Raw genomic sequence first — 66,964 nt, 5'->3', positions numbered from 1 at the left:
CTGCCTCCCTACAGTCTCACTGCATCCCTCCAGTCTCACTGCATCCCTCCAGTCTCACTGCATCCCTCCAGTCTCACTGCCTCCGTCCAGTCTGTCTCACTGCATCCCTCCAGTCTCACTGCCTCCCTCCAGTCTCACTGCCTCCCTCCAGTCTCACTGCATCCCTCCAGTCTCACTGCATCCCTTCACTCTCACTGCATCCCTACAGTCTCACTGCCTCCCTCCAGTCTCACTGCCTCCCTCCAGTCTCACTGCCTCCCTCCAGTCTCACTGCCTCCCTCCAGTCTCACTGCATCTCTTCAGTCTCACTGCATCCCTCCAGTCTCACTGCCTCCCTCCAGTCTCACTGCCTCCCTCCAGTCTCACTGCATCTCTTCAGTCTCACTGCATCCCTCCAGTCTCACTGCCTCCCTCCAGTCTCACTGCCTCCCTCCAGTCTCACTGCCTCCCTCCAGTCTCACTGCATCCCTCCAGTCTCACTGCATCTCTTCAGTCTCACTGCATCCCTACAGTCTCACTGCATCCCTACAGTCTCACTGCATCCCTTCAGTCTCACTGCATCCCTCCAGTCTCACTGCATATCCTCAGTCTCACTGCCTCCCTCCAGTCTCACTGCCTCCCTCCAGTCTCACTGCCTCCCTCCAGTCTCACTGCCTCCCTCCAGTCTCACTGCATCCCTCCAGTCTCACTGCATCCCTCCAGTCTCACTGCATCTCTTCAGTCTCACTGCATCCCTCCAGTCTCACTGCATCCCTCCAGTCTCACTGCCTCCCTCCAGTCTCACTGCATCCCTTCAGTCTCACTGCATGTCTTCAGTCTCACTGCATCCCTACAGTCTCACTGCATCTCTTCAGTCTCACTGCCTCCATCCAGTCTCACTGCATCTCTTCAGTCTCACTGCATCTCTTCAGTCTCACTGCCTCCCTCCAGTCTCACTGCCTTCTCCAGTCTCACTGCATCTCTTCAGTCTCACTGCATCTCTTCAGTCTCACTGCCTCCCTCCAGTCTCACTGCCTCCCTCCAGTCTCACTGCATCCCTACAGTCTCACTGCATCCCTACAGTCTCACTGCATCCCTCCAGTCTCACTGCCTCCCTCCAGTCTCACTGCCTCCCTTCAGTCTCACTGCCTCCCTCCAGTCTCACTGCCTCCCTCCAGTCACAAGCAACAGAATTATTCCCCTATAAATTGAGGCTACAATCCAAAGATACGCTCACTTGTGCTCTTTCCTCTCCTTCCCCTTCCCCCTCCCCCTTCCCATCCCTCTCCACTCCTGCTCCGCAACACACACAACACACACACACACCTTCCTCCCTTCTACTTCCTGCCTCTCCTCTTCCCCTCTCCGTCTCTCTCCTGTCTCTCACTCCCTATAGGGAATGGTATATTGGAGCCTCTTTCAGCCCTTGGTAGCCCTATCATTCTTGGGCTTGAAGAGTCCATCTTCTGCCTCTATGGTCACAGGGCTTGCAGTGTCTTTACCTGCTCTTGTCTTTTGGTGGCCTCTCTTCTCTCCATGTATGCAGTGACAATAATATTGGATTAAGGACTCCTTTTTCACTGGGGCCTCATTTTAACTTAATTAATTATACCTGGAAAGATCCCACTTCTCTATAGGTTTCCATTCCCAGATGCTCAGGATTAAGAGTGCAGTGTAGAAATTTTGAGTTATAGACAGCTCAACCCATAGCAAGCAGCTTTAGTCAGACACTTAAAATAGCCCAAATGCCCCTCAAGCGGGGAATGAATGAACACGCATGGTATTTTTACATAATAGGACATCACTCAGAAACTAGCAGATGAGTTACTGACACACATACCTGGATGGGTCAAGTGCCGGGGCACTGAGTGGAAGAAAATGGAGAAGAGGGCTACACTCGCCAGTGGTTCCACACTCACCAATGGTTGCACACTCAGCAATGGTTGCACACTCAGCAATGGTTTCACACTCACCAGTGGTTCCATGCTCACCAGTGGTTGCACACTCACTAATGGTTTCACACTCACCAGTGGTTGCACACTCACCAGTGGTTCCACGCTCACCAGTGGTTCTACACACACCGATGGTTCAGAATAGCTCCTATTTGTAGCACTTCGTATGAGGCATAGACACACCAGCACAGGAAACAGACCGGTATTCCCAGGTATGGAAAAGATTCCAAAGGGACTTGGGGCCTGATGGTGATTACCATCGGCATCTTGGCATTATTGTCCATGTTGGTGTATATCTATAGAACCACACCCCGAAAGAACTGAATATGTGCAACTTAAGTTTGACCCGCCCTCCGCAATGGTGTTAGAGAACTTGGAGATTAATAATGGCTGTGGGCTGAGCATAGCTTGTTTCCCAGCCTCCCTAAAAATTGTGTTGAAATCGAGTCCTCATGAGACGATGCAGAAGTAGGATCTGCAGGGCCATTTAAGAAGTGGTTAGAGCTCTACTCTCACCCATGGGTGAGGCTGTTTACGAGACTGATAAGGTGGCGCACAGTGAATTTATCTAGACTGGGTCTGTTGTGGAAGCTTGTTAGACTGGGTCTCTTCTGTGCCCTGCATCTCCCGCCATGTGATGCCTTCTGACACCTTGAATGCAGCCCCTTAACCACAGGGCAGAGTATGAGCCAAAATAAGTTTACCCAGGGGATAGAGGAATGGTTCAGTTGGGTAAGAGTCCTTGCTTGGCAACCTCAAAGGTGCAAGGATGTGAATCAGGTGGTTGTGTGCATACACGTGTACACACACACACACACACACACACACACACACACACACCCTATATGCACAAAGAAAAACAATAACAAAAAACTAGGCTTTATCTATTCTGTGGTATTGTATTATTAACAGTAAAAACTGGAGAAGACATCCACATACAGGAAACACACACCACACACACACACACACACACACACACACACACACACACCACACACACACTTTCCCCTCACACATAAACACTAACTTAAAATTAATCACTGTCAAGGTAAAAAGCTACAACTACCAAAGTTTTAGAAGAGAACAGAAAACTCTTCGAAACCAGGGAGGAAGTAAAATTTTCTTAGATGTGGTATGAAAAGCGGACTCTATATAAGGCAAGGGAGACAGAGACAGAGAGGGAAATGAGACTTCACCAGAATTTTAAATACGCGGTCTTGACGAAGGAGTTCTCTGGGATATTTAAAGAATTCTCAGAAAACAAGTGACGTCCAAGAGCAAGATTGGAGCAAGTATTTTTAAAAACAGATAAGCATAAAAGAAGCTCACGGCAAATAGACACCAAGGAACTGGAGACTAAAATCCAATAACAATGTTGAGAACACTTTAAAACGGCTAAAATAAAACGGACAAAAACAAATGTTGGCAAGCACTCGGCGTAGTCGCTGGAAACAGACAAGCACTGCATTGCCAAAGGGAGGGAGTGCTGGCTTTGTATCAACTTGACACAAGCTAGAGCCTTCCGAAAGGAGGGAACCTCAACCATGAAAATGCCTCCATGAGGCCCAGCTGTAAGGCATTTCCTTAATTGGTTATTGATGGTGGGGGAGAGCCCATGGTGGGTGTGCCATCCCCTGGGCTGGTGGTTCTGGGTTCTATGAGAAAACAGGCTGAGCAAGCCAGGGGAAGTCAGTAAGAAGCACTCCGTGGCTTCTATATCTGCTCCTGCCTCCGGGATTCTGTTTAAGTTCCTGCCCTGACTTCTTTTGATGGTGAACAGTGATATGGGAGTCCAAGCAAAATAAACCCTTTCCTCCCCAACTGCTTTGGTCATGGCGTTTTCACTGAAGCATTAGAAACCTTAACTAAGACAGAGTGTAAATAGTATTGCCACTTTAGACAACTATTTACAAGGTTAAACATGCATTTTATTATGGTTGTTGTTGTTGCTGCTGTTGTTTCTGTGCGTGTGTCACAGGAAGAGAATGAAAGTGAGTGAGAGAGAGAGAGAGAGAGACAGAGAGAGAGAGAGAGAGACAGAGACAGAGACAGAGACAGAGATATGCATTTGTCATGGCATGTTTGAGAAGGCCAGAGGACATTTGTTTTTTTGTTTTTTGTGTTTTGCCTTTTGTATTTTGGGGACAGAGTTTCTCTTTGTAGCCCTGGTTGTCCTGGAACTCACTCCGTAGACCAGGCTGGCCTCGGACTCAGAGATCTGCCTGCCTCTGCTTCTTGAGTGCTAGGATTAAAGGCATGGACTGCCGCCACTCAGCTAAGGGACAGCTTTTTAACCCCTCCTTCCCTTGTGAGTTCTAGGTACTAAACTCAGGTTGTCCTGTTTGTACTGCAAGTGTCTCTACCAGCTGAGCTATCGTGGTGACACCAAAACATATGTTTAATATACTCTTCCCTTCCTCCCTCTCTCTCTTCCTCCCTCCCTCGTACTTCCCACACCTTCCTTGGAAGTATCTGAATTTGCTTCCTCCAGTAACTGATTCATGTAGCACTCACTGCCTTATATTTAGGCTGAATGAATTAAGGCTAGGGAAGCACTCACTGAGCCCTTTGCAATAACAACTGCGAAAGAATGAAGAAGACATCTCAAATCTACAGAGACGGTAGGTTCCCCCCGCCCAGTGTAATTATTATATATATGATGGTTCTGTTTGCGATTTTGTTTTTGGATTTTGATTTCTGCCAAGTACCATTCCACAGAGATGAGAAGAGCCTCCTTGAAATCTGACTGAACAATACAAATCACGTGCAGGTAATTCTAGTACCTGTTGGGGCCATTTTCTCATTACCGGAATAAAACACTTGAGACAAATCCTCTTACAAGGAGGAAAGGTTTATTTCGGCTCATAGTTTTCAGTCTCTAACCACTTGGTCCTGTGGCTTTGTGGCCAGGCAATTATGCCATTGCAGAAGGTGAGGAAAACCGGTCACTCTTGGTGGCTGGGAAACAAAAGGAGAGACAGGAAGGGCCTGGATCCCATTATTGCCCTCAAGAGCATGTCTCAGGGTCCTTCTTCCCAGGAAGTCCCACCTCCTGAAGGTTCCACCCTTTGCTAATGGTGTCATAGGCAGGAGGCAGGTTTTCAATCCAGGGACTTTGGGGGACATTCCTGCTCTGAAGTCCGATGAAAACTATTGTTTTGGATACATAATTTCATGTTGCATGAGAGCTGGGACGTTTGACAGAAGAAATGGTGTTTTTATTTGAGCCTTAGAGGACAACTAGAATGTCACCATTTAAGGAAAAGGAACATGGCTTTGAAACCAAATCCACCAGGCAAAGTAAAGACCCCCCAGCCTGCCTTGGGGGAGCTGGGAAGCACAGCAGGTCAGAGCTGAGGGGTGGACTTCCTTCTGCCCTTGGCAGGTACAAACAAGTAGGAAACTGTCCTTGGTAATGAGAGGACAGAGAATGGATGAGGCTTTCAGAATAATTCAGGGCAGAGGGGACAGTTGAGATAGTCAACGTCTCTTCTTCTAACATTTAATTGGGATCTCTCTGAAAAAAACCTAATACCATGTTCTTCCTTGTGCATTTTTAGGGTGAGTATACATTTTTATTATAAATTTAAATGATGATACATACGTTTCAGCTTATTTTAACCACGTTTCAGAATAAGGTGACATAAAATTACTTAGATGTACCTAGTAGAACAAATTATTGTAATTTGACTGTTAGCAACATCATTTAAGAAGGAAAAAATTAAAATAAAAAATGTACATGAACATATTTTTTCTGACTTTTAACATTATTTATTCTTTACTCTCCTTTCAAGCACATTATGGACATATATCTTATATTTGAAAATCCATTGTTTTCGTGATACATTTCTTTGCAGCAGGAGGTGTGTATGTTTTTATTTACATATTATAAATGTTTATTTCCTAGGCATTTTCTTCTGGGTTGAGTATACACATGACATTATAATTAGTGGTAATTTAGATCTGATCAAAATTCTATATATGCATTGTAGATTATGATAGTTTATTGAGAAGGGGCCTATTAATGAGATAAACCGAGTTTCCCCCTCAGTCAGTCCATGTTTCTAATAACACAGATAATGTATTAAAGGACACAAGGTTTGCCCTTCACGTATTTTATCACTGCAATAAGAAAAGTGACTAAGCCAATAGGAAGCCAATGGAAAAACTGAAAACTTTCTAGGCTAGTGGAAACATCTTCAGTCCAGGAAAGTAAGGATGTTTGGCGACTTGACTCCACATGGTTTTAGTGTATAGGACTTTTGGAGCACTCAACTGGGCCTTTCAGGAGTTAAATTTATACCTTCATCTCCACGAGATAGCTGGATGGGAGGTTTAGACAGCCTCGTCGTTCAATTCAGGGGGAATCGCAGGTGTGGCAAAGCTCCGGAAACAACTGTAGAATAAGCGGGAAGAATCTTTGCAAACATCGCCTTCCCTGTCTGGGATGTGGCCATTTTGAATTCCTGACTTCCTGTCTTTCTTTTGCTTTCTCCTCTGAGCTCCAGGCACAGAAGTTGGGATGTGCCGATGAGTAGGCAGCCATGCACAGCCAGCGCAGGGGAGAAAACAATTACAGCTCAGAAGCACCTACTTCCGCTTCCTCCTCGGCAACCATAGAGCCCTGCACCAACTGCTGACGGCACAGCCGAGAGCACGAAGGAGAAGCACAGGGGACCTTGACTTTCTTTTCTTCCCAGTCATCTGTGTTTATTTTTAGGATGAAAACCAAGCAACCCCCTTGTCCAATCCTAACGGGAAGGCACCGGGGGAGGATCCCCAGACCTGCATTAGAGAGTCATGTCTTACAGTCGTCGTTTTCTCTGGATCCCTGAAGGGAAAACACACGGGAGTCTCCCAAGCTGCCTTCCCCCCTACTTCCTGTCCCTGACACAGGACGACGGACAATGACAAGTTGCAGGACGTATCCTATCTGTTCCAAAATATTCTTAGCTTTGAAAACAACCTTTTAGCCTAGCAAACTGCTAGAAGGGCATATTCTTGATCTTCTGCAGGCCAGCACTGTTTTCTCTTCCCCTTCTGACTAATGTCACTTGGGTTTGATCTCGGGCTAATTGTTAGAATCCTTGGCCTCTTCTCTGTCAGTCGGAAGGCTCTTGGGTTCACTGCCTTGTACTTCTTGAGTTGCGTGCGCCACCCCTCCCCCCACCCCCGAGTTATCTACTTTACTTGTCTACTTTTCTTGGCTCCTGAATTTAATAACTACAGAGGACCTGAACCTTGAGTTTCAAAGTCAGGTGTGAACAAAACACTGACTTTTGGTTTTCATTTTAGTCAACATCAAATTCTGAATTAACACTCTGGTGGACTGTGGGGGTCAGGGGGAGGGGGGCGGGACCAACTTATACCATTTTATAAAAGTTTGTCTTCTTCCATCGCAAGGATTTATAAAATCATAGATTTCTAAAAATCAAGGCTTTGAGGGGGCGGAGGAGACAGATCTCAGTGGTAGAGCGTGTATTTTAGCCTATAAAGCCCTCAATATAAAGTGCTCAATCCTGGGCACCTAAACCAACCAAGTCTTCCATACTCACCTCTTTTCTGGTTGGTGTTAGAGGGTAGAATTTCTCCTACACCTGTCCCACCGTGACAGACTCTGTAAAACTGTGAGCCAAAGCAAACACTTCTCCTTTCCGTTATGAAACAAAACCCCGCACTTTGGGGTTGGTGAGATGGGTGAGCAGGCAGAGGCCTTGACCACGCCATAACTTAAGTTTAATCTCTCGAGTTCCAGCATGGTGGAGGAAGAGAATGTTTGTGTAAGTTGTTTTTACCTCTACATACATTGTGGGGTGTGGGTCTGGGAGACCTCAAGTGTAATAAAAATAAAAGGTTGATTACAAGTGGCTATTTGCATCTCAATAAACAAGTTCATTACAGGCCTTGGGGAATCTGTTTCTGGGGCACACACGATAGCCTGAATCCTACAGCCTAGGGTCTCCATCTCCTCCTTAGGTCTGTCCGTCACCTCTCACTAAGATCTTGTTAATCAAGAAATGCCCCTGGATGACATAAGGGGTTCCCACTTTCTCGCCACTTTCTCCAAAGAATCACAGCGCTCCGAAACCTTTTCTCCGTCACGAGTTCTCAAGCCCTCGCTTTCCTTGTCTTTCCAAATCTTTATCGCAATCCTCTGAGTGCTTAGATTCTAACGTAAAGCAGAAGGACATCTACTGTCAGGGTCTTTCTGCATCGTGGCTGGCTGCTTCCAGAGGCTGGAAACGTAAAACAGAGATACCTACTTCTAAAATCTTAGCTCTCGCTACATAAATCCTGGGTGTGCAGCAGCTTAATAGTGAGGAACACAGACATTTTGATTGCTCATCCCGCTATCTATGCACATTTGACACAATTACGCAAGTATGTAAGATTTGTCTCTAGTTCCTCACATAAGCTTATCTTACGTATAATCGGTCATGCGGCCAACATAATCATTGCAACATGATGGTTCTAATTCTAAGACAACAGTATGAAATAATCACTACTTTGTATCCTGACTGCAGATTCCTAAGACAGCAAGAGTTGTTTCTGGGTCAGGTAAACAAAACACAACCTACATTGTAACTTCTATCTGCTTCTCTTTATTCAACTCTAGACAGAGCCCATTCGTCTATGGCGACTTTAATAACTGCTATAGGCTAAGCCCCAGAGCAGCGATAGTTCAGTCAGATGTCTTAATAACAAAAGCTGGAGCCGGACGACATAATTACTAAAATCTGGCCAGCACCCTCTCTGTCCCAGTGTGGTTTATCTGTGAGGGTAAATCCTTAACTTACCCAGTGAGTCCTAAGAAGACTCCATTGCTATCGAGTAACATCAAGATCCTTCCTCCCATCCAGGTAGTGGTGCACACCTTTAATTCCCACTGGGAGGCAGAGGCAGACAGATCTCTGAGTTCGAGGCCAGTCTGGTCTACAGAGCAAGTCCCAGGACAGCCATGGTTACACAGAGAAACCCTGTTTTGAAGAACAAAACAAAACAGAAAAGGGTCCCCTATCCCGTTAAACTCCAGGTTATAAATCACGCTACTTTCTCCACGTTGGGTTCGTCTCAGTTCCTGCCCTTTAGTGCACATCTGCTCCCTGTTCAGAAGAACTGGCAGGCACAGCCACCTCTTGTTTCAGTGATGGCTGTTCCTTCTGAGGATTTACACCTGCTGTCTACAACGCCTACTTTGAAAGAGAATCTGGGAGAGAATCCTCGTTCTCACTGTCTTTCCTGTCATAGGAAGTGACACCCCATATACAACCACTAAGGAGTTAGACTATCTCACAGTTTATGGCTCTGATGACAATTAGGTTGTAAAAATACTACAAAAGCAATTCACTTTTGTTCTCTCCATCCTCTTCATTACCTACATGTTCATTACAAGAATGTTCTGTCCTCCACGATTGAGCATCCTCATTGTTATAATGTCTTCATACTGACTTCTCCTCATATCTCCTATTATGAAGCCGTAGCAAGATGACACTAAGTGCACTGCTGTTATTGATAAAGTCATGTGAGCATTCAACTCCGGTCCACCTGGTTATCGTGTTCCTCAACTACAGTCAACTTATCAGTGACCGCAACGCATAGACTTAAGCACAGTGGTAACACTCTTAGATCCTAAAACCCTATTACAATCATATGTACAAGTTTCCCGTAGAAAAGAATAATACACAAAAATACAATGTCCATCAATCTTCCTGATTTCACTCTGGTATCCCATCTACTATGTTACACACTTCAGGGTAACCATGGTATAATGACAATATTGAATCACATATTTTTATACATTAGTCTCTTTAGTTATTTTTAGGAATTGAAGGTTAAAGTTTATCTTCACTGTTTAAATTAAGTGTTGATTATTTCTGTCTTGGCTGTTCTAGAGTCATTGAGAAAATATTCTACCTATCACACATGTGGTTTTATTTATTTTTAAATTACTTCAATCCCTCCTTTCTTAGTTAGGGTTTGACTTCTGTGAACAGACACCATGACCAAGGCAACTCTTATAAAGACAACATTTAATTGGGGCTGGCTTACAGGTTCAGAGGTTCAGTCCATTATCAACAAGGTGGGAACATGGCAGCATCCAGGCAGGCCTAGTGCAGGAGGAGCTGAGAACCCTACATTTTCATCTGAAGGCTGCTAGGAGAAGACTCACTCCAGGCAGCTAGGACTAGGGTATGAAACCCACTCCCACAGTGACACACTTACTCCAATAGGTCACACCTACTCCAACAGGGCCACACCTCTTAATAGTGCCACTCCCTAGGCCAAGCATATACAAACCATCACAACTCCCAAATTCTATTGGCTCTAGAGCATGAACATTATAATGATCTGATACATTTATGAACCATCACTGTCTAAAGAGATTATCAGTTTGCCCTGCCTCCCAAAATGCAGGGCTGAATCTGATTTGAGCATCTCACAGTACTGTTCACACACATCCTAATTCCATAGCTGTAAAAACGCACCCTTCACACATAAGCCTATGCCATCAATCACTTTTTGGTGATTCTTTTGTCTTTGATAGCTTCATATGGCAGCAAGGCACAGCAAGGTTGCCTGGAGTCAAAGCTGACCTAAGAACAGAACAGCTCCATGATCCTTAGGCAGCAGTCACAACAGTCAGCATTTCTGGTGTCTTACATGTGGACGAACACATTCCTCACAGGATTTTTCTGAGGGCTATTGCGATGCCTCCTGTCTTTGTTGGGGTTACCATTGCTGTGATGCAGCACCATGACCCAAAAGGAAGCCGGGGAGGAAAGGGTTTATTTGGCCTACACTTCCCGTATCACTGAAGTTCATCATTGAAGGAAGTCAGAACAGGAACTCAAACAGGGCAGGAACCTGGAGGCAGGAGCTGATGTAGAGGCCAGGGAGGGGCAGTAAACAGCTTTACTGCCTTGCTCTCCAAGGCTCGCTCAGCCTTATTTCCTACAGAACCCAGGTCCACCAGCCTAGGATGTCACCACCAGTAATGGGCTGTACCCTTCCCCACCAATGACTAAGGAAAATGTCTTACAGACCTGATCTTATGGAGGCATTTTCTTAGTTGAGGTTCTCTCCTTCTTGGCCCTGTATCATGGTGACATAAAACTCGCCAGTGTAGCTGCCACATTTTGAAATTAAGCATATGTTCTTTTGAAATCTTGAATAGTGGACCCACCCTCTCCCCCAACCCATCAAAAAATTTTGTAAAGACAAGTTTAATTTTAATGAAATGCTATCAAGAGGCAGGTCTACAGGACAGCTTATTACTGGCCTCCTATCTTTAAAAACAATACATAGGTATTTTAAAATATACACTTAATAATATAATATAGTTGTGTGTGTGCACATGCACGTGTGTGTGTGTGTGTGTGTGTGTGTGTGTGTGTGTGTGTGTGTGTGTGAGACAACACATGTATGACAGTCAGAGGATAACTTGTGGGAGCCAGTTCTCTCTTACCACATGGGTTCTGGGGACTGGACTCAGGTCAGCACGCTTGGTGGCTGGCATCTTTATTGGCTGAGCTGCCTTCCTAACCCTAACAATTATTAAGTACTGACATCTAAACATTGGCTTATGCCCAAAATTCATGTCCTTAAATGTGTGTCCCTGGGTCTGTCATTCATTGGTCAATGCTGGATGACTCAGTCACAACTATCTTTTTCCTCCAGTCTTCCTGTGCCTGGTCTTTAGTTTCTTCAGTTTTTCTTTATGTGGATGTATCTGGCCCCTGAGGTCGCAGGAGTCTCAACAGGACTCATGGAAAAGTACTTATTTCTTTCCTTCTACTAGTCATGCCTTAGCTAGCCGGGCATTAACAATCTTGTATCGATTATTCATGTCTGTTATCCTCGCATTCCCATTCTCTTGAACTCTAGCTTGATCCCCCACTGATTCATCACCTGCACTGTCTCCTATCTGGCTCAGGTAGACTTCACTCTGATGATTAATTCATTGGTTAGATGCTACTGAAGTTCCTCATGGTAGGAGAGACTGAGAAACGTTCTCGGTTCTCCCCTCTCTGGGAGGAGTGCAGCCCCCTCAGATCTTAGTGCATTGCTGTCTTACCTTCTACTCTTCTTTGTTGTCTGAGATAGAATATTTGGGGTTGGTGGCCCAGGGAAGGTAGCCTAGCTGTGTGACCATAAAAGACTCAGGAACATACTGCCCAATGTGAGGCAGGCTGGTAGCTCGTCTGTGAGTAATGGCTCTTGATCCTGTAGGAGATACGTCACTATGTAAGGCATGGTGTTATCTTCTCTGGCCCAACCCTCACATTCAAGGCCCGAGAACTGCTGTTTCTGTCTCCAGCACAGCTTGGGTGGGGAGCAAGTTCAAATTCACACCCAGCCTCCCTGTTTGAATTTGCCAAGATGCTCTCTGAGTATAGCAATCCCTGAGTATTTGTACTTGGCCTACAGCTCCCCGATTTCTGCTAAGCCGTGAGTTCCTCTCCCTATGGCCTAATGCGCTAGCTTTCACGTGTACCTCAGCTATCGTCAAAAGCATTTGTCAGCTCTTGAAGTTCTGGTTTCATAATGCAATCTTCACTTTCCTTTTTATCATGATTAGAATTGGGAAGAAAGCGGTGATTTGGCCTTTTCATCTCCTTGCCTCAGTTGGAACTCTCCCCTTCCATCTCAGAGTCTCAGGGTGCAGCTCAGGTTGTCCTTGAACTTGTGATCTTGAGAAATGAGATTACAGATGGCTGTCGCCACGCTCAGTGTTCAAGCATTTATTTCAGCTATGTGCAGTGGTCAGTCTGTGACCCCTGCTGAAGTGCTGAAAGAGTTGGAGAGCCCTCAGTGAGGTCTGTGAATGTAGTTACTCCCTCAGGTATCAGGGGCAAAGGAACGAGGAAAGTGCTGTAGAGTTCAGAGTCTTCCTACCTGGTGTCCGAGTCAGACAAGAAGAATTAGACACCCAGACCTGTCTATAAACTAGTGACCTAGACACTTCCGCCAAAATATTGCACTAATGTGGAACTTAAGCACTTAAAGCGATAAGGTAAACAATTTGATTCTTTGCTTTCATTTTTGAAAAGATATATGAAATGTACAGAAAGGAAAAAAACCCTCAGACTTAATATATCTACAGAGAAGAGCTGTCATAGAAATAATCTGCCATATAATCAGAATAAATCATAAAGGAGGCTTGCATACTTCCTTTGGTGGGAATATATGTGTGCACACCCAGAAACCATTTACAGTCTACCTGTGTATATGGTGCCCATGCACACATTAAATGTGTGTATTCAACACCTGGGGCTACTTTCACCATGTGCTATCTTGAGAAACATATAGGTAAATCATTTATATATATTCCTTATTTTAACCGGCACTTAGTATTTTTTTAAAAGATTTATTTATTTATTCCATGTATGTGAGTACACTGTTACTGTCTTTGGACAGACCAGAAGAGGGCATCGGATCCCATTACAGATGGTTGTGAGCCACCATGTGGTTGCTGGGAATTGAACTCAGGTCCTTTGGAAGAGCAGTCAGTGCTCTTAACCATTTCTCCAGCCCCAGTACTTAGTATTTTTAATTATGAGAAAGTTAGTTTACACTTTAAAACTATTGATAAAGTACCAGTAATGATAAAAGTAGTATTGATAAGGTACTTCTGGGTAATTTCTTGTCTACTCAGTGGCTGCTTTCTAGGAACCTCTCTCTTTTTTAAAAAGATGCATTTATTTATTATATATAAGTACACTGTAGCTGTCTTCAGACACACCAGAACAGGGCATCGGATCCCATTATAGATGGTTGTGAGCCACCATGTGGTTGCTGGGATTTGAACTCAGGACCTCTGGAAGAGCAGTTAGTGCTCTTAACCACTGAGCTATCTCTCCAGCCCGGAACCTCTTTGTTAATGGTTCTGGGGAACAAAGCCAGGGTCCTGCACAAGCTGATTGTCAAACAAAGGCTAAGTCACCCAGACTGGCCTTGAACTCACTTTGAAACTCACACTGGCCTAAACTCAGAATGTCCCTACATTCCGAGCCTCCAGAGTAGGCGGGCTATAGAACTGCATCAACAGGTACTGTGCAGTTCTCTCCCAGTAAATGTGCGCTGAGTGGGGTTTCCGAGTCTTTTCTAAAGTTTCAGCCGCCCCTGAAGGTCTCCTTTACCTCACTTACTGGTATGGAGGTGTGTGCCTACGAGTACAGCAGTTGGAGACCCAGGCAGGAGAGCGCAGGTATGAGGTCAGCCTGGGACACACAGTAAAATCTAATCTGCAAACAAAGCCAGACAGAGTGCGGGAAATCCTAGTCAAGGAACTGGGGACAGAAATGGTCAAGTGTGTACAAGGAAGAGCCACCCTGATGGAGAAGAGTGCAAGCAGGATTTCTTCCATAGGACACACCTGCCATATTTTAAATTCATTTGCGACAACAAACACATTTTTAGGGTATTTAAAAAGAATATCTTTAAACTAAGGGGAATTTTTTTTTAAAGGTTAAAAACAATGCTTTAGACTCTAAAGTTTAGAGAACAGTTGTTGGGCCTAAAGCCTCAAGACACCACATTCTTTGTTTATAAAATATTCTAAGAAGGAGCTGAAGGGGTTGCAACCCCATAGGAAGAACAACAATGTCATCCAACCAGACCCCCCAGAGCTCCCAGAGACTAAACCACCAACCAAAGAGTACACATGGAGGGACCCATGGTTCCAACTGCATATGTAGCAGAGGATGGCACTGTCTGGCGTCAAAGGGAGGAGAGGCTCTTGGTCCTGAGCAGGCTCCATGCCCCAGTGTAGGGAAAGCCAGGGTGGTGAGGAGGGAGTGGGTAGGTGGGGGAGGCACCTTCATAGAAGCAGGGGGAGGGGAATGGGAGAGGGGTTTGTGGAGGGGAAACCAGGAAAGAGGATAACATTTGAAATATAAATAAGTAAAATAGCGAATAATAATAATAGTAATAATAATAAATGTTTTAAAACTACAATTTGCTGTGTGTGATGGTGCAGCACACCTTTAATCCCAGCACTCAGGAGTCGGAGGCAGTAGGATAGCTGTGAGTTCAAGGCCAGTGTAGTTTACACAGTGAGCTCCAGGAGAGCCAGAGCTATAAAGAGACCCTGTCTCAGACAAACACACCTCAGGCCCCACCTCCCACTGTCCCCAAAATCTACACCTCCAGCCTCACATCACAAACCAGGCAACCAAACACATGTTCTACACTATATACAGCTCGGTCCTGGTACTGACATTTTTCTCGCTTTACAATTTAAAGGGAAAAAAGGTTATTATGAATTTAGCTTTTATTCAAAATTAAATAAGCAAAAGCAAAAATCTTAAGAAACTTGTACAAATTACTTACATAAAAGAAAGTTAATAGAGACAGTCACAAATCTGCAACAAATAATTATAAAAGGGCCGGGCAGCATGGACATACCCATGTCGCAGCACGGTGCTCTAACTGTGGTATGAATAAGGCATAACTAACATTTGCACCAAGACCAGAGTCAAAACAAAACAAACCTTACAAGCTTAGTCCTACATGAAGCTTTTCCTCCTCCCCCAGATCCTCAACCAATTATACACTACATATTTCCTTAAATACAAGTTATCGTTTCAAACTCTAAATGACATAGACGGGCAGTTAATGTGAAAAGCCCCCTAAAATGTACAAGCTAACTGGCTGAATCGAGTTCTCCGTCTACCTTTATGTACATTTAATGTAAACCGTATTTTCACAGTTTTAAGAGTTTATGAGTGGGTGCACAGTACCATGTCAGGTTTGCAGTTGTTACTGGAGACTGGCTCTAGAGTCTGCATCCTGCCTGCCGGCCACTGGGATGCATGTATTTACATAAATAATTAACTGTGTCATAGTCAATGGCCAAGACAGTTCAGCAAGAGCAGAATTTCCAACAGAAAATGATACTCTATACCATAGTTTACACACTTGTGCAAATAGAAGCATCAGGACAAATAAATCTGAGGCAAATTCAATCTGCGAAAACTTCTATGACTACTGTTGTAAACTTGGGCAGTAGAGGACCTTCAGCAAGTTCACTCTCTATGGCTTTTTTTTTTTTGTCTTTTAAAATTTAAAGCCAGAGAAAAAGCACACACACACACACACTACACACACACACACTACACACACACACACTACACACACACACACACACACGCACACGCACGCACACACGCACGCACATACACACGTGCATGAGCACACACACGTACACATGTGTATAAGCACACGCGCACACACACACACATCATACATACACGGAGTTCTTAGTTCATTTAGAGTATGGTACATAGTGCAACTTTATCACAATGTCGAGGTTTAACACACATTCAGTGCGTGTTTTCTGTGCAAGTTCTTAGTGGTCTAGGACCTAGTTGAAGGTATTCATTTGCAGATCCACGAGATTCAGGAGGTTGAAGAAAAGAAAAGTTTCCTTAATTTCTCAAACCAGCACTGGGTGTGCAAAGGCAGCGGGCAATCCGGCCATCAAGGAGCCAGATCAGGGCGACTTTAAAGTAAGATCCAACCGCTTCTCAGCCTCTGGGCTAAGAGCGAGCAAAACGAGATCCAAGCAGTTCATTACTTAGATTGGTCTCTAGAAAAATAAGTCAGAATATGCTGTATCTTGGTCAACCGCTCCTCCAAAGACTTCATTGACAGTACAGAGAGCTGATACCGCGGGTCTACAGGAAGGACTGCCAGCAGCCACCAACACCATGCAGGTCCGTTGGGTGTTGCCTAAAACCAACCAACAGTTCAGATATTAATGTAACAGTAAAACAACAAAACAGAAACGACTTGACCTATGTGCCAGGTACCATCCTGTCTGTCCATAACATCGGCACGTGAGTAGTCTGCCTACAGACAGTGAGGAACCCAAGTTGGGACCTGTGGTATGACCATGGAGTCTCTCGGCTCCATGTTAGTCAGGATTCGAATCTGGTCCTGATGCCATCTGGGGCCCGCCCCTCTGCTGTGTGCCAGTCCTGTGCTCTGTAGCCCTCCAGCAGTGCCTCTACCTTCCTTCAGTCGGTCACCAATAGCATCTCTCCAGTTGTAAAGGTCAAAATGTCTCCAGATAGTGCCAAATGTCTCATGGGGCCAGACCAGGTTGTTTAAAGCACTACAGAAAGTTAATTGATACTTGATATTTTTATTATAAAACTGGAATCCTAAAAAAGAAGAAAAAATTCGGCTTCCCATTTAGTTTGAAAAATTAACATCACATGGGTGAGGAAAAATGCCACAATGGGCAGCACAGACAGAATGGGTCCGGTCCTCAGTCTGGAAATGGTCCTGATGCTGACATAAGAGACTCATTGGGATCGGAGAGACTCAGACCAACCCTGAAGGACAGTGAGAGATGGAGCATACTTGGATCTATTATCTTTCCACCTGCATATATTTACAGCTATTCCACTATGAAATTAATCATCTTTTAACCGTAAATACTTTATTCAATCCAAAATGTTCTGCTTAATATTCGCTCTCTCATGAGCCTGTGTGGCTGGATTCCCCAGGGTAAGGAGCCTCCCAGTGGGTTTTACAATTGCTAGTGTACAGCTCGGTACACAGAAGGAATCTAAATCCCATTACTAATTAGGTTCAGTTTGAGTGCAAACCCCAGTACTTGACCAAGACCCCAAGAATGACAGTTTTATGCTAATGGAAGAGTTACACGCAACAAGATAAAAGTGAACTGAAATGGTGAACAGTAGATAGGAGATAAAAGGAGAGGAGCAGACTTCCTAAAGCATGGAAAGTCACACTTCTCTCAACTGTCAAAGGGACAGCTAACAGGCAGGGAGTATGGTGGCTTCTGAGTCACAGTTTAACACAGGCTAGCATTCCACTTTAAACCTTACAACCCTCCAGACATCCTGAGACAAGGCCTCCCTTCCTCTGAGGCACTCCTTCCTACAGGCATCTTGCCTGTGCTAATGTAGCAGATACCAGTGCTCTAGAGAGTACAGCCGTGATGCTAAAAGCAATAGCAGGGGGGATGTGGGAAGCTATCCGTCAGGTTCATGGGGAAGGCAGACTGGCAGCGGCAGCACAGCAATCCTACCTGGAGGTTTTCTTCCCTCTCTGGCATTGATCCAAAGTGTTGAAGGATTTGGCTTCGAAATCTGTCTCTTAAATTCTGAAACCAGCTGCAGGCCTGCGAGTACACCAAGTCGTGGAGTTCTCTCAGACTCCTTATTTCATCTCCGTTCTCAATCTAGGAAGAACAGTCAGTAAGATCTCGGGACTTCCTAGCCATTAGCATCAGCCCCAGGGAACACACAAACACTGGGACACCGGGAATGTCCTTATCGGTGCTGGGCTATCAGTTATTCTCAGGTGACAGCAGGTTATGGTTCTGCCCTACAGAGCGCTAACAGGACTCGCTGGGAAGAGCAGAGCCTGGTGTCCACCCAGAGCAGGCAGCAACCTGACTGATAGCCAGCCTGGGAAGGAGGAAGTATGGGGGACAATGAGCTCTGGTTCAAAGGTCTACACAATTTGGAATAGAACAATTGCTACAGTGAAAAGAAAAATGGGGCACTTGGGTTACAAACCACATGGCAGAAAGCAGCAACAGGAGGGCAGGCATAACCACATCTTTTACAGAAGAACTGGGTCAAAACACAAAAAATGCATGCTAAAAAAAACTGGCATGTCAAAAGGTGGAGAATAAAGTAAACGATTTCAACTTCTGCCATAAGGGTCCGAGGCTGTGGGTGCCTGCACGCACCCTTTAGACACCAAGTGGCAAACGTAAAAGGAAGGACATCTTCCAGCCACGAGAAGACCAAGAGGACACAGGCGGATGGATGGTCAAGGACTCATCCATCCAAACAGGTGTACCATGGGCCTGGCCCACTGGCTATGGGAAGATTTTGAAATACAAAAGACACAAGATGCAAAAGGCCACCAGTTCTTACTTCTGAAAAAAGTAAAATGACAATTAAATATGCATTAAAACCAGTTGTAATTTGCATAACGTGATACAGCCACAAGCTGTGCTTAAAAACAGTTAAAATGACAAGAGCGTGATACAGCCACAAGCTGTGCTTAAAAACAGTTAAAATGACAAGAGCTGCACCTCTGAAAGACAAAACCACCCAGGAAACAAAGAAAAATTCCAAAAGCAAGCTTTTTAAAGGTAAAGAATATTGCTACAACAATTAAATAGAGCTTAACAATTCATTAGACATTATAGAAAATAGAATTACCACCACAAAAAGAAGAGGTAAACAATACAATTGAGGTCTTCCAGAACAGACAAAAGCAAAAGCAAAAAGCTAAAATGTATGTCAGTTTCTAAACACTCTTCCAATTCACTACTCTACTCTACTGGATGTGTGGTTTTAGCTGTATGTTGTTCAGCTGTCCACCCAAAGGACTTTACCACTAAATATGATCTATCATTATATAAATTTACCTAAAATTAAAATAGGCTTAAGGGTTTTACAATGCATACCATCTTTAGCTAATAATTTCACAAGACAAAGACTATCAATCAACTAAAATTTTCAACTCATAAAATATTCTGCCCTTGATAGAGCAAATATCCCCATGAGATATTTTGTCTGTTTGCCTCAGGGTCTCTCTATGTAGTCCCAACTATTCCCGGACTCTCTATGTAGACCATGTTGGCCTCAAACTCAGAGATCTGCCTGCCCCTGCCTCCTGCCACATGGCATCTTTTTATAAAAGAGAGAACAGGCAATATCAAGCCAATCACATTTCTCAGCAGAGAGGCAGTGTGGTGTAATGAGAGTTCACAGGATACGGAGTCAGTCAGCCTTCGATGGTTTCTGTCACACATCTGATTCTCAATTACTCTCTGTATCTGTTAACTGTCTCAGACTTGTGAAAACTATGAACTAACTCTTTGGGAAGATGTGGAACAATCAGGAAATGTTGACTGAAATAAAGGGCTAAGATAGGTCAGTGGACAGTGATGATGTAAGACCTATGTTTTATCCAGTCTTTTCTGTAGAAATTGCTTTCAATTTGATACTTAAAACAGCAGCCACTTTCTGGGACTTTAATTCCAGTTGATAAATTAGAGGCCACAGCAATTCTGTCTAAGGAAGATGTCAGTCACCATAGGATGGGTGCATAGGACAGTTATCAGCAGCACGCAACACGCAACACACATACACACACACACACACACACACACACACACACACACACACACACACACACACACACACACACAATGGTAGGGTCTTATCTGGGGCATCCTACCATTTTAAATCAGCATCCAGTTGGATTTACTTTATAATTGAGATTGTCTCTGGCACAGAAAAAACCCTCATACACAAAGCAGCCCTTAAAAGAATTCTGTGTCTACTTTTACATTAAATTTTAGTCTATGAATTATTGCAGTTTTAGTATTAATGAATCAAATAAAATGAGGTAGAGATTCACAAACTTAAAACTTTGATGAGCTGGAAGTTCAATTTAGTCAACTGCTACCGTTAAGTGGTTACCGTGACGACTACTGTAACACAAGCATAAGTAGCGTCTAGGCACCATGCTGCCTGGGATGTCTGGGATGTGAACGGGCAGTAGCTTCCCCGCGTGCTCCTGAATGGGCAAACGATTCAAGAGGAAGATAAAGGAAAGGTGACTGGCGCCAACCTTCCTAAGCAGCCATGAGCAGTGGCAGAGCAGGCTCCCATGTCTAAAAACCTCTCCTACACACTGGTACCAAGCCCAGGACACAGTGGCCCAGAATGCACCGGGAAAGAACATTTCCATACCTTAACATCTTCCAGATACTCAATGTCCGCAGTGCAATACCCATCTTTCATTCCTCTTTTTAAAACTCTGAACCGCTTTCCTCCAACTGTGTCAACAACAGACCTTCCGTCAGGTAAGAAATGCACATTTCGAATTTGTAACATACAACCATAATCTGCAAAACTAAGAGAAAAACATTGTTTAAGCCTAAGTGTGCAAAGCTCACTCGGACACAAAGGAAGCTCGGGTGTAAACACAGCCGTCCAAGTTCACGAGGAGCCTACCTGTTTTGTGTATCACTGACACACATCCCGAACTGCTTGGTTCCAGTCTGGATACTTCTTCGGATCATGAGCCTGTATCTGGGCTCAAACACATGGAGAGGGCAAGGCACAGTGGGGTAGGCCATAGTGCAAACGAATATTGGGACATTCTTGGTCAAGCTGAAGGAGAAGACATTTCATTGTTACAAACAAGATCAAAAACATATCAGGTTCACTGAAGTCTTACCACAGCAAAAAATATAAACAACAATAACAAATGTGCCCTCTTGGTTCCTGACTGAACAGGAAGGAGCTCCCTGCACTGAGTTCACACCGATGAGTTCCGGAAACTAGATCTAATTACGATTCTCCTATTTATAAGCCGGAGTTCTAAAATAGCAGGTACCATACAGAGCTATTTCCAAAACTCAAAAGGAAGTTTATCATAACATTTTATGTTGAGAACTTGTTTAAAATAATTATGATATAGGGCAGAGTTATAGCTTTATCCATAAAACGTTAAGAAAAAAAACTGGACTTCCAAAATGGATGAAAACTCTTAACCATGATATGTTTTAAAAAAACAAACAGAATTCAATAAAATAATGTTCTTGTCAGGTAACTGAAGTGACAGATACCTTCCTTCTGCCAGGGACCAAGACAATGTCCAGACAGCAAGGACGAGAAAGCCAGTCTTGTGGGGGCAGCAGAGGAAAACACTGCACAGAGGCACCTGACTCCACAGCAGAAACACCACGGTTCTTTGGTAGCCGGCATCCTTGGGACCAAGCCCACAGGTGCAGAAATGGATGTCCACAGCAGCACTGTGGGGAATGGCTGTGGGCCGGAGGTGCGAAGAGGAGAGGGACGCAGTAAAGCCTGGGGTAGCTGAAGATGGTGTGCCCACAGGCCCAGGGCTGCACTGACTTACAGAGGCCCGGGGAACAATGCAGCCAGCATGGTCCGTGTACTTCGATAAGGTCCTGGAGAGCACGCTCCAGGGCTATGGGTTCCCTTTTAATGTTGCTGCTACGTGACCACTAATGACCTAAGGACATGCGTTGCTTAACACAAAGGTGCAGTTACAAAATAGCCCAGCTAGTAAGCATGGATGCCCATGGCTTCTCAGCTCCACTCAGCTCTCCCTCCACCTGCTGCCTTGGCTCCTCATGTACACTTTCCTCAGGGCGGGCTGGCTTCACCGCCATGCTTGAGATCTGAAGTGTCACAGACTCTCTATGCTGGCCTTCTCCTGGAGTAGCCAAAAGAGACAGGGGCTTCATCTCAGTATTTCTATCACAAAAGTACACAATAAAACATTGGTTTCTTGGGAGGAAAAGTCGCTAGCAGGGCCTGTAAAGGAAAGCTTAGAAACCTTGTCCTGAAAGCCAGTGGCCTGTGAAGACTTCCCAGGGGCACACATGGGAAAGTTCAGGTTCACAAGCACAATTCGTTCTGTTTCAGAAGTGAAAGATCCAACGTTCTACTTGTGTTTAAAAACAGCAGGAGCAAGCCACTGTAAATAACAGCCATAAAGTTAACAGAGTCTTCGCTGTGTTAGCCGGGAGAGCAAAAGAAACAGCCGAGAAACTAAAACCCACCAGAGAAAGTCAGAGATCCAAGTGACCGATCAGAATGTCACAAGTGTTTAAGAACAAGAACAGAAGACCTAGAGAGCAGGCAGAGCTGGGCAACTCTATCCAGCGTCGAATGGTCCCCGGCAGTGGGGACAGCTGCTAACACCCCAAAGTTGCCTCTGGGTGCTTCCCGTCCTAACTTGGATGGTCTCCTACTGGTATCTCTACTGAGCATTTGACCCCTGCCCATTCCTTCATAGCCTCTCCCACTCCTGGTCCCTCCCCCAGTGGTTCTCCACCTGTGGGGTGCGACCCCTTCGGGTGTCAAATGATCATTTCACAGGGGTTGCCTAAGACCATCTGAAAACACAAACATTTGCACTATGATTCTTAACAGTAGCACAATCACAGCTATGAAGTAGGAACAAAGTAATGTTATGGCTGGGGGTCAGCACAAGGTGAGGAAGTGTATTAGAGGGCCTCAGCCTTAGGGAGGTTGAGAACCACTGCTCTCGCCTGTTCAAACCCTTGCTAACGTAGGCTACTACTGTTCATCCTGTCCCAGGATGCGGGGACCTGTGCTTCCATCCATGCATCCATGTTACCTACTTCACCTCTACTCCATCCGCCTGCTGTCTGAGCAGGAAGTCCCTTCATGTCCCCTCGTACTGCTGCAGTCCCAAGGGCTGCTTCAGTGACTTCCAAGCACACTGGACTCTACCAACAGGTTCGCCACCCTGTCTGCTTAGGACAGGAGACCCGTCAATACGCAGCTATGAGTGCCTCAGTGCTGGACAGAGTGACAGAATCCAGCTCACTCCAATGGCTCTCACTGTCTTCATAATCTCGGTTGACATAATGAGAGGAGACTTACTGTGAGAGCTCGGCAGTTTCCTCATCGTAGATCTTCTTCCTCTCAGACAGCTCATCCGGCAGGTATTTCACTATTAAGTCCTCCAATAGCTGCGTGACGCAGTACCTCCTGTCTGCCAGGTACTAAAAGACACAATTATTTCCCACTCCAGTAGGTGCTGCCTACAGTAGAAAGCGGGCAGAGCTTAACTGAGAGGTCAGGGCCCTTGTTATAGACCAACACACTGGATTCTAACTGCATTTAATGTACGAGGGGAACCCTGCAGTTCAAGTAGCTACACAATAAACCTGCCTGGGCCTCGGCTCCATCGGCTCCATCGTGAGGCTGGAGACACAGCTGGACACCCCCACCCGCCCCCACACACACACCCTGCTGTGTAGGAAGTGCCCTGTCATGAGCACAAATCTTTTGTTGCCAGCAGCCAGCCTGGCCCCTGCCATCTCCCATGGCACAAGCAAATTTCTAAGAAGCAGAAAGTTTATATGGAGAAGAAAGGAATGCACTTGCCTTCTTTCAGAAAGTCAAAACAACTGCTGTTTTGTCTATTTCAAAGATAAATCTCTACATAGGATTTTCCGCTGGGAGCGCTGTTGCCTTTTCTGTGAGATAAGGTCTTATGGTGTAGCTCAGGCTGGCCTGCAAACCGAGGTTCTCCCACCTCAGCTCCCCAAGTATTAGAATTAGAGGCCTATGCCTCCACTCTGCACATTTAATCTTTAAGTTTTCCTCTGATGTTGCTATCAGTCAGACTTCAACAGCTGCTGCTTTTCCTGTGTGCTCTATCCCCACCTCTGTTCACCCGGTACATCTGTGCTCCCTTCACAGACTCCGAAAAGTGGCTGTCCACATTCAGCAACAGCAACGACGACGACGACGACGACGACAATGACAAAAGCCCACCTCTCCTGTCTAAGCAAGCTCTCTCAGGTCAGGATCTGACTGCATGTTTCATGATGTCTTCCTTAATCCCCTTTACCTTACACTGTGTATTTGGCTGTTTTTAGACAGAACATGGAAGAGCCTGCCTGTCATGCCTGCCCTGTACCACATGGGTGTGGAGCATAAGTCTGCGTAATCAGAGTGAGAGCTGCTTAGGCTCAGAGTACACGGATGGACAGAAACACACATGCATTAAGTAAAGTAAATAAAATAAAGTAGTCATCTTGGGAGAAGGGTCTCAAAGAGTCCCTCCATCTACAGAGCCAACAGAAATAGCAGCTGTGTCAAGCTGTACTGAAGGACAGACACAGTGGGAAATTTAGGAGGTAGGGAAGGTGGCCATGGTGGCCATGGAAGCGGTTTCCAACCTTGACTAGGAAGGTCTGTGGAAATACAGACTGCTAAGACCCACCCAAGGGTTCTGGCTCAGGGTGTTAGGTGGAATCTGAGAATCAGAAGTTCTTAGATGATCTGTGGACACCCTGGAAGACGTAGGGACTCCTTTCACAACAAAGAGAGGGGCATGAATGGACTCCGCTAGACTGTGTGTGTGTAGACAGCAGGAGTTTATCGTGAGCCCAACCACATTACGGACTTTGTATGAGCAGCCCTCTAACTGCTTTCTGTTAAATTAATAAAGATTTCTGGAAAACTGGATGCTCACACAGTTATAGCTGATAGAATATTGTCTTATGTCATTGGCAGGGAGTCGAGATCTGTAGAATATTATAAAAATATTGCCATGAATCCAGCAATTCGGCTTCCAGGAATGTAGCTAAGGACATCATCAAGTAGCTGCACTCCTCAGTTTACAAAGGCACAGTTTTTGTACAGAGGGGCAGACGAGCCCGTAAGCTCTGTAACGGGGAGACGTTGCTACTTCCCACCAAACTGCTGCAAAGCTCACGGCTTTAAACCACACTTACTGGGCAAATGAAGACAGGAAAATGCAGGCAGGAAATATGCAAGCATATCAGTGTTATTTTCAAATTATATACTATTAAATCCGCATATAATCTGTACTTTACTAACGCTACAACATAAGCTATCATCAACGCTGGAAACGGGATATTTTTAAACAGCTAGTTATATATTCAAACAGTACCTTCAAGGTTTTCCTTCAAACTCCTAGTTATTAAAAGACAAAGTATTTCCAAATGCAAGTACTGCATTGGCTAGTTCACTTGAAAACAGTCATAGCACAGAATAAACTCTGGGGAAAACAGCATGTTTACTATACTTTATCCCAAAATGCCAAGTCCTCGTCACAACTGGGAGACCCTTCAAGGGTAACTTTACTTTAGATTTCCTGACTTAGCAAACACTGTATGGATGTGTGCACTTCACTTGTATGTGTATGTGTGTACATGTGTGAGCTTGTGCATGTTTTCAACACACCAGCTTGTTATCTAACATACATATGGAATGCAGCAACATGTACTGTGTTTTCTGTGTAAGTATTTTTATAGGGGTTGAATTTATTTTTAACACATGAATGGTGGCGGAGGCTTTTCTCTGCACACAATACTATAATCACCACAGGGAGCCGTGTGCCTCTGGGTGCTCTCTGGGTAACTGAAGTTACACAGCACCACGAGGCTGGATCCTGAGACAGAGGGGCCAGGAGATGGCACTGCCACTGTCTTTCCCATTACGGGGGCTCGTGCTGACCTCTGGCAGGACGCTGCCTGCTCTCTCTGTCTTTTGCCACCACTTCCTAGAGCTACTGTTCCCAGTGCAACAAGCATTGGTCACGGGGCCTCCGTAAGTCTTAGTTAATTAAACATATGGGAACCAGTCCCTCAGCCACCTAGCCACAGTTCAAGAGCTTGAGTAGATACATGTGGCTGGCGGCCACCAACTGGACAGGAAAGCCGGACCGTCTACCATGCAGGAGGTTCTCCAGGACAGCAGCTCCGGGCATTAAGGGATGTGAACAGGCCTCAGGTCTGGGTGAGATGCAGGGCAGCGGAATCCCCTCAGTGGCATCATCACTACAACTCAACACCTTCCCCGGAGCAACGAGTCAGCTGTATTTCTTTTATTAAAAAACAAACTCAATGGTTCCTTGTCTCACAATGTTGGGTCAGGATTTTTCTTTTAAAAAATGTTTACCTTACTACTTCTTATTTTTTATTTTATCTTTTCCCTCTTTTTACCCTACAAGTCCTTTGTGGCTTCCAGTTTAGCATTTTGCATGGGATCCCTGGAGAAGCTGCAGACAAGTGGACCCGTTACTCTGCCTTTTCCTGGGCTCTTTGCCTTCGGCTTGTTTGTTTTGTCCCATTCTGATGTGTTAGCTTTTGTTTTACAATATCATATTATACTAACTATATTTTCCTATTATCCCTTAAAACCGAACAAAAACAAACCAACCAACCATCCAAAGGACTTGGTTCGTAGATCCCATGTCCTCCCAGCTCTCAGTCCGTCTTCTCCTAAATAACACGGCTAATCAGCAGTGTGCTGCTCTTGGTCAGCAGGGATGTGCAATTCACCTCACTTTGAAAATGAAACCACACTTTCCATGGCTGAACACAAACCAAGCCATGCTCCCAAACTCAGGACCAATAAACAGACACTCGTGTGCGTTTACCTCTTTTAAGCTTTCTTTGCAGAGGGGACAATATGGAGCATGATCTAAGCAACGCTCAAGACAATTCTTGCAGAATGAGTGTCCACAAGGGGTTGTTACTGGCTCAAAAAACAACCTGAAATCAAACACAGTACACATTAGCTTTCACACCAGGAGCCTGCATGTCAGAAAAGCTTCCATTAATAATGGACTATAACATAAATTAGAGCAGTGGTTCTCAACCTGTCGGTCAAGACCCCTTTGAGTCATACATCTCAGATATCCTGCATATCAGATACTACAACTCATAACAGAAGCAAAATTACAATTATGACATATCGATGAAAATTTTATGGTTGGGATCACCATACCACGAGGAAATATAAAGGGTCACAGTATTAGGAGGGTTGAGAACCACTGGTTTAGAGGGGGCAGGAGGCCAAGGTGAGAGAAGAGATGGGGAAGAGGGCAATGCTAACAGTACTGTGGCCTCCTGCACCTTCTGAAAGACCTCGAACAACAAAGGTACCCTTCCAGGGGCCCAGAACTGCACTGACTACTGTAGTCACCACTGGATGGACACACGGGGCTACCAAACCCTTAAGCAGTGGCTGAGTCAGGAAGGCAAGCCAAGTAAATGCAGACTCAAAGACAGAGCAAACGACGTATGTCATTGGTGATCTTTAGATTTCGATACAGTCTCATCAAGTTAAAAATGGTCCTTAATAGTTTGATTAAAGCCTTTCTACATAAAAGACACTAAAGGATACACTCAGCAAACTCTGATGGCACCAGAATAAGGTTGTGGCCTTCTGCACCTCCTGAAAGACCTCGAACATGATACAACCTATTTCTTTGCATATTAACTTTCAAGTTCACGTTAGGGAAAAAATGATCTAACCTGGCATGGTGGCACGTATTTAATTCCAGTATCTTAATCCTAGCACTCAGGAAGATGGGGCACGACAATCATAAGTTCAAAACCAGCACAGGCTAACAGCTACCCCCTGCATTACTGAAGACACACACAGTGAGCCAGGCACTTGTGATGCTTGTAATCCCAGCACTCAGTGGGAGGCAGGAGCAGGTGGATCTCATGCGTTCAAGGACACCCTGATCTATGCAGTCAGTTCCAGGACAGCCAGGGCCACCCAGATCCTGTGTTGTGCAAACACTGGCCCCATTTTCTCAAGGCAAGTTCTGAGATTCAGAGGTCAGTCTCCTCAAAATCGGAAAAAGCTAAAGCTAGGACTAAAACTCCATCTTCTGATCCTTAGCCCAACATTGTTAGTTATTCTTACCTAGCCTCACCTTTATACTAACACTACATAGTTACGCCAACATAATCATCTTTATGAAATCTGACACACTCACCTCATACAGAGAGAACACTCGAAGTCTGAGACATCTATTAGTTCTTCCGGGATGTCACCATAAGCTATTGAGAACATACAGTCTTCCCCGGGAGATTCTAATCAAATAAAGCAGACAGGGTTTTACTTTTGGGGGAAGAGGTTCCAAGGCCACTCTGAGTCATTACTTCCCTGGGGTAATGCAGAATGAAAGCCTCACCACCTTGCTTTTTGAGCTTATTCCTCCCGTCCTCGTTAATGATCACATCCTGTTCTAAGAGAGACAGCTTCCTTTTCAGCAGAGCGCCTTTTCCCTGAGCGCACAGTACGGGTTCCGAGCACACGCGCTTTAAGCCATCCTCCCTGGCAGGCACTGCTGCTGCACTGATGGCTTGTGCGGACTGAGCGCGGTTTAGGCTTCCCTTGACAGGCTCTGAGGCATCCTCCGCTTGTTCTTCAGTCTGTGGAAACGATAAACAGAGGCAACTCTCTCTGTTCACTGTCCTTTATTCCTCTTGCCAAGAAGAAAACTGGAATGGAGATTTCAACTCCTTATACTATGCACTTGAAAACTAGCTTAACAGATTAAACCAGGCAGGTAACTGATTTTTGTCAGTATGTATAGAGCCTTAGGTATCACGCTGACTGACGTCACAGCACTGTTTAGAGCAGTAGTTCTGACGCAGATGCTCCTGGACGGAGAATAAAATACTTGTAACTATGTGCATGTTCTAAGACACTGTAAGTTTTCTGCCAGTTAAGTGACCTAAAATGGTGGTCAGTGAGCACTGACAGTATGTAGAGAGCTTTAGTCTGAATCAAATGCTACAGACAAGATCCTGTTACTATAACTAGATAGGCAACACACACTTAAGCAGGTTCTGAAGCTTGACACTGAGAAAGTGGGGGTCTCAGCTGTAAGGAGGTGGGTGCAGGGAGCAAACATCATCCTCCACCCCTTACCTGCTTCAGGCCAAGCTCAGGAGGGGAGTGTGGCTGTTCCATTACTGACGGAAAACCAAGAGGTTTGCTTTTAGTACACGGTAACGAACTCCAGGAAGACCCCTTCAGGCCTTCCTTTACGTTTTCAGGTGACAGTAAGTCACACAGAATCTGTAAGAAATACAAAAATAGAAGAGAAGACATATACCATCTGGTGAAGAACAACAATATAAGCTTGCCTATTCAAATTCTGGGAGGTGTTTATAGCAGACACTATTTTTAATGATCAGGAAAGAAATCGATATATTTTTAAGTTTTACGAACCAAGGTATATCATTTCCAGGAAAAAAAGGGGGGCGAGGAAGGTTTAAACCTTTGAAAGGAAGGCATAAAGTAGCTTAAGAAGGTACCCAAGGGGATGGCTAGCTTTTCAAATATAAGAATTATAAATCAAGGAAGAGGTTTTCAGAGAGGTGGAACTATTTAATCTATTAGTAAGCCCTACTCTGTCAGGAGGTCAAGGTGCCCACAACAGTGCATTGTCTGTTGTGTTTGTCTGAACCTAAGAACGTGGACTAAAACACAACACTCTAAAGGCCCCGTGTTTACACGGAACGTAGCCTGTCACTGACCAGCCACCCGTCCGGTGGCCTCCGCTGCTGAATACTTGCTTGGGAGCAAACAGCAGCTGCCCTCCCACCCCTGGAGCTCAAAGGCAGCTGGCTGCACCGTAAAACTTCCTGGTGCTCGAGCAAGCACTAAATCCCAATCAATCACATAATCCCAATCACATAAACAGGTTTAGTCAGGACAGAGGGAACAAGTGGCTAAATGAAAACAGGGTGTTTTATAAAACGCCATGTTTCTCTGTGCAGCAGGGTACTTCCTAAACTCTAGGTCTGGGGGTTAAGCTTCTTGGGTGTGCCATCACTCAAACACATAGAATTTGGTTATCTGCAAATCAGTGTAAGGAAACAGTGTGAATAGAATAAGTCTTCATAGGTCCTCAGGCCATAATTCACTTAATAGGAAGCTATGTGGGGCCCAGGAATGTAGCTCATTGGTAAAGAGTCCATACAAAGAAAACATACATTGCTACCCTAGCACCGCAATACCTCTCCTATGTATTTGCAATGAGAGGCTTTGACAAGACAGTAAACAGCAGCAACTCCATCCAACCTTCCAAAACCACCGTGAAAACAACAGATGAAGATTACTGCCAACAGCAACAACACAACAACAACACAACAACACAACAACACAATAACACAACAACAACACAACATCAACACAACAACATAACAACACAACACAATAACACAACAACAACACAATACAACATCAACACAACAACATAACAACACAACAACACAATAACACAACAACAACACAACAACAACACAATAACACAACAACAACAACACAATACAACAGCAACACAACAACAACACAACAACCACCACCACCGCATGGGATTGGTACAGAGACAGATAGGCAAATCAATGAAATAGAATCAAAGCTCCAGAAATAAATCCACACACCACCTGTGGACACTTGATTTTTGATAAAGAAGCCCAAACCATACAGTGGAAAAAAGAAAGCATCAACACATGGTGCTGGTCTAACTGGATGTCTGCATGTAGAAGAATGCAGATAGATTCATACCTATCACCTGCACCAAACTCAAGTCCAAGTGGATCGAGGACCTCCCATAAAACTGGATACACTAAATCTCATAGAAGAAAATGTACAAAACAGCCTCAAACTCTTAGGCACGGGTGAAATTTCCTGAACAGAACACCAATGGCTGAGGTTCTAAGCTCAACAATTGATAAATGGGACCCCATGAACTGAAAAGCTTCTGTAAGGCACAGGACACTGTCAATAGGACAAAACAGCAATCTGGGAAATTGGGAAAGGATCCTTACCAAGCCTACATCCAACAGGGGGCTAATATCTAAAATATATAAAGAACTCAAGAAGTTAAAACTCCAAGAACTCGGGTAACCCAATTAAAAATGGATACAGAGCAAAACAGAAATCTCAACAGAGAAATCTCAAATGACCAAGAAGCACCTAAAGAAATACTCAACATCCTTAGTCATCAGGGAATGTAAATGACCCTGAGATTCTACCTTACACCAATCAGAATGGCTAAGATCAAGGACTCAGGTCAGAGCTCATGCTGGAGAGGATGTGGAGAGAGGGCAACACTCCTCCTTTACTGGTGGGATTGCACATTGGTACAACCACTCTGAAAGTCAGTCTGGAGGGTTCTAGAAAATTGGAAATAGTTCTACCTGAAGACCCAGGTATATACCACTCCTGGGCATATACCCAAAAGATGTTCCACCATACCACAAGGAAATGGTGCTCCACTATGTTCACAGCAGCCTTATTCATAATAGCCAGAAGCTGGAAACAACCCAGAGATCCCTCAACAAAAGAAATGAAACAGAAAACGTGGTTCATTTATACAATGGAATACTCAGCTGTTAAAAAACAAGGACATCATGAATTCTGCAGGCAAATGGATGAAACTAAGAAATATCACCCTGAGTGAGGTAACCCAGACCCAAAGGACATACATGGTATGTACTCACTGATAAGTAGACATTAGCCATAAAGCACAGGATACCCATAATGTGCCCCACAGACCCTAAGAAGTTAAGCAAGAAGGAAGGCCCAAGACAGAATGCTTGACCCAGATGCTGTGGCAGCTTGCCTAGAGCTAACTGTTGGTTTTGCTTTGTTTATTTTTCACAATGGCATGTTAAAAGCTCTGATCCACTCTAAAGCTTCCTATTTAACTTGGTTTGATCCACTCTTTCCTCTGAAGTCCTTCGATCATGGACTCCTTCCCTCCCTTGCTGTCTACTAAAATAACAGCTGTGTCAGTCATCACAGGGCGACTTATGGACAAAGGTGTGTGGAGTGCTGAGATGAACTAGGCAAACCAAGCTGAAAGGGACAGCACTTAACCATGGAAGGCAAAAGGCCTGAATTTTCCAGCGTAACGTCTCAAAGCAGACAAACAGCAGAGGAAGGTGCCTATTTAACATATCACATCAGAGCTGGCCTCCAGGTTCTCCCAGCATCCCTCAGACCCTACCTATTACAGGGCTGCATAGCCTGCCTCCGCCCTGACCCCTCCAGCCGGGGCCGGGCTGCACTGCCCCTGCGCAGGTAAAGTGGTACCTTTTCTACTTGCAGCTTTGCAGGTGCGAAGTCTTCATCAAGGGCCAAGCACTGAAGGAAGAGCTGTAAGGCGTCGCCCAGGAACCCGGCGTCCTGCAGGACTTTCCCTTTCCTGAAGTAGACCTTCGACAAAGCACAACCAAACTTCATGTACAGAGCTGTTTATCCAGACCCCCGAGGGAAGGAAGGGCTCTCGATCTGCAGACTCTGCAACTGAGCCACTCTGAGAAGGATCATGCACGTGGTGCCCTAGCTGCTACTCCAAAGTCCAAAGAGGTACCCGAGTGGGGAAATTGAGGCCACAAAATGATCTTCACTGGACAGACTACTGATTCAAACACTTGTTTGGTGTGTGTGTGTGCGTGGGTAGGCATGAGGGTGCCCAAGAAGGCAGAAGAGGGTGTCTGGATCCCCCGGGTGTCTATGAGCACCCTCTATGGGTGCTGGAAATTAAATTCATGTCCTCTGGAAAAGCAGTAAGCAATCTTAACTGCCAAACTCCCTAAACCACCAATTTAAAGGTTACTCATACAACGGCAGTTATTTGAGGGGAACATAAAATAACATGTATATTTACTGACTTTAACATGTATCAAAAGCATGTGTTAAAACTCATGTAAATACTCTCCTCTTAAAGTCAGGACAAGTGATATTACTACTTAAACTATGAGTGACTTCTTTTAATACATTTAACAGATCATTAGCAGTGATTAAGTAATTTTATTACAATTTAAATAATTACCTTATAACTATTAGTAACAAAGAACCTAGGTAAGTTTTAAGTCATTATCTTGTAGTTCTTGGCAAACGATAATTGAGTAGCAATTTCAAATGTGTCTAATGAGTAACCTGTATAGGTAAACAATCAAACAACGCCAACTGGGGCAGGTTATAGATTCAGGCCAAGACACAGTGCTTATATTATCTACAGAACATGAGGGGACTATGGTAATCAATTAACCAGATTCTGTGCTACAAATTATCTGCAGTTAAAATTATTTCCTCAGTTCCAATATACTCTCTCTTGCTTATACTTGCAAATGTATAAGCTATATATATATAAACCATTGAAATATCTGTGATTGAAATTCCTTGTTTCATCAAGAATTCAAGCTGGGTGGGTGGTGGTAGTGCACAACTTTAATCCCAGCACACAGGAGGCAGAGGCAAGTAGATCTCTGTGAGTTTGAGGCCAGCCACTCTGGGGTGTGTGTGTGTGTGTGTGTGTGTGTGTGTGTGTGTGTGTGTGTGTGTGTGTGTGTGTAAAAACCACCTAGGCAAGGCCAACTTCTGTAAACCGACTGTCTGGTTGCTTGGACACCGTCAGCATCTTGCAGTCCAGGACTACGCTTTCTCCATTACCGAACTCGTTCAGTAAGTCGGCTTTGAACCTGTCTTTATAATGCATCAAGCTGAAATTTTTATTTAATAGTTTATATGTTATTTTTCTGTGTCATGAATTGTTTGATCTTAGGAAACAAAGGTTTGGCTTCTTTCCCCTACAACCAATTTTTTTCTGACAATACAATTTGCTTAATTTTGCCCCCTACAAGCGTGGTGTGAAGGTGGGCCTGGGGGGACTGGGAAGTGAGTGTGACTGGGATGCATTAGGTAAAATTCTCCAGTAACTGACAAAAATACTAGGTTGTGGAAAAAAACTACTCATCTAACTTAATTTCCAGAAAGCTACGTATTTCTTTCCAGAAATGATCCTTTTATGTGTATGTGTGCTCATGTGTAGGAGAGTGTACACAGAGACCAGAGGCCAACCTCTGGCCCCACTCTTCAGACCCCACCTCATGAGCTGCAGGGCTCTACCTGGCTCAGCCTCCCTGGCACTTGGACTGCAGACCTCCACCAGGACATCTGGCTTTCTTGTATGTTCTGAGACTTGAACTCATGCCTTGAAGCTTGTGGTGAACATAACGTCACTCACTTAGCTCCACCCTATGTATTCATCAGAAGCCGACCATCGACTGTTAAGACCTGTACCTGTAACTGAAGTTCGTCACGGCTGCCAAGTTAACAGCTATACAAAGTGAACGGCCATTTACCTCGGGCCAGTTGGGAAGCTGAAAGAGAACTGCATTTAGATCCTCTAAGGCTGCTTTAAACTCCTGCAGGCCGGCGTAGGACTCCGCTCTGTAGATTTTGAGAGTCAGGTCACTCGGCTCTGAAATAAGCATTTCACAGGGATACTGTTATTTTACAAAGACAACTCTAGTCATTTATAAAATATCACCATACTAGCTTAAGAAAAAGCTTGTGATTCCAAAATTAAAAACTGCCAATTAAAGTTTACAAAGCAAGTACAGCATTCATGCAACACACTTCATAGGTCAATACTTGAACAGAAATTTTTTGATAAGATTATTTTAGTAGTGAGAGTTACAATAAGAATACTAGTAATGTTTTATGATAAAAAATTCTTATTAGAACTACTTTTTTCAAAAAAAAAAAGGACTCTATAAAGATTTTCAAGCCATCTCACATGTTTAGAAAACTTGCCTTTAAAAAACTTTATTTTAATTAAAATAGAATTATATTACTCAGCCCCTGAAATTTAATTTATAAATCATTGTTTATAAAAACAAAAACACTTCAGAAAGTCTCAGTGATAGGAAAGGGAGCAGCACTCAGTCCTTTGAGTGCCCGGGTCCTCATTCTAAGGACAAAGGGCTGGCTGGCCTGAGCTAGTTTGTAAGATCTTTAATTCCTAGCCATAGTGGCCTTCTACATACACAACCTTTAATCCCAGCACTCCACAGGCAGAGGCAGGCAGATCTCTGAGTCTGAGGCCAGCCTGGTCTACAGAGTGAGTTCTAGGACAGCCAGGGGCTACAGGAGGAATCCCTGTCAGAAGAAAGAAAGAGGGGAGAGGGACGAAGGGAAGGAAGGAAGGGAAGGAGGGAGGGAGGGAGGAAGGGAGGGAGCCTGCAGCCCATGAATAGGCGAGCCATGCTCCAGTGCAAGGCCACACATCCATGAATCCATGGCACACAAATTGGGCTTGGTGGGTGGAAAGAAAAAGACACAAAATAGGGAGGAGGGGTGGATGGGGGGGGTAATCTGGAGAAAGGGTATGACCTAAACTTGTTGCACGAAATTCTCTAAGACCTTGATAGAAGTATTTTTAAAAAGGGCATGACAAGAATTTCATGTCCTTACGAACAAAACTGTACAGAAATTTAAAAGCCCAGTGATTAACTGACCAGGAATGTAAGCGTTCCTAGAACAGAGTTTGAATCTGTGAGCTCAGGCTCCTTACTGCCTTTGAGCACCTCACAGTCTAACCTGACTACACGAGCTGCCTCAGGTGTGCTGACTGGGGAACTGGGTGTGCATGCCAACACTGTCCACAAGCGAGCCGTGAAGGTTCTGTCACCGGAGGCCTGGCGCAGGGAGTACCTACTTTACATCGAAGCTCAGGGGCTTAGCTGCCTTGGTGAGGCAGGAAGCTATCCGGCAGGAGTTCTCTGCAGACGCTCAGCTCTATTCTTGGACTCCTCAGAAGGCTCCTTCTCATTTCACATGTTTACAGTGTGTTCTCGACACGCTTGGCACACAATGTACACTCAAATCTGCCTCTCCACCTGCTAGCACTGGAGTCCAGAGTGGCTCCCTCCTGCCCCTGTCAACACTTGCTCTCTACCTGCTAGCATTGGAATCCAGAGTGGCTCCCTCCTGCCCCTGTCAGCACTTGCTCTCTAGCTGCTGGCACTGTTTGGGGAGGCTGGGGAAAGTTTTACACACGGGCTCCAGATGGTGGACACTACCAAAATGCCAGGGCGTGGCTAGAGGCTTAGAATCCAATCCAGACAGATGTGCTTCCTTGTTGGCGTCATGAATAGAACAGTTGGCCCTAGTTGGCTGACACCATGCAGCCCCCGATGCCATGCTTTCTTGGTCACCATGCATAAATATACACCATTATAAATCAAGAAGAAACTTTCCTCACTCTGACAGAGGTGGAAAGGGGACCACGTTTTCTCTACGAACACTCAGCTACTTACCCCCTTAAAGCAAGCTCTTAAAAGTAGGTACACTTGGTGTAAGAGAACAGGTGTGCACTGAAAGCTAGTTTAAAACTCTTGGCCAGCTCCTTGAGGGTCAAATGCTAATGGAATAATTATTCTGATGGACTCCATTGGGAAACAGTGTCAACCCCAGTGAGTTCACACCATTGTCACTTCTGAAGAGATCAGGCCCACCCCACTCAATCTCCATTCTTAATTCTACAAAGGAGCCAAGCACACTACCTCAGGCCCTTTGACTAACCAAACATAAGGAACATTTACTCTCTACATAAACTCAAGAAAGCTGACTGAGAACAGCCATCTGTCCTGGCTGCATTGTCACCCGGAAGTCAACAATGATGACCTGCCTGTACCTCACCTGACTTAAGGACCCTGGAGTAAGCAAAGCGCTTTGCCACCTGTGTCACCTGTGTCGTGGAGGGGGTGCCCTCAGGCCACTACTGCAGGTGTCCAGGGCACCAGCATGTGCCGAACACACTATGTACTGTGTTGAAAACGTCGAGATGGCATGCTTTCAGAGATGGCTAGTCATACAGAGGATCATCACCGCGGTTCTTGTAGCCTGGCAGGGGGTGCACACCTGTCACCCCAATGTTAAGGAGTCTAGATCCTGAATTAGAGGCCAGCCAGGTCTACCTGGGAAATTCTAGGATTACATGGTGGGACCTGACTACCCCCTCCCTCCCCCCCAATTAAAAAGGCAAGGTGGCCCCTAACTTGGTGATCTAATCTAGCTGTTCCCTGCCATCAGGACCAGACGCAGATCTCATTCTGTACCATTATTCACCTCTAGGGTCTGTACCCTCCGTTTTCAGTTTTCGCCCTAACTTCGCAGCCATATTCCCCTCATCCTGCTATGACTACCCTCAAGGCAGCTTGCTCTCCATCATGAAGTACTTCCACATTCTGTATTGGTGACACCGCTGATGTCCCAAATCAAAGTCATCCTGAACAAGGCCAATTCTCTTCTCTCGCCCAACTCTCCTGCCAGTGGCCCTAAGTTAGGCTTCCAGACTCTCTTCAGTCCTATTACAGAGGCTGGCTTTCTCCTGCCACTAGCCTGTCTTCACCAGCTACAAGACAGGGATGATATTGACGGCCTTACTTCTTATCAATGCCTGCTCTGTGGATGCCATTCTGTGTCATGACTCCTCCCTCTGCCCCCTCGTCCTTCCTTGTCTTAGCCCCTATGTAGCCCTCTTCTAGTCTGGATGGCTTTTCCATCCCATATGACTCATCTCACCAACCTCCTCTTAGAATGCTTCTGACGGGAGTGTCTGCCGTGATACCATTAGTATCAACAGTGTGTGTGTGAAGCCAGACTCACTGTCACCTGGGGCTGATGACAAATAATCTTTACTTAACTACGACTAAAGAGTTCTTAAAACTTTGAAAAAAATAATCCTGTGCATGAATAGAGAGCGGTGTGTACATGCCAGAGCACCCGTGTGGAGGTCAGAGGGCAACCTTGGCCATCAAGTCCTCAGCTTCTACCTAAGGGCAGGGTCTCCTCATTGTTTGTTGCATATGCCAGGCTGGCTGGCCATAGCCTAAGATTTTCATTTTCCCTTCTCACCTCACTATACAGATGCTATGAACACAGACACATGCCACTGTACCCAGCTTTATTTCAGTGTTCTGCTAGAGATTCAAACTCAGATCCTCTGCTTGCAATACCTAGTAAGGCACTGCCCCACCTCTAAAATATATTTTTATTAAACTGGGACTGGTGGCTCAGGTCTGCAAACTCAGCTACTAGGGAGGGAAGCACAAAGATCTCAAGTTCAAGGCCTGTCTAGGCAATTTAGTGAGACTCCTGTCAAAATAAAAAAAGTGGAAAGGTTCAGGATAAAAGTTGGTGTTGGACCGCTTGTCCAGCATGCATGCCGCCCTATGCCAGCAGTTCTCAAGCATTGGGTCACGACCCCCACAGGGGCCACATATCAGATAGTTACACTATGATTCATAACAGTAGCAAAATTACAGTTATGAAGTAGCAACAAAATAACTTTTATGGTCTGGGATCACCACAATGTGAAAACCTGTATTAAAGGGTCCAAGCATTAGGGAGGTTGAGAACCTCTGCTCTAGGTACAATCCGTGAAGCTTGCCCAGGCTGGTTAAGACAGATGCAAGATTCTGAACCTATAGGAGATGTGCTGCGTGCTGTGTCCTTCTATATACGCACAGCATTAGAACGCAGCTACATTGGGAGACAAGTGCCATTTCTATCATTTTCTCCAAGAACTCAGACCTAACTCTGGCAGTGTTTGTGATCTTAGGGAAACACTAAAACCTGGCCCTTCTGAACTCCTTGGTCAGACTCTCATTTCCTCTTGCACTGGACATTGCTCTCCTTAGACAGCTAAGCTGCTGCACAGCTCAACGATCTGGCCAGCCTGTGCCTGTGCCTGACGTGGACTGAAGGCGCTCTCCAGTCAAGGTCCCCCATCAGTGTGCCAGTCTGCAGGGACCCACACATTAGCAGAAATCTTAAAGCTGTCTCTTTAACCCGTCTTTTTGTTCTGCTATACTGCAAGGGTTATAAAATGCATACTGGGAAATTAAAAAAACAAAGGAAATTAGGAGTTACGTTGGATATGACAGTGGTGTGTTCTGTGACTTTAACCTGGGTGGGTTGAGGGAAGACGGAGAACTTGAGGCCAGTCTGCACAAAATGAGTTCAAGGTTAGCCTGCATGAAACTGTAAGAACCTCCCTCCCTATCATATCTAAATGGGCATCTGCAACATCAAAAAACAAAATCGATACACTGTCTGCAAGTTTCATCCTGGGAGGGAGAAGGGGCAGTTTGGGGTGGAGGCCACAGTGGGGGCAAGTGGTGCTCTGTGGGCGACCAGGAAGCTCTTGACAGATGCGCTCCTCTTCCAGCTGTTCCAGCAGCAATGGACAATAAGCCACATGTCTCTATCGCCACCAATAACAGACCATTTGCTTCTCCAGAAAATCATCAGAGATAGGTAGGGGCAGTGTTCTCAGGCGTCGCAGGGCAGTCAGGATTCACAAGGTCGGTTCAGTCACATGATCGTCAGTTTAACAGGTTTTCAAACACCCTTTGGTGCCAAATAACCATTACCACAGCACTGCCAGGTAGATTCTCATCCTACCCAGGAGACAGGCAAGCCAGCCAGCTGTACTAGGGATTCCAAAGAGCATGAATGAGTCTATAGGGAGACAGAGATGGCTTGTTCAGTGAAGACGGGAGTCACGTTCACTTACGCATTAAAAATATTCGTGTTGACCAAATTATTTCTCAAGGAGAACAAAATGTCAATGCACTGTCAGATAAAATTCTGAATGTTTTGCCAAAAGTATTCCTTTTGAGGTAACGAATCATGAAGCTGAATAATGGGGTGGGGGAGCCCTCCCTATACATCTTATACCACATTAGCTTTGACATTTTGGTCGGAAGAGATCTGTGTCTCACCTAGCTCTGTAGGCTATTCCACTGAGGCATGGGTATAGCATACAAAGAAACAGGCTAAAGACACACCTTTAAGCAGTGCAAGACTCTCCCCATTAAGTTTCCACATTGTGTGCATGCACAAAAGGCCCGTGTTAATGGACTTATCTGTCTTTATTTATAGATTAAACTATCAAAATAGCAATGATTAACAAAAAAAATTAACTTTACCATTACTTTTTGAGTCACCTCAGGTAAGGAGAAAGATGCCAACTGATTTGCAAGCGACTTTAGTAATATCAAGGACACGTTAAGATCCTAGATGATTGATTCCGAGATAAGGCTTCCATCCGAGATAAGAGAACCATCTCTTAGGGCAGTTAAACTCTATGATACGCTCAGCTTCCCCACCTGGAAAATGCTTTTCTATAAAATACTTATATCTTAAAACTGTTGCAAGAACTGAATAATATAACACTGGGGGGGGTACTCGAGTATTGAGATAGTAATGACGTTGTTGGTAACGCTGCAACACCTTCTGACAGAAGCAGCAGATGCCCCACCTTGTCATTCACCCACATGAACTTAGACTTGGCCAGACAGGTCGTTAGGGATCAGTAACCGTTGAAGAGAAGCGTCTCTGTCTACAGTTAGAGTGCTCTTAGGTAATTCATCTTCCCTAACAACTCAATTCCAATTCTGAGAAATAGCTTGCAGTAAAAAAAAAAATGGAAAAGATACAATGTTATCTAAAATGTACTTGAGGAGGCTGGCGAGATGGCTTGACAGTTTGGAGTGCTTACTGCTTTCCCATTGGACCTGGGTTCCATTGTTAGCTCCCACACTGGGCAACTCACAACTGCCCGTTACTCTAGGTCCAAGAGATCTGAGACTCCCTTCCTGGCCTCTTCAGGCACTGGTATGCATGTGATGCATATGCATACATACCATGTATTTACACACACACATGCATGTACGCACATATGTGTATGCACATACGTGTATGAACAAGCACACACACACAAATCTAAAACGTAACAAATCTTTTTTAAAGTTACTGTACAAATAACTGTAAATCTAAGGTAAAAATATTTTGGTATCCTTTGCATTGTTTGCTGAATAAAAGACAGGTAAACTATGGAAAGTACTTATCTAAAACAGGACCCTCAGAAGGTATTTATAGGGCCGCGGTTTTCCGTCTTCTACAACAGAAGCGCTATTATCATCAGCCATTTTAGTTACATGGTCCCTCATTAACTAAATGACTGCTGTAGTGTCAATTCATTAGAAGTCAATAATTAACAAATTCCATTTTAAAAAATATTTTGAATGAATATTATTTTTCTATAATTAAAGAACTATGTAATGACAGGGACTTTATTTTGTTTTTTATTGTACTTCCAGAACCTAAAACATACAGCATGTGTTCCTGACGTATCAGAGGTACTCAGTGAATATTTGTTGAATAAGAAGAAGAAGTTATAGTCCTTAAACGCGAATGCTTTAATCTACTCCATTTTCGGAGGTGAATCACCTGTTCTCTGCTTAGGTCTAACTTGACAATTTGTCTTAAAAGTCATTGGAAACTCTTGGACCTTTTTTTTTTTTTTTTCCTTTTTCTTTTTTTCGGAGCTGGGGATCGAACCCAGGGCCTTGTTCTTGCTAGGCAAGCGCTCTACCACTGAGCTAAATCCCCATCATTGTACTCTTACACACACACACACACACACACACACACACACACACACACACCCAACCCCCTTCCCTCCCACCCCCCACCCTGGACAAGCTGATACAGCAGGATGCTACTAGCTGACATGTATAAACTACAATCAGGGTTTAACCTTTATTTGGTAAAAATGTATATAGAAAATGGAACTGAACTTAAAACCACAAGGCTTAGATATCAGTTTCAGCTGACTGTAACAAAGCTTTTACATTGTAAAACTCTCTAAGGTCTTCTGGGAATTTACTGTGTGAGGCCTTCTCCTGAAGCAGTTCACTTGTTTTCACTCAGTCAGTTCTCACAGAAGCCCTCTGAGGGGGAGACCACACTCAGGGTTTAGACAAAAAAAAAAAAAAAAAAAAAACAGAGAGAGCACAGAGAGGTCAGGCCACATACCCAGGTCATACACTAGGTGGAGGGTTGTACTGGGTCTCTGGTAGGTAATCTGCCTCCAGTGTGGAGAGCTTTGTCACTAGTTGGAAAGCATCTCTAGCTTTAGAGTCCCCAACATCCTTCTGAAGGTCCTCTGTAGGACCCATTAATACATAGGAAGCTGATAATATAAAGACAAAACCAGGGCTGGTAAGATTGATGAAGGCACTTGGTGCCAAGCCATTCCCAGGTCTGATGTGGAAGAGAATTCCCACACACTGTCCTCTGACTTACACACACACACCATGGCATGTATGTGTGCATAAGCAAAGAGGTAAATAAATGAAAACATAAAAAACCCTAAAAAGGTGATTTTCTTAAACAATTTAAATAAATTGTTTAACAATTTAATGTACACACACAAACACACGCCTTGACTTTATTTTTTAAGCCAATTCAAATTGTCAACCATACTGTTCTGCTGTCTTCATTGGGAGAGTGGGGGACACAGGAAAGGGGGGGTCAGTGTAAAACTCCAGAATAAAAGGACGGCAGGACCCCACAGTGGGATCAGTTCAAATGATGCCAGTAGAAAAGACTCAATGCAGAAAAGACTTTTACATAAGCTCCTTGAATACTAAGAAGAAAGTTATGAAACATCTGAGAGTTAATACCAAAAGATCAATGGATTAAATGTTATCTAAATATATTCCAATGCAACAGAACCTTATGTAATCTCAATGGGAATTCTGATTTTGGCAAGGGTTTCCAAGTTTGCTTTTTCTGTCGACAAGGATAAGTTTGGTTGTGTGTGGGCCAACTGCAGACTAGATTTTTTTTTCTAATAATATTTGTTTCATTCTAAGAAACATGAAAAATTACAGCGGTTTTTTTTTCATGATCAACGAAGACAGTGCCATTAATAACTATAATTGAGCAATGATACAAATGCATTTCAAATGCTTACCTATCTCAAAACTGGCCAACTCCAAGACACCTTAACCCTAACAACCGGACAAACAGATTTGCGAGAGTAGAACTGACACACTGTGGTGGGTTGTTTGGAAGGCTAGGGATACAAAGCAGAACGCTGCGCATGCCAGGCGAGCTTGCTACCCCTGAGCTATCCGCCCACTCTTATTAATGCCCATAAATTATGAAACACATACACATTTGCCCCCGACCAACTAAAATATGTTTGGCTCTTTAATTGTTCTCTTTTTATCTCGCACAAAGAATTCAAGAGAAAAAAATATCATCATTAGTATCATTGAGATGCATATTCGGGTGGAGAATTACTGATTTTTCTGACAAGCCTATGAATAAGGAAAAAAAAAACCCTATAACATAATAAAGTGAAAGGCCAGAGACTTGAATTCGAGTCTTGAAAAAAGTGTGGTTATGTGGCCTGTGGGCAAATCTCACATGCGGTCTATGAAGCTTGGAAGCGACAGAATTCATCATTCGCAGCCTTTTCTGTTCAAGATGATATCCTGGTAGACCCGAGGATCTCAATGCTGGGCAGAGAATGTTGGGAAGTGGAGGGTCTAAGCTGCCTATACAAGCCACCACCCAAGTGACTGTTGTTAAGTCACCTGCCCTGTCTCTGCTTCCTCCTTAAGGTCTGACAGAAGCCTGATACTGGATGATCAGTCAGGTCCAGCTTCCCCCACTCAACTTTATCCACCCAGATATCCAGAGTCATCCCCAGCAGAACTGTGCATCCCCAAGTGTTCTATCACTCTGGGTTTGTCGTTTTAGTTTATGAGTGCCTGCTCATGAAGCTGCCAGAAGAGGATGAAAACGTGCCAGAAGGGTATGCCTGAAGCTACTGTCAACTTCCTCAGTATGACTAAAAGAGTCAAAGTAATAATTTCAGTTACAAGTTTATAACTTACCTAATACCTAAAATCAGTTCAAATTCCCAATGTCACTCATTTCCTGGGGATTAATACTGTATGTAATTTCTCATGGCAGCCCACAGACACACAAAGCATGCCCAACACCAGGTGACCAACTATGATACAGTTGACATTTGGGCTTGATCAGTCTTTCACGTAGGTGGCTGTGAGCTTAGGAATGTTTAGCAACATCCTTGGACGGGCCACTAGATGTCTGTACTGACAGGACTTCTACAAGAGGTGGCCATTCAAAGATGTCTCTAGATGCTTTACTAGATAAGGGTCCCTGATGTAAAAATCTCTAGGAGGTAAGTACCACCACCACCTCAGTAGAGAACAACCGAGTTCGAGGATTTAAAGAACTCTTGGCTTTACTAAGTTTACAATGACCCCTTTATCCGCAGTCTAAAAGCCATCTCCAGTAAACTGGACAACGCTGTTCTTGGATATAAGCAAAAGACCTACAAAGCTTCCCCTCACAGGTCTACACTGAGTAAGGCAAACTCGTCATAGGAGGCTACTTCTCTACCAACACCAGGAATGTGTGGGAGCACGCACAGAGGTCCAAGGAAGCAGAATGTGAGATAGGCAGGTGGAGGTTCCTGGAGCAAGCGATCCTTTAGGTAAGAAGAGGTGACCACCTCGCGGGCAACCGGTCACCAACTCAGAGCTGGGCCGCCGCTGGGCCTCCGGGTGCCGGTGCCCGCGCCGGGCTCCCGCCACGCCCACCGAACGTCACCCGTTACACAACGCCCCCCCACCCAGCTTATGCAATTCTGCCCTCCCGCGGCTTCTAATTGCCCCGGTGACTTTAGTGCATGACCAAGGTAGACGCGGTACCCCCAAGCCCCGCCAAGCCCGGGGATGCTCGCCCCACCCCGGCTGGGGTTCCCAGCCAGCTCACAGAGGGAAGCCTGTGGCCCCCACCCACCCCGCGCCCAAGCTCCGCCGCCCCAGGTCCCCGCTCGGCGCGCGCACGAGGGAACCTCGCATCCGCGCCCCTCCCTGCGCCGCGTCACTTGAGGCTCCCAGGCGATCCCCACCGTGACCGAAGCACCCCGGGGCGCCGCCCCCTCCCACACTCGCAATCCCCGCTCGCCAGTCCCGCACCGCAGCCCCGCATCACCTGCTCGCAGAGCGTCGCAGGCGGCGGCCAGGGCCTCCCGGTAGCGTCCTTCGTGTAGTAGCTCCCCGAGGCGGCCGGCCGCCCGCGCGCGCTCGCGCTGGCCCGGGAACCACTTCTCCGCCAGGTGGTTGAGCACGACGCTGGTTCGGAAGTCGGCGATGGCGGCGGCCAGGGGCGGCGGCCGCGGGGTCCCCTCGGAGGCGGCGGCGGCGGGTGGCAGACGGTCCCGGCACAGGCGGCAGCGGGCGCGCAGTTCCCTCCGTAGGCAACGGCGACAGTAGCTGTGGCCGCACGGCACGGTCACCGGCTCACTTAGGAAGCCCCGGCAGCCCAGGCAGCTGAGCAGCCCGGCCGCGCCCGCGGCGGGTGCCGCGCTCCAGCGCAGCCCGTGACGGAGCCGGTAGCTGAACACCAGGCAGTCCACTAGCGAACCGAGGCGCTCGGGCCTGGCCGGGGCCCCGCGGCGCAGCGCAGCCGCGAACGCCTCCAGCGCTCCCTTCAGGTGGCCGCCCAGCGCCAGCAGCTCGCCGCGGCGGAGCAGAAGCTCCCAGCGCCCCGGCTCCGCGCCCGCGCGCTCCAACCGCTCGCCGCCGCCCACTTCCCACGGCCCGTTCCGGCTCCGCGGTCCGCCGGCCGTCTCCCGATTCCCGCCCGGGGACGCCCTCGCCACGGCCGGAGAAGACATGGCCCGCGCAGGGCTGCTCCTCCGTCGCCGCCCGCCGCCACGGTCCGGGAACCTCCGGGGCGCGCGGCTCCGCACGCGGCCGGCGAGCAGGGGGGCGTGGCGCGCGGACATGGCGGGGCGGCGCGCGCCCGGGGAGCCCCTAGGGGCGGGGCCTGGGGAGAGGGGCGGAGCTTAGCGAGACGGAGAGGGGCGGGCCTTGGCTTCCGCGCCCGGCCTCCCGACACGCGGCCGGCCGCCCAGTACCGGAGAGCTGGCCGGCCTGTCCCACCCTTTCTGAGCCCCTCCTGGTGAGGGACGCGAGATCAGATGATCCCCAGCGGGGATCTAATTGGCTTCTCTGACAAGGAGGCTTGGCTCCTGACTGAACAAAGCCTGAAGTCTCCCAGGCGGCCTGCGAGCTGACACCTCTTGTAATCGTGGCTGGTCCCCAGGCCTATAGTGGGTGCTATGCTGTTCGTGTGGGCACCAGCAGTGCTGTGACCCCAAACCTGCCGCACATGAGTAGATACTTAGACCCCTCCTGGCCGTAGATGGAAGCCTTGGGTGGGTCTGGATGCCCAGGGTTTCTGCTGGCCAGAACAAGTAGAGGGACTGCGAATGCACATGCACGGTGTGATTACTTTGAGACTCAAATCTGAAATCGGCCAACTCTAGACACACATATTTCATGTTACTGAGACCACTTCCTCCCAGCACGCAAGAGTTTTTCTTGGTGCTTGGTTAGTGCTGACTTGTGATGAAGTTTATTAAGAGAAAATGACAGAAACGAACTGTCCAAAAGAAACCCAATACTTTGTGAGCGATTTGTAAACTTTAATTTTAAAAGTGCAATACACCAAAAAACATTAAACTATTAAATAAACCACATGTACACTTAGAGAGTGAAAGTCCCCATGTCCTCAGGTGTGCTCCACATCCTTCATACACACTAACCCACAGTTGCTTAAAGTTTTTTAAATGAGAAAACAGGAGAAAAACATTTTCGCTGTGGCAGAAACCAGATCACCACGATGCAAGCGTTCTGCAGCTTGGTCGATTGAAGATAGTTTGGCTCATATGTAATGGGTTCTAGTTCCTCTAAATGTGAAAGCATCAGGTATCTCAATGGAAATATTTATAGACTTGATTACAGAGTACTGGGTTGGTAATGTAGGAAGAGATTTAAGGCTTCTTTTTCAAATACTTGATAACAGGAAATAATTCAGTCTGAAATCATACAGTCAGTATTGAAAAGATTTTAAGATCTCACAGTGATAGTATCATATATATATATATATATATAATGTTTAATAAAATTATCTTCAAATATTTTTAACCAGAGATCTTCAAATAAAGCAATTGGATGGAATGTCAAAGGTCATGCTGTCTAAAATTGTCTAACAATTAATTGTTCCTGCTTACACAGAATAGGTAATAACAGTTCAAAAGTGTCTTTATACTAAACAATGAGCAAACTTTCCTCAGAAAAGAAAGGGGGACAGGAACAAAGAGAGAGAGCAAGAAGAGTTAACTTAAATACAAAAACAAAATCCCAGGTTCCTGTTCCAGCAGTAATGCAGAGACTGTCTCTGAAGCAAGCTGCAGCGAGACAAGGAGCACTTCATCACATCTGGAGTGGGGAACGTGGGGAATTGTTCATGAGCAGAACCTTACGTCTCAGTTACATGGGCAATGGTGTTTACCTGTTCCTGTAGCTTTGGAATCAAGCCTAGGACACCTCCTGCCTGCTGGTCAAGACCCCAAGCATGGAACCATAGCCAAGACAGAACAATGACTTGGTTAGATGCCTAGATGCTCACTGGAGACTTAAAAATCTAACACACAGACAGACACACACACATGTGGACACATACACACACACAGAGGCACATACACAGACACACAGGTACACACACAGGCATACACACACATACACACACAGGCACACATGCACATAGGCACACAGGCACACACACACAGACACACACACATGCAGACACACAGAGGCACATACACAGGCACACACAGGCATACACACACACACACACACACACACACACACACACACACACACACAGGCACACATAGACCAGGCACACACAGACATACACACAGGCACACACATACACACAGGCGCGCACACACACACACACACACACACACAGACACTTCAGACTGTGCCCTAGCAAACATTTCATGGAACGCATTCACGATTAGATAAAGTATAATAAATTGGTAAACAAATAGGTCTTTTCAGTTACTGTTTCAAACCAGGCTCGTCATGAGATTCCTCTCAAAAGGAAAATGGGTTTCGGAAAACAAGATGAAGGATCACCTTGTCCTTTGGAGCCTCTTTCCCTAATGACTATGACAAATACACCCGATCTGGCATGAAATGAAGTGACACAGTTGTGTGTTAAGGAGGGCGGGGTGGTAGGAGGAACTGTGTCCTGTTCTCCGTGGCGTTTGTGAATGGTTATAATTCATGTTTGCTGGTTTATACATTTACATAACCTGTTCTCTCTCATTTATGTAACTTATTTATGTAAGAGGCTGTACTTCCACTGTGGCCTTTGTGTGCTGCACAACTTCCCCGATGAATCAGGAAGTCTCAGCACGGTAATCGCTGGCTGGCATTGTAATAGGTCACTCTTCCGTCTCTCCGTGCCACCAGAAAGGCTATGCCCTTTGATGCAACTGCCTCTTAAATTCAGGGGAGAGAGAAATTAGTACCTTCATTCATTTTCTGAAACTTAGCCTTTGGTCTCTGACTCATCCAGCAGGCTGGGATGAAAAGAGGGCGTCCTGCAAGCCAGCCTCAGGGCAGGAGGTGTCTGACAGGCTTCAAGGGCTCTCTCCTTTCATCCTGTAAGCATCGGCTGGCTTTTGTCATTCTTTGCTAATGAAGTAGTAAAATCAGGAGATTTGTATTTCATTTCGGGTTTTTTCTTTCTTTCTTTCTTTTTTCTCCAGTGTTGTCTTCTAAAATAGATTGGTTATGTAAGAGAGTCAGAAGAAAAGCGTATCTGTTTCCTAATTTGGAAAATGCTTATCACCATCATTCCATGCTTATCCCTCCTGCCCACTGCCGCACCCCATGCCTTTTCCTGATATAGCTAGACTGTTAAGAATAACGTTGACACAATGGTTTTCTTGCACACAATGCAGAAGGACATTTGAACCTCCTGTTTGTACAGTCAGTGAAGTTACCATTTCACAATATCATTGAGAAAGAAAGACAACTGAGTGACCATGAACCGGGGAAATGTAACACAAAGGTAGAGTGTATGTCTAGGCAGTCCTGTGTTCAATCTTGGATACACATATACATCATACATACACACATACATGCATACATACACAGTCCATTTCCTGGTTCAGGTTATTGACACTTCTGATGCTAGAACCTACCTGATGCACTGAACACTAAACCATAAAGTTTTATACAACCTGCCTGTATCAAATAGTGTTTCTATAGGTGGAACGCCTATAGAAAGGGTTTCAAAATCCACCCTCGTACGTCTCGTTCATTATATATGAGAAAGCAGAGCTGAGAGGCGGCCGGCTTGCTAGGAGCCCCCTCAGGGAGGGAATCCAGACACCTTAGTGCTGACTGTGTTCAGTGGGAAGAGGTCACCTGCTTTCCTGGCTCCGATTGCCATCTGTAGAGAGGACAAACTAGACACAGCTCTGAGTTACCCCTGGAGCCTAGCTGGGGAGCTTTATATGAACACCACGACAGGTGGAACAGTGTTTCCCAAGCTCAGGGACACAGCAGTGTGACACCTGATGCAAATGGAACAGAAGGCAGCTGCTGAAAGGGAGGGGACCGTATCTGGAGAAACATACTTTGTTGCTACACACTCAGCCCTGCTCAGAGCAGGTGGAATGAACCCCCGGGACTTTCCGCCACTGGACAGGGATCCATTAACCCGTACATATCTGCTTACCTCCACCATAAATCTAGGAGAGGCTGGAAGAAAGCCTGGGTGGGGGGGTGCCGGTTATGTAACAGGCATTTGTAAGGAAGTTTATATAAGATGCTAAAAATACAGTATATGATCGCTGCAATGGTGTTCTGAGTGAAAAGCCCCAATGGGGACAACCTGAGTAGGTTAAATAGAGGTGATCCTGAACTGACAGAGTCGAAACCCAGTTACTTGCAAGGGGCGACTGTTACAGTACAGCTTGCTATCCGTGAGGAGAACTCAAGGGTTTTAGTAGGGGCAGCTGACCTAACTCTTCAAAAGACTCTAGGGGTACTAAGTGTCTAATCAGTATTCCATTTTATTACATTCAAATGGGTGTTTCCCAAGCTTTGGGCTCTTGGGAACAAATATGCACAGTGACACACTTATACTAGTTAAATTCTCAGAACTAACTACTCATGATGTCCTGGGTATTTCCCTGTCTCCTTAGTGCCATTACCATCTGAACACACACACACACACACACACACACACACGCACGCACACACACACACACACACGCACGCATGCACGCACGCACGCACACGCACACTTGCACACGCACATGCACATACATAAACACTTGTACACACACGTAAGCACATACTGCCCTCTAGAGTATAAGCCCCTTGGGACCTGGGATTTCTGTCCACATGGTTCACTGTCATCTGTACAGAGGACAAACTAGACACCATGAGTAGGAAGTCGGTAGGTAATCACTGAAGGAACTCACAGATGGGAGATACCGTCTCATAGTCTGCTCTCCTATTAACACCAGGACCAATTATTCATACTGACATACTAGAACACCTTTTTCTCCCTCTTCCTTTCAGCTGAGGATTGAGGGCACCTTCCTAAAACTCAGGGGGTGAAGTGTGACCTTCTGGGTGATGGAATTAGGAGTGTGGGAACTCACGGGAGGAGGTCACACTGGAGCCTCCATGAATAACAGAACTTTTCTAAGAAGTCAGAGGGCTTGCTTGGTCTCTTTCTATAGTTAAAGATTGTTATTCTTTTCCTTTTTTTTTTTTTCCAGAGCTGGGGACCGAACCCAGGGCTTTGTGCTTGCTAGGCAAGCGCTCTACCACTGAGCTAAATCCCCAACCCACGATTGTTATTCTTACAATTGTTGTTGTCCTTGTTCCAGTGGTAGGGACAGAATGACACCTCCATTAAATATCCTCCAGGTCTTACGGACTGATCAACATTCCAACGATTATGAAGAGTTTAAATGTTGGAGATCCAAATCCAAATTATTATTGGCTATCTTAGTCCCCTAAGGAGTCATGTATTGCCCACCTCTGTATGTAATATAAATCCTTGTAACTATTAGGTAAGTCTGTTTTAGAATGTACAGACCTCTAGCTCTTACCAACACAAGAGCTGAGAATATCATCAGACAGCATCTGAGACCTATATCCAAGATTTCTCTGTTCCCTGTAACCTGTCTACGGTATGTTGCCAGCCATGTATTTGAAAAGTCCCCTGATTTATGACTTCCTTTGCTCTGTTACTCTGACAACTTCATGGATCCCTTTACGTGTTAGATTGTGAGATCTGGGGCATCCTGAGTCTGTGTTCTCAGATCCTGGCCACTCATATTTGGTAACAGAATAAGCTTTCCTATTGCCTTTGAGGCAAGAGCTGTGTTTTGCAGATATTGGGGATATTGGAAGAAACTGGTAGTCTGCAACCCAGAAGAGAGTCCCTAGCAGACCCCAAACATGCAGACATCCTCCATAAACACACCACAGACTCCCAGCAGCAAAAACCATGGTTCACAAACTAGTTTGTCTCTAATACTTGGCTATTGCAGCTGAATCAGACCCAAACAGTGTCTCCCTCTACCTCTTTCTCTCTGACTGGCCAGACTGATAACCCTTTGACTGTACCTTTAGAAGATATCCCACATCGAGTCTTCCCACTTAACCCCACCTACAACCCCACTTAGGGTCGGGACGGAAGACAATAGCATCTGTTGTCTCAAAACTAAGGCAAGGGATATTTTGTTATTATTTAGGTACAATACCATTTCCCCAGTAGAAACAGATACAAAGACAGTATATTCAGAAAAAGAAAAACCAGAAGTAAATAAAGCCCTAATCATTTAGCAAAGGTTTTCACGTTAGTTAATAGCATCATTATCTTGAAATGCGTTCTACAGTCCTCAGAATATTAGCACAGACTTGAAGATTTAAGGTTTGCTGGGATGTCCATAGGGGTCAAAATATCTCAGGGTCATCTGAAACTCCTTTGCTTTTACTGCCCACTGGGTGGCCAGAAAATCCTTTTCATTCTACCTTCAAAGCTCCGTCCAGAATGTCATTCCTTTTCACCTTCCCCGAATCTCTTCCTAGTCCCCAGCCATCCGCATCTCTCACCCAGACTATTCCAAAAGCCTTCAGCCCAGCCCCTCCCTCTGGCTTTCTACCTCTTCCCTGACTCAACCAACACAACTGGAAGTGTTTTCTTAAACCAAGCTGCACACTCCTCAGAATCTTCTCCCTGCTCAAAAGAAACCCATACCCCAAAAAGTCAGTGCTTGGCCTTTCCCATCTCCCGTCTCATGTCTCTGACCTCATCTGCTGCTGGCTTCCCCATTCCCCCCATTCTTCAATCCTGTCCAGACCCATTCTAGAGCTGTTTCCTCAGTCTCCCTTGCTTGGGATAGTCTGTAACCTCCAACAAGGTTACTCCACTCTCTTTTTATTGGCTTTTGCACAAATGTCGCCTCCTCTGGTGACTTACTTGGGTTCACTACTTTTCTTATTTTATCTTTAATGGCTCTCACCAAGATACTGTACACTTCTATCTCACATGTCTCCCCCAAAGACTATGCACTCTACTTGGGATTCTATGTGCCCTGCTCATGGCACTATATTCAATGTAATTGGGTGTTGATAACGAATTGAATATGATGGTATGCTTGCCGTCCAGTTGCTCAGGAGGCCAAGTCATGAGTCTGAGGCTAGCCTGAACTGCATCTCAAGACCTGCCTAGAATTTTTTTTTTTTAAGTCAAAGACCTGAGGAAGGAGCCCCCAGGGCTGCCTAGTGAACGGCATTTGCCTGGATGCTCTGTTTCTTCTCAGAGAAGCTGAGGACATGGCCACAGAGAGAGAGGAGAGTGACATTAATGGGGTCAAGAGTCTGTGATGGAAGCTGCTCATTGGTGAGGACTAACAAGATATTAACTACATTCAAGAGAGATACAGAAAAATAGCTTCCATATCAGCCTATGTGGAAAAGAGTCATTCACCTTGGTGGTAGTCATTGAGTGATCTGATCCTTTGGAAAGTTCTTAAATGTCCTGGCGGAGGCCCTTTTCAGTACCTTCATCCCATGTGGTTCTGTTTTGTGTGTATGTTCTCAAGATTACACAGCTTGGCTGGGCTGTCTCCTTTAGATGATAAGGCACATGGATGCTTTTACATTGTGGACTGCCCTGGTGCAGTTTGTATTTTAATGCTAATTCTGCTTCCCCAAGAGGGCCTGCAGAGTGAGTCACACACTCAGATGACTTGATGTGAACTCTCTCCCCATTTTAACTTGTAAAATAAAGGCTAGAGCCAGTGCTTGGGCAGTGGAAGGGAAAGGTGGAACTACAAGTTTGAGAGAGAGAAGGAGAGAAAGGAGGAGGGGAGTCAAGGAGAGGAAAGAGAAAGAGGAAAACAGAACAGGAGGTAGAAGGAAGATGGAGATGACGCATGTGGCCTGGAGAAACCACAAGTTATAAGGGATCTCATAGCTGGGGGACAGAGTAGTGCAGTGGTAGATCTGCACTATCTAGGCGCTCAGCTTGTATTCGTATTGAGTTGTGTTTTCCTTGCACAGGCTTATTGGGGTTGGAGATTTTTACAGCAACACTTTTTACCTGGCTCACTGCCAGTTCCTTTGTGATGATGCTTTTAGAACCTGACCTACTAAATAAATCACAATATGCTTAGGATTAAAATTTATAGAATAATGAGTGATGTGGAGAGAGTGTCTGTTCAAGTTTTGGCTAAAAGACTGAAGTAGACTAACAGGCTTAGGGATGATGTTGGTGAAGCACACAAAATATGAAGACACCCATGATTTGGTTAGCCCGAGGGACCTGCCTCCCAAGATGGTCCACAAATTTACTGTTTTAAGGGGAAAGGTACTGATCTCACACGATGGAGTCCGTGTTAGTCAACGTCCATCCTTATAGCATTTGGAGATTCAAGCCGGTGATATGTTAGGCCCGTGGTAAGGCAGCATATCATAGTGGGGATGGGACAGGGTAAAATGGCTCACCTCATGGCCAAGAAGCAAAGATGGATGAGGTAGGGGCAGAGACCTGGGATTTCCTTCAACAACACAATGGCAAGTCCATTAGGCCTTATCTTTAAATGTTCCTCTACCTACCACTCTGGGGAGAGGGTTTTACCCTATGGTTTTTCCAGGTACGTTCAAGACTAGATTACAACAGTTCATAGCCAGGAGATGAAAATGTATAGATCAGATCAAGATAGGAATTTAAGGCTAGAACAAGCAGCAAGGACAGCAGTTGAGAGTTAAGAGGGACAAGAAGCAAGATAAGGTCTACATCCAGTAGAGGAAGATACTCGATAGCTTGACTCAGTGTCTAGTGCCTGCCGTAGGCAGTGCTGTTTCAGGGCCTTGGACAAAAGAAGGGTGTGTGTCTCTTTTCCCCTTCAGAAGTAGTTAGGTGAGAATCATTGGAAATGTGATGACATTGAGCCACACAAAGGGACCTGCCATCTAGTGTGGAATCCAAATGCTTTAGTCTGTTCCAGCTGCTGTAACAAAAATAGCTTAAGTGGTTATTTTTAATGAACATGAATATCTTGCTCACATTCTAGAGGCTGGGAAATCCAGAATCAAAGCACAGAAGGATCTGGTGTCTGATCCGGCAACACTCATCTATCAGTGTCTCACCCAGCTGTTATTCAAGAAACTGCCTCCTGCAGGAGATGGGAATGAATACAGAGACCCACAACTGGAGGGTGCAGAGAGTGAAAGAACTTGGAGCACTCAGCCCTCGATGGGATGTTTTCTGAAATGAGTCCCCTCAGGGAACTCTGCAGAAGAGAAGGCAGAATGATTCTAAGAGGCTGAGAGGGTAGAGGACACAGAGCAAAGAGTGTTCAAGACACAAACAGAGTCAATGCACATATGAACTCACAGAGACCCTGGCAGCATGTGCAGAGCCTGCACAGGTTCAAACCAGAGGTCCTAGCACTGAGAGAGCTCCCATCCCTAACCCAGACGCTATCTCCAAATGATAGCTGCTCACAGAGGAAACGGTTTTCTCCAATGGCATCTCACTGGGTAACCAAACCACTCTTAAGGGAGGCCTCAAGCCCAGCATAGATGACCAACACAAAATGGTATTTTTGTTTTCATCTCATAGTGTGTTGTGCATTTATTTGTTTGTTTGTGTTACTTATCTTTTGGTTATCTATTGGAGGGTCTGATTTTTCTTTTTTGTGGAGGGTGTGTGGGGGAATGAATGTCTGCATATATATATATATATGAGTTTCTTGTGCCTTTTCTTTGTTTTGCTTTTCTTTGTCTGATTTGTTTTATCCTGGTTTGTTTGTTTGGTTTTTGTGTTCATGGCCCTGTTTGTTTTCAACATAGAGAAAGAAGCCAGACAGGATTCAGGAGAAGATGAGGGAGAGGAATTTAGATCAGAATATACCATATCAACATTTTTCACTAGTAATAACAATAATGATGATGATAAATAATAAAAGATTTGGTGTCTGATAAGGACCATCCAATCTGTAGATGGCATCTCGTGTCTGAGTCCTCCCATGGCCAAGAGAAGTAGACACTGTTCATATCTCCTCCATGAGACCACTTTACACTTGCAATGTCGGCCATGCGCTCTTGTTCTTGGACACTTTCTCTCCATTTGGTTTCAGTGGAGCCTTTGTGAAGCAAGGCCTGGCTACTAGACATAGATTGCTAAGAGAGGGCCTCTGAAAGGAAGTCAGGACAGGAACCTCAAGACAGGTTCAGGAGGCAGGAACTGAAGCAGAGACTATGAAGCTACTCACTGCTCGGTTCCGTGGCCTATACGCAGGTTGTCTTTCTTACACAGCTCCGACCCACCCACCTAGAGATGGTGCTGGTCACTGTGGGCTGGACACTCCCATTCAATCATCCAAGATGACAGAGAAGCCCACAGACTCATCTGATCTACGCAATTCCTCAGGTATGGTTTTTCCTTCCCAGCTGACTCTAGACTGTGCCGAGCTGATAGCTGAGGCTTAAGTAGAGTACATAAAACATAGAAATTATTTATTACAAAAATAAGTGTATGGTTTTGAACCAGTTTAAGGATGTTGAATACAGTAAAACACTGCAAAGAGAAACAGGTCTCCAATGAAGTCAAGGGGAGATGAGAAAGGCAGTGATGCATTTCTGCTACACACCCTTCCACATTTCTGTCAAGGAGAACACCCAGCTCAGAGGGTCCAAGGACATATAGTATGTGGTTCCTATGAAACCATACAGAGCACACAGCAAATGAACAGATGACCTACAATGAGAATCGCTTTGACGAGAGAAGTCTAATTGCAATATGAAAGGCGGGGGACACATCCCAGCAGCCAATGTGCCAGTTTATAAAGACCCTTCCCCCTCTTATGTAACTAGTTCATGTTAGCTCCTAGACTTTTGGTCACCAATATTCTTTTATTCTGGCAATAGTATTTGTGGAAATTCCAGGCCTGTAAGCCAGATCTTTGTTTCTTTTCCAGTACTGGGGAAGGAGAGTATTCTGTAAGCAGAGTCATTCCCAGGCTAACTTTGACTCAAGTGCCTTTGGCTCTTAGCAGACTCATCTACCCAACGTGTCCCTGTATCCCATTGTTCACTATCACATCAACACAAGCATCTCCCATAGGAAACACTTTCCAGATTTAGACAGAGCAGCTTGGTACATTGGAAGTAACCAAACAGCTGCTCATTTGGCTCCTCCAGATTTAACCTTGCCAAGTTATCTGGCTCCAAATATAGCTAGATAGCTCAAATAAAAGCAGGCATAGATGAGTTTACTAATCCCCCTCCAGTGTCTGTTTACCTAAACAACCTGTTTAAAAGGATGCTTGGTGATTCTTTGTAAGTCCAACCATGGGTAGCCTGTGAGGGACCAGCAGATAAGTGTAATTGTAACTTTTCCCCCATATTAGGCACTGGATGTAAAAGTAACTTATTCACCTGATATGATTGTTATCTCTGAAGATTACTGTTGAGTAAGCTCACCCTTTCCAAGTTCTTTCTGAACTCTGATTGACTGAATCAACTTAGCTATTCTGCCTCAAATGCCTGTCCAAGCTGACTGATTCAATCTGGCTTCTCTTAGCTCCTCACTGAATTGTTCTGCTTGGCCTCAAACTAACTCTTTCTATTCTTGTGAGAGTTGAACATATCCTATCTCTGACTCGTTCTTTCAAATCTTTCTCTGAATCATCACTTGGTCTGCCTCTCAATTAGATGTCACTTTCAAACATGGCTGCTTCTCTCCAAAAACTAGCTTTACCTTTCTTGTTTGTGATTAAAGGTGTGTATTGAGGGCATGTTTGGATTCTAGCCACAGAAGCCATGTTGCTGGATTAAAATTCCCCTAGAGAGGGACTATGGAGAACAATCTTGATAAAAGCCACAAGCAGTGAGTCTTTTACCATATTCCACAGTAGGTAAAATTATGCAAAGAGCATGGTTAGTAAATGACTTTATGGGAAAACTGCAGTGAGCATCCAGCAAAGGCTAGGATACCATACTTGAGAACACAGTGATCTCTCCCAGCTTTTATACCAGCAAAAAAGGTGGTACCATCTGATCCATGTATATATCCTGGGATTAGTCACTGTGGGTCTCATATCTACCAGCCCCACACCCAACTGCAACCTTCCAACACTTGATGTCCTGCTCTTCACTGTACCAGAAGTAGTGTTGACACATTCTAAAGAGGCCATAGGTCTACAAAGACCAGTCTCCCTAAATTCTCTGAATACCCATAAGGCCATCCATCCATTGAAATTAGTACAATGGTTCTAATCTTGCCTGCCTTTCATTTTTAACCATGTCCTTTCCAGATGCTTAAGGTCTATGATATCAGTGGGAAACTCTAATGCTCATTGTTGGGAGCAGGCTATATCTATGCTGGGCCATCACAGCCAAGGACACCATGGCCATTGTTTGACTCAGAGCCCATTGACCACAGGCCATGGAGCTCCATGAAGGGGACCCATTCAGGATTATTGATGTGTGGCTACCTCTTCTAATTATATTCTGAAGGAAAACAACCCATCACACTTTATACCATGCGTGTTGGTTTAACATGCCCCCTGCACATATATGTTCTTGGAAGCGCATCGTTTTCTAATTACAGCACCTGCAGTGCCCAACAAAAGAACAGCAATCAGGATCAAAGTTGCAGTACAAACATCTGGCAACCCTGCAGGCACTGTGGGAGCTGTCATACCCAAGACACATAGCACCGACAGGGAAAGACATGGTGACTTTAGGAAGAAGTGGAATTAACTTGTCCATCCGATGTGTCTCCTGAGAGTCTTCAGACACTTGGAGTAGGTGTTTTCCAGCACTTCCTGTTCTAGGAAGGCATATCCATCAAAATAGGATGTGCCTCTGGTTTTTCTCCTGAGGGCCACTGTGCAGTGAGAAGCATATACAAGGGGATCACTGGTAGCATAACCGAAACCAAAGGGACAGTATCTCTGAAGTCTATCAAAAATACAGCCAGAGGGTAGAGGCCAAGGCACCTTGATTCTGGCCAGCCTTGGATTTAAGTAAAGAGATAAATGAAAACAAAATAGTATAAAGATAACCAAACAAAACAACAACAACAAAAACCCCACACAACCAACAAACTTACACCGAAGAGTCTAAGGGCACAAGCCCCTCCTCAGGAAAGTCTGTGTGTGTGTGTGTGTGTGTGTGTGTGTGTGTGTGAGAGAGAGAGAGAGAGAGAGAGAGAGAGAGAGAGAGAGAGAGAGAGGGAGAGAGATGAGTTATCGAGTTATCTCAGGTTGGTGAAGGAAGAATCATGCACACCCCGCATCCACACTTTGAGGGGACAGGTGATGCAATAGCCTCTGTTGAAGAGCAGAAGAGCATCTAGCCTTCCGTTTGTGTCTGATGCACACAGGGTATCATTTAACACCAGGATCCAGCTGTAATAATCTGAACCATCTTGGGTACTTTTTTTTCTGAAGTATTAGTAGGCCTGGGTAAAACGAACCAGATGTGGAACCGTAGCAGGTGCTCTGATGGAGATGATCCAAGACCTGGGCTCAAGGCAAACACTGGCACATGATTTAATTGGAAAATGGTTGAAAGTAGATAAGTTGGCCCTGTGGGGTTTGCTGTAAATGTGCACATCTCTTTGGACTGTGAGCTGGTTAGTTTTACTCATGGCTGTATAAATATTCATTAACAAATGCCAGAGTATGGGTCTACCAAGTGCTGGGCAGTTCTGGGTGCTGTACTAGCCAAACCTGTCTTGTGATGGTCATTTGTGTAAGGCCGCATATAGACTTGCCTCATTCCCTTTCACTGTATATAGTGCATCATTGTGTGTGTGAGCACCACAGGGTCGTTCTCCTTAAGGAATGCAGAAGTGGGATAAGGCCCTTTTTAGTTTTTAGTTTAGGGTTTAGTTTTAGTTTTAGGTTAGGTTAGGGCTTTTAGTTTAGTAGGCCAGGGCTAAACTGAAAGTTGTAATAGCTGAGGTTGACCTCGAACTTTGGGTCCTCTTCTATCCAGAACTCTAGAGTGTTGGAATTGCATGAATGAATCATCACACCTGGTTCATGTAGGACTGGAGGCCGAACCCAAGGTTTCCGGAATGCCAGACAAAACTCTACCAACTAGGCTACTTCCGCAGCCCCACTTTCTTTACTCTTGTCCTGATAAACTTTGCAAAGCTTAGCAAGTTTTCTGACTTTCCAAATCCTTACTGGATGGCCACACAGACAAAGATGTCATAAAATAGGTAAGAAAAGAAAGCTGATTTTTAACAATGTGGACAGGTAGAGCTGTGAAGCAGTAGATAGCACATAGTAAAATTATAAACCTTGGTTATTTTGACAGAGAATCTACATCGAGGCCACAGATGAACCTTCTTCTCTACTTAATTGGTGACTGTATCCCCAGCGATATACTGGAAACTAGGCTGTAGGAATCAGATGGACACATATTTCAGGTAAAGAAAATTTTGTGTTACCCCGCAGTGCCAAATAATAGCTTCTTTCTCAATTGTGTCTAGTCTCAGCCTAGCATAATATTTTAGTTACCATGCTGTGACGAAATATGTTACAAAAGTAAATAAGGAACATGAGATTTATTTTGCCTCAAAATTTGTGGATATAATCTATTATGACTATAGGAGTATAAGGCAGATGGTCACGTTGCCATTGGGGTCTAGAAGCAGTGGGAGGAATTAGGATTCAAAGTTCACTTTCTCTATCTTACTCATTCTGGGGACCCAGCCTACAGGATGGTACCGCCCATGTTGAGGGTGGGTCTGTCTGGAAATACCATCACAGACATAGCTAGAGATTAGTCTCCAGCATGATTCTACATTTTGTCAACTTGAAGATCAAAACTAACCATTACAAGTAGCGCAAAGAATTTATTTTAAAAGAGACCCTTTTAGCAAATTATGGTTATTTGGGGGGGGGGATAGTCATATGTATTCGTTTGCATATCAAGAGACCAAAGTCTCTCATGCTGATATACATATTGAAATTAAGGGTTAGGATCGTGTGCTGCCTTGACTTGGTGAAATCAGAAAGTGGATATTCTAATTGGAATTTCTGAGCCCAGCTCTGCTCCCATGAATAAGGTCGCCTACATGAACAATGTTTGTTATCAAGGGCACCAGAGACAGTTGCCATTCTGCCAACTTGAGAATCATTCAAGCAAGCCAGTCATATCTTCTGTAAAACCAGCCGACACTTTATCCTGGGTACTCTAACTTGTGCCTCCCACAGACCACGGTTGTTCCCTGTGTTCCTGTATGCAGCCTGCTGTGCTACTGTCACACGGGGAATATACCACAAATAAGCCAGTCCGTGAGTCTACGCTATCTAAAGTTAGCTCTGAAGCCATTGGCCACCCCTGTTAACCCCAGGGCTGGCATCCCACCTTGACCAATGCAATGAGAGAAGGTGGAAAAATAACAGCTTTCCCCAGAGAAGTAAGAGCTTTACTGAAACAAACGCTCAACAAATTGGAAATTTAGAAGCTCTAAGTATCGAGATATTGAAGCAATTCATTCAGATATCTTCATAGCTTGTCCATGTAATAGACCAGCAATAAAAATATAAATGGTAGGCTGTTATCATCAGCCACTCACAGTGAATTATTTTTGCATTCAGGCTTCGGTGACAGGCACCTGCATCCACATTTACAAATGAGGAAATCACTTTAACTAATCACTTTAACTAATAAGGGAAACCTGGATTCACATCAGAGTGAGATTCCTAACAGCAACTGCATGCATTTGGGCATTTTTTTGAGAGAAAACACTAGGGAGTGAGGAAGGAGTTGGGCTACCTGGAACCATCCGCCCTAAGTACCAGGCTACTTAGAGAGCAGGTTACACCTGCAATAGAAGCCTGAGACATTTGTGTTTTGGACAGAGGAAAAAAGCCAACTGTTTGTCCCATAGGTACACACAGCTGGGGACTAGTTGTAATAGAGATAGACCCATGAAGTAAGAAGTGACGGTTGCCAGGGAAGGATATGAAATACATAGATATTCATGCCATGGTGGGATGTCACTTTCTAGATACCTCGCAATTCTACGCAGCACTCTCTGGAGAAAGCACAGTCGCAAACATGCATGCTCTGAAGGCATTGATCAGTACCTGGCTCCGTTCTCCTTACATAAGTGTGTTTATATTACATAACGTCAATACCCAGAGCACCAGCCAAATGATGTTATGCTAAGTGACGGGAACAGGGAAGGACTGCAGACCTCAGCACTTCCCAACAGCTCTCTTCTGATGGTATCTGGTAACAAGAAAGGACTCACCTTGGGAATGGACCTCCTACACGTCTGTAATAGGTTCTTCTCTCCTCCTGCACTTCTTGACCAGAGCCTGACCTTAAGCCCCATTGACTGCATATATGGATTGTTCTGAGGAATTATATTTCCAAATCCTTCATAGTTAAAATCAAAACAACAACAAAAACCCTCCTGCCAAGGACCTGCTGACCTTCATTAAGTTTTCTTGAAGGGGGTCTCGGTTTGGAGGTATCTAGACACAGTGATTTGTAATGGCTGTGTAAGGAGCTTAACTGAGGTCTGAAAGTCATTTCTGTGTCATGTAGATTTGAGTTACACGGAGGCTACTGTGTCAATTCAGAGCAAACATTTACAGTATCGTTACATCACAGTGTCTTCAAGAAGTCCTCCATTACAAAACCAGATATTGTTAGTCTTTCTCACCATGGAAGGACTTGTTGTAACTAGTATTTAATACACTATCTAGGTATATAATCATGTACACACCTGCTACATAGCCTCTAATTTATCTGGAATCCTTTTAATAAAAAGGATAATAACATTGTAATAACATTGAAACTTTGAGGTGAGGGATGGTGTGTGTGTGTGTGTGATGGATACACATATATAATATATAAATAAATATACACACATAGAATATATCAATATATTATATATAAACATATGTGATATATTAATATATAACATATTGATATATAATATATTGATATATAAGATATTAATATAGTTTATGTATGTTTATTTTTATATTCTTATATGTGTATGTGTGCTCTTATACACACAACAATATATATATTTTCCATCCCTCACCTCAAACTTTAATGTAATAAAAAGTAGTCATATAATTATATTTGCGGCCTCAGGCCTCAGAACTTCCTACAGAACACTCAGTACATTCTGAGCATATGTACAGGCTACAGGATCTTGTCTGGTCATGCATTTCAAGTCCATCAACAGCACAGTGTGTGGTTCTGCACAGCTCTCTCTCGTAAGAACCGAGCAGTGTGCTGTTCCCCAGCACAGAGCATTTACTGAGTAACAGGTAAGGCTTCAGTAAAGAATTTCCAAGAGCCGTTTGTAATAATCCGGTGGCCAGGCTTTCTGGGGGGCCACCTGAAGATGAAGCAACATCTAAGCGAAGTATCCATTTGTAAAGATCTCACAAAGAAAGGAAAGAAAGTCCTACTACGTTCAAAGGCTAAAAGGAGTTTAAATGTGCGTTTTGTTTTTAGGTTAGGCCAATCTATCCGTGGTGTCGACTGCCCATAGACAGGCGATTCTTATTTAGGAAAACCAGAGTTCAGGAAGTCTGTATTTCCATGGGGGGTTATGTTGGGAAACACATTATTCTACATTACAGACACGTTTTTATACAACCACTTCTATTGTCTTCCCATAAATATTATATAGAGAGCACATTGGGAGAAGTTCAGCACATGTGTGTGGTATGATGTGTTATGGTGTATGTGTGCTTGGCACATGCACGTGAGCATGAGGGTGTGTGCAAGCACATGGGATGAAGAGTTTCTTCCTCTGCTGCCCGCCCCCCAACACCTCATCAGAGACAGATCTCTCTCTGAACTTGATGCTGTCTGACCCAGGATGGATGACTAACAAACTCTCAGAGATCCATTTGTTCTTGTCCCCAAATGCTCAGGTTATAGGCATGTACAGCCAGCCTGGCTTTCTACTTGGGTGCTGGGGATTTGAACTCGGTTCCTTATGGTTGCAGAGCGCTGAGTCACTCAGTGGTGAGGAGAGTTCTCAGGATATATAGCAATGATGGTTGTCACTGTAGTTTCAATCCAAAATGTCCCTCACAGACTAATATTTGAATGCTTGGTCTCGTCTTTGTGACACTATTGTGAAAGTCGTAGTTGCTTTAGGACAGCGTTTCTCAACCTTCCCAATGCTGCAATCCTTTAATAAAGTTCCTCATGTTGTGGCGACACCCAGCCATAAAGTTATTTTCTTGGTGCTTCATTGCTGTAATTTTCCTATTGTTAGCAATCAAGCTGTAAATATCTGATACACAGGCTGTCTGACATGGGACTCCTGTGGGAGGTCACAACTCACATGTTGAAAACCACCGCTTTAGAAGGTGAGGCTTTGAAAATTGTACCCACACACAGTTCTGGCTGAAGTGCTCTGCTTCCTGTGTGCTACTGTTCTTGTTCAGGGACAAGCTGTAGGAAGCTTCCGAGACCACAGCCTGAGTTCCTCTGCAATGGTGCCCTCCTAGCCATGAAAGTCTAAAAATGATGTTGAAACTCTGCCGAACAGCCTTCTTCTATTAAGTTGCTTCTGAAAGGTTCTTTGTCACAGTGACTAGACAAGTAACTAATGTTCACAGTGTGCATACCCTGGATTCTCCTGATGTGCTCACTCAACTGCTCACGGTGGTAAAGGCGGTTGATGTTATGTGCATTTTACCACAATTATGCAAGTCTATTGTCATGGTTTGAATACGCTTGGCCCCGGGAGTAGCACTATTTGGAGGTGTGACCTTGTTGGAGTAGGTGTGTCACTGTGGGTGTGGGCTTTAAGACCCTCATCTTAGCTGCCTGGAAGCCAGTGTTCTGCTAGCAGCCTTGAGATGAAGATGTAGAGCTCTCAGCTGTGCCTGCACCATGCCTGCCTGATGCTGCCATGTTCCCACCTTGATGATAATGGACTGAACCTCTGAACCTGTAAGCCAGCCCCAATAAAATGCCATACTTTATAAGATTTGTCTTGGTCATGGTGTCTGTTCACAGCAGTAAACCCTAACTAAGAGATCTATTATTGTGAAAAAGAACTGGAAGAAATTGAAGAAGATGAAGGTGAGGAGGACTAGGGTGAGGAAGAAGAGGAAGATGGGGAGGGGAGGGGGAAGGAGGAGGAGGGAGAGAGAGGAAGAAGAAGAAGGGGAGGAGGAGATAAACTGAAATGGAGTGAAAAGGAGCTGGAGAGGATCAGGATGGGATCACTCAGATAAACAAATCTAATGTATTGTAATGTATTGTATTATATTGTATGCACTATTCTGTACTGTACTGCATTGTATTGTACTGTACTTTATTGTATTGTATTGTACTGCACTGTATTGTATTGTACTGTACTGTATTGTATTATATTGTACTACATTGTATTGAACTGTACTATATTGTACACTATTCTGTACTATACTGTACTGTATTGTATTGTACTGCACTGTATTGTATTGTACTGTGCTGTATTATATTGCTTATATATATATATGGGTGTTTTGCATGCATGTATGTCTGTGCTGCATGTGCATTAAGTGACTGCAGAATGCAGAAGAAGGCATCAGATCCCCTAGAACTAGAGTCACAGACAGTTGCGAGCTGCCATGTAGGTGCTGCAAATCGAACTAGGGGCCAGTGGAAGAGCAACCAGTGCTCTTAACCACCAAGCCATCTCTCCAGCTCCTCAGGTAAACAAATCTTACTCCCAGTAAGATGCAAGCCACTTCGAATTTTTATATGGGATATAACTATGTCAGCATTTACTTTCAAAGGTCCATGTGACTTTACTATACTGAACGGATGGCAATTAGTAGAAACAGGAAGAATAAATTTAAAAGTGCTTGAGCCCTTCCCTTTCCTGTAACCATTTGGTTTGACTTCAAAACACATCAGACTATTTTAAGGTACCCATTTAAGGTGAAATTAAAACTATATATATAAATTCTGAATAATGTCTCATTGGCTGAACAGATGATCCTAGATTATTGCTGTCTTGACACCAAACGTTGATAATATATTTTCTTCCATTTTGTTTGAGCCATTCAGGTTTTATTTATTTATTTATTTATTTATTTATTTATTTATTTATTGGCTTTATTCCAGTCTCCAGCCTCCAGTTCCATTTGGTGAAGCAAAGACCTAATGTACATCGAAAATACATTAGGAGAATGACTTGTAACTGTCGCATGGGATCCCGGTGCCATTTTGAATAGGTGGTCTCCCGTTGTCTTATGCATCAGCATCCAGTGATCAAATGTAGGAGAGGAATAGCACACGTGGGAGCTTTACTTGGTTAGATCTTGAAGTGCTGTACATTCCTCCCCTTAGGCTCAAAACAGACCCGCTCCCCCATTCCCCCAACCACCACCACCACCACACACACACACACACACACACACACACACACACACACACAAACACACAAACACACACACAGAGAGAGGGAGAGAGAGAAAGAGAGAGAGAGAGAGAGAGAGAGAGAGAGAGAGAGAGAGAGCCGAGCTGGGGACAATGTTTTAAACTGAAGGGCTTTGGCAAAAATGGATCTTAAGGTGGATTTCTGTTTACCAGGATCTTCCCCCAAAGGTCAGTTACCTCTGGCAAGGGACCTAGTTCCAGTCAATTCAAACAGCCTGTATTAGCTCAAGCCTCCATCCTGCTGCCACATAAAATCGGCTTGCTTTTCTGCCATTTTGTTTTCCTTCTACCCTCCCTTTCCCCTGCTCCTGAGAGGGCCTTAGCAGTTTAATCCCAATAAACCTTTCTTTCTACCCAGAATGGTCTCGTTTGGTATTTTACTGCACCCTAGATTATATCTCTCCCCTCCCACTTATATCTCTCCATCTACAGTCGTACCTGTAGGGGAGCTAGGACTTGTAGTCTGATTGAGGGGGGACGGAAACACAGGAAAATTTATGGGTACATGAGAAAGGAGCCCCTCATCCTGGAGTCTGGTTAAAGCTTCTCGTCATCTGAGAAGCAAGAAATTTAGCATAATTACTATTTCCTGCCAAGATTGTTGGCATGAAGATACTAATTCCATTCATATACAGATACTTTATGCTAGAGTAGCTTTTACATGTGGCTTTTGCTAACCTTCTTTAAGCTCCGGGTCGACCATGCTACCAACCCCCGCCCGAGGCTGAAAAACACAGATACACATGTTGCTCAATTTCAACCTGCTTTGTTGGCTCAGTTGCACGGCTAGCATGCCCTTCCCAATACTCTTAGCTCAGCACCCTAAATCTGCCCTCAACTTGATTTGCTCAGTTACATTTAGTCCCAGCTCAACACCCTAACCTTCTACCTGGAGAAGCCGCCTGTGGCCGCTCCACCCGAGAGATCTCACATGGCTGGTTGGCCTTTCTCCCTCCGAAGCATGGTGAAAATCTTCTCTCCCCTGGGGCTCCTAGCTTGCCTGTGAGGACCGAGAGACCCACCTATTCCACCCAGCTCATTGACCGCTAGCATCCCCAATTGGGGAACAGGACCTTAGCATCAGAACCACCTCTACAAGTCGCAATGAGCCTGACTCAAGATCTAAACGTATCTGACATTGGAA

General features: G+C 44.9%; 1 protein-coding gene across 2 annotated transcripts; it reads right to left on the bottom strand.

Annotated features, from left to right (window-relative positions):
• Window positions 1-15,186: 15,186 nt before the first annotated feature.
• Lonrf1 (LON peptidase N-terminal domain and ring finger 1) lies at window positions 15,187-45,781 on the bottom strand. 2 transcript variants are annotated; one of them, XM_063275867.1, is made up of 12 exons: window positions 44,972-45,781; window positions 34,441-34,559; window positions 32,387-32,509; window positions 29,210-29,359; window positions 28,467-28,707; window positions 28,269-28,365; window positions 26,916-27,030; window positions 23,381-23,502; window positions 20,951-21,109; window positions 20,687-20,849; window positions 17,995-18,147; window positions 15,187-16,664 (listed from the first exon to the last, which is right to left on the bottom strand). In XM_063275867.1, the coding sequence occupies exons 1-12, from the start codon at window positions 45,765-45,767 to the stop codon at window positions 16,506-16,508; spliced, it is 2,397 nt and encodes a 798-aa protein (XP_063131937.1). In that variant the 5' UTR covers window positions 45,768-45,781; the 3' UTR covers window positions 15,187-16,505. The 2 variants fall into 2 exon arrangements, with proteins under 2 accessions (XP_063131937.1, XP_017455861.2); XM_017600372.3 differs by having other exon boundaries at window positions 28,470-28,707; window positions 44,972-45,777.
• Between the last annotated feature and the right edge of the window lie 21,183 nt (window positions 45,782-66,964).

Source organism: Rattus norvegicus, chromosome 16 (assembly GCF_036323735.1).
Source record: "Rattus norvegicus strain BN/NHsdMcwi chromosome 16, GRCr8, whole genome shotgun sequence".
NCBI lineage: Eukaryota > Metazoa > Chordata > Mammalia > Rodentia > Muridae > Rattus > Rattus norvegicus.
Note: the sequence above shows the minus strand (reverse complement) of the source record. Positions and strands in the feature narration are given on the sequence as shown.

Bases quoted from the DNA above. Each gene is read 5' to 3' on its own strand.
- Lonrf1 (XM_063275867.1), bottom strand. From the start codon at position 45,767: ATGTCCGCGCGCCACGCCCCCCTGCTCGCCGGCCGCGTGCGGAGCCGC. The intron at 28,366-28,466 runs GTGAGGCTTTCA...TTATTTGATTAG, and splicing joins TAAGCTCAAAAAGCAAGGTG to AATCTCCCGGGGAAGACTGT. The intron at 21,110-23,380 runs GTAAGTCTCCTC...CTTCTCCTTCAG, and splicing joins GAAACTGCCGAGCTCTCACA to CTTGACCAAGAATGTCCCAA.